Genomic DNA, 72,089 nt, shown 5'->3' with positions numbered 1-72,089 from the left:
TGACTCACCTAACTGTGTGGTTGTGCTGTGGCACTCCTTGGAAGCTGAGGCCTGACTGGGCATGAGAGGGAGGTGTGTAGGGCTGCTGCCTCTGTTGTGCCTTCCCACATCAATCACCAACATAAGAGAAGTTCCTTATCTTCTCCTCAGAGGGAAGTCAGCAGCATTCAGAGAATCAACTGGAAGTGTGCAAGCAGATGGGAGGAAGGAGAGAAGCTGATGGGGAAGAGACCCACAGGGGATGCATCTAGAACATTCAAGGGCCTGTGCTCAGTGTTCACTAGAATCACTGCACTATTTTCATGTGATGAGACTTCCCAACTTCATGCCTGGAGTTTTTCATTTTGACAGCACATGTCCATTGCTGCCAATTATTACCAGATAGTTATGAGCAATGACTGACATTTATCAGTCCATCTTCTTCATGTTTTCAGATGGTAGATGAGAAGTGCCAGGAGTTATGCTTATGTGACACTTACAGGGACCTGAATAATCAGATCTTCATCTTAGGCTTAGTTCACATGACTCTATCCTGAGAAATACCCAGTCAGAAATACCCTGATCCCACCCAGCATATGGCCACTAGGAGGCTCTGTGGTCTCCAGAGATGAAGAACTGTCTATGAGAGAGAGAACATGGCGGTAGATGAGTATCAGGCCTGGCTGGACGCCTGCTCTGGCTATGTAGTGGTGGCACCTCCCCTACCAGGTCTCTGGCTCACCCAGGACTAGTCCTGATTCTCCTATACAAAATCCCCCTGGCACACTCTTCATTCATCCTGACCCTGATGCTCCTTTTCCATTTGTTCCTATTCCAGTCTCTAATCTGCCTGAGGGTTTGAGACAGCCCAGGTGGGCTCTGAACACAGTGAAGACAGAACAGCTGCATCTTCAAAGGAAGAGTAGATGAGAAGGGCAATGTTTGAAGAAGTCTGAAGAAGTCTACAAAATGGATTTGTTTTATGTGGAACTGCCGTGAAGTTAACTTCTTGGCATAGGAGTACAGAAAGAAACACAGCACTTCCAGAGGACGTTTGTCCAGAGCTGATCTGGAGCTGGCACTTTTCCTAGATGGATGAGAATAGTCTTCTTAGGTCTGTGTTAGCTTTGCCTTTGGCTTGGCAAAAGTGTTAGCTGCTTTGTTGTTGACTGGTGTCTGCCAAGCCTGCAGGAACCTGCAAAAACTCACAGAAGCCTGTGGGAACCTGGGGGAGGCTGGCGCTTCTGAATTCCCCTCAGGGGTAGGATTTCTAAGGGGAAGGGAAAGAGGAGCCATTCTCAATGTGCATATTAATGTGTTTAATCCTGTTAAAACTGCAGGGAGATTTCACAAATCTCTTTGAAGCTTAACTTACCCTTCCTGGGTGGAGAACTAAAAGTGCCTGGAATTGATACTACTGAAAGTTTAATGTAATAAGCGGAGGCTTCTGGATAGAATGGGTGGCTGTCAGAAGCATCTGAGTGAGTGCATTTGCTCCAACATTAGCAAACTTCCTCCAGCTAGGGTCCCATCCCTACTGCTGCAGCTCTAGTCATCCCAGTCAAGGGGTAATAACCACCTTGAAGAGCAGTCTCAACTATTGCTGCCAAGGATCTTCTTGCAACAAAGGTACCATTAGTGAACTACTCTGCAGGGACTCCTAAAGATCACAGCCACCACAGCCAGCACTGCCATGCCTACACTCCCCTGCAAGCTCTGGTAACTATGCATCTCCCCTAAGCCACTGTTGGCCTGACTCCAGCTGGGTTTGGACTGCTGCATCTGCTGTGATGCCTACCTGCTAGCCTGGGGCCACTTCAGTTACCCTACCTATCCATGGAACAGTGGATCAGCATGGTCTTGGCCAGTGAACTGGCTGCAGAGGCAGCATTGGGAATTTTAGAAAGAAAAATGAGACTGGTGAAAACTAAACATGGAGGGACTACCAGAGCTAACAGGCATGAGAGTGTGAGTTTATGAGTGTGGCCTGAGAATTTGAGTATTGGACTATCAGCCAGAGGAAACTGACAGGTGGGACAACAAAAGGGCACTGTGACCAGGAATCCTGGGCTCTGCAGGCACACAGATGGATGAGCCGTCCATAGCCTTTGGGATTAGGGAATCACAGAAAGCAAAGCTTATCCTATGCAAAGCTTATCATAAATCACAACAGACAAAACTACTCCCTGGGGCTGGAGGAGGGAGGGAGGGAGGGAGAACTCTGGCCAGGAAATTCTGGTGGAATGCTAGTCTGTTCTCAGAGGTCCTTCTCATCTGGGAGGGCAAACTTCCCAGCCCTGAACTGCTGAGACTAGCTGTCCTTACAGCCACTGTGGAGATGGTACAAATGACAATTCCAGGTAAAAGAGAACCACACCTTCTCAAGTCTAACTAAGAGTATAACTCTTACAGTACAGGCATTAGTGAATGTTAAAGATTTGAAGTAAAATGCATGTAATATGTAACTCAAATCATGTTGAATATTATATTAATAGTGACTTGACAAAATGGCTGCTTAATCTTCATTAAGGCACAGCAGAATGGATCTTTATGTATCTAGTCTCCCATAGGAAAGCAATATGACAATGATAGGCATGCTTTATTCTACTCACTGTCTGGGGCAACCTTGCCTCCTTGAAGAAATCTTCACAGATTTCTTTATCTAGCATATTCCTCTATGTTTAGACTAATCAAATAATTTTATCACAGGATGTACATTATAATCAATTGACTATCTTGTAAAAGAACACACCTGTGAGGGACAACGTTCCTCTGCTGTAGGTCTTGACTCTACTAAGACTACCTGCTGAAAGACGTGGTATGGATATGGGCTCCTGAGTTTGCCTTCAGTCAAAGCTGGTCTATGGATTTCCTTGTGTTGGAGTTTGGCATTGCTGTCTAGTCTTAGGTGTCTCATTTTTCTCATTTTAGCTTGCTGTGGGCTTCTGGAAGGGAGAATAAGGTTTTTCACAGACTCAGCACAGAGCTGATCATAGATGAAAGGCCTAAATGAAGGGCCTCATTATGATAACTGTTCCCTAACTCTGTGATTCTCTATGAGTTTTGAATGCCATGAGATTGGGGCATTTTATCAGTGGAGGAGGGGCAGCACATGTTACTAAAAAGATGATTGCCAGGAAACACTCTTCACGTGACACCCAACACACACTTTCTAAGCCAGCAGCGGGATTTTGCGCAGAGGCAGTTAGTTCCTGGTCCACAAAGGCAAGGCATGATGGAGGTTGGGAATTCAACCATCATTCTTATCATAGTTATCAAATTCATTGCCATCTCCAGTATCAGCACTTCATAATTAGGTATCTAGTTTCCACAAGAGAGGATTCTGCAAGTGTTTTTTAGGAGGTAAATAGTAAATAAATGATTATTTTTCCAGTGGGCCTGCAACATCTTTTAGGTGGAATCCTATTCACACTGCAGTCAATCTGGGGGGCTTACTGTCCTGATGGTCCTATACACGTTGGGTGCCAATTGCCAGAGTCCAACTCCAGCGGGATTCTGAGCCACGTGGAGGAAGGTGTGAAGACAGAGAAAATTAAGGAGTCTGACCACTATCTTTCAAACAGATGGCACCTAATCGATAGAGCTGTCTTTATTTATACAAGTTCTAATGCATTCAAGCATGAATAGTTTCAATACATTTCTCTTTAATCATTTTCCAAGAATCATTATAATTTACAAATTTTAGTTTCTTTTCTTCTTTCCCACTTCCTTGACATCATTGACCTTTACCCCATATCATTAATTTTTAAATTGAAGCCAAATTATCAAATCTAGCCAGGCACATATTAATCACACTGTGCCCTAGCCAGCAGCAAACATGCTGTTACAAAATAAAAGAGATCCAAGCCTTATAATTAGTCCTTAACAATGTGATACTTTTATATATTTTTGTAATCAGCTGGATGGTTAGTGCCATACCTAGGATATTATTTTCAGGTGTAAGTCAATTTCTAAATAATCTGTATATCACTTTTATCTGGACAACAGTTGTAATTCTAGTCTTTATTTATTCTCAAAATGGTAATGATTACCTAACTCTTTAACTGTTGGGACCAAGTTTCTATTCTTCCTGGCAGTTTCTACGTGTACTTTTGCTTCTGAGGGAACTGGGAGTTTTAACTGAAACAATATCTAATTCTTCATGTCCTGACACCAGAGAGATGTCTGACCTTTTATGTCCTTTATTTTTTCCTTATATGTCTCTACAAGTTTTTAATGTCATCTTTTAAGAAACAGTCTCCCAATTTCCCAAGTTCTTTGGAATAAAGTTATCTCTCTTTTTTAGGATAGTTAAGTAAGCAAGAATCAGTAGCCTTAGTGAGTTCCTCCTGCTTACTCAGAATAACTGCAGAAGCACCCAGGGGCCACCAGAGAGACCAGTTTCTGTGAATGACTGCAGACAGGCTTAACTTCTTTGTAGAAACTTTAGAAAAATTATCAGCTTTTGTTCCCAGTAAACTCAGCCACAACCACAACTGACAAAGCAAAACAAAGAGTTACCATAAGAATAAGCATGGTGAAAATTAGAAAGGCCTGAAGCCCCTGAGCTCCCTGGGAGCAGTGCAGGGATCTGCAGCATCTGCCTCCACAGGTCCTTGCCAGGTGGATGGGAGTCTCCAAAGGGCCTTGCTATAAGGACCTCCATTCATAAAACATTTATGCGCCATTCCTAGGAGTGACAGTATGGCTTTTGTTTACTTTTATGAAGTAAACACACTTCGTAAAAATGTTTGCAAAGCATTGGCTACTGAATGAAACTTCACAAATGAGAACATCCAAAACTGAGTTTTCTTGTCTTAGATATCTGTGGTTCTGGAATATAAGGGAAGTTTTATTGTTCTAATTGATGGAATGGGTTCTTTCTGCATACTTAAATTCCTATGCATTAAGAATAGTTCTACTCAAACACATAGACCCACTGCCAGGCATTATACAGAGAATGAGAGACTGACCCTAAACAAAATATCTCTATCAAATCTCTACCCCAAAATCTCAGGGAACCCTGTGGAAGAGGAGCAGAAAGAGGGAAAGAGTGTAAGAGCCATAGGAGATGGAGGACATCAAGAAAACAAGGCCCTCTCAACCAACAGGATCGATGCACATATGAACTCACAGAGACTGAGGCAGTATGCACAGGCCTGCACAGATCTGCACCAGATGGGGTCATAGAGCTGAAAGGAGAAATGGAGACATGCCTTTATCTAACACAGAAGCTGTCTACAATTCATAACCACTTGCAAATAAAAATTTTGTTTCTCAAAGGGAGTCTCACTGGGGAAACAAACTACTCTTATGGGTGTGCTGCATGCCCAGCAGTAGATGGCCAACAGAAAATGAAGTTAACAGCACCTTTGGAGTTGTGTCTCACTCAAAATGTGTCAGGGCTTTTCTTATTTTTTTATTTTATCTTATTTTTTATTTTAATTTAATTTAATTTACACACACACACACACACACACACACACACACACACACACATATATGTAGCTAGAGTTTTCCTGCCTGGCCCACAGTCAGGACAAATCTCTCTCACCCGCCAGTCCCACAGCCACTCAGACCCAACCAAATAAACACAGAGACTTATATTGCTTACAAACTGTATGGCCGTGGCAGGCTTCTTGCTAACTGTTCTTACAGCTTAAATTAATCCATTTCCATAAATCTATACCTTGCCACATGGCTCGTGGCTTACCGGCATCTTCACATGCTGTTTGTCATTGTGGCGGCTGGCAGTGTCTCTCTCTGACTTAGCCTTCCACTTCCCAGCTTTATTCTCCTCCTTGTCCCGCCTATACTTCCTGCCTAGCCAATGGCCAATCAGTGTTTTATTTATTGACCGATCAGTAACACATTTGACATACAGACCATCCCACAGCACATATATATATATATATATATATATATATATATATATATATATATATATATCCTCTCTTTACCCTGCAAGTTCTTTGCATATATATATTATGGCTTCTGGCTTAGTGTTTTTATGGGATTCCTGATTGTGAAAGACTGGGTCTCTGAGTCAACCTTAGTTAAAGATTTCTCAAGGGTATGAGGGTTTATCTGGAGTAGGTGCTGTTTTAAAATAAGAAATATGAATCCCTATGTCAACTCACTTTAATTTTATTGCAAAAAGATTGGCTAATAGTACCTGGAACTGTTCTTTCAGTCAAGTTGGGAGGAATCCTTTTTTTGATATCACAATTTCCATATTGAAGGCCGTGCTCATTGACAGGGAATTCTGAATGATTTCCTGAAAGTTTGCCTAAGTTAGGACCCTGTAATAGATATCCTTTCCCTTGGGACCTCAAACAAATATTGGCTACCCAGATCAATGAAATACTAAACAACAATGAACTACACTGTATGTCAGGAACTGTGAAGCCCTTGATTATAGTGGGGAATATATGATAAAGTTTGGGGGCTGAACTCTATGAAATGACTAGTGATAATGATAACAGAATTGCTCTCAGCTTTATATAAAGTGTCATCCCTTCCCATGTGTATTTCCTGCTAGAGGGACTGCAGTGGTGCTGGGCTTAGGCTGACTTAATTTCTATTATGCCTTCAAAGGTTTCAGGGACATTGTTTTGTATTTGGTACCATAAGCTTTAAAGGGGGTAGCAGAGAGGACTCTTCCTAGAACTGTGGATGATTTAGAGCAAGGTGATCTGGAATCTGTGTGAGGTGGGGGTGGAAGGATGGAGGGATGACATCCATTAGTTCAGACTCAGTAAAGTGTTGGAATTGAATTTGTGTCATCTATCTGTCATATTTAATTGTTCTCTTGATCTCATTTCCAAAGTATTTCTTTTCAGAGAGAGAAAAGGAGTGTGTTGTAGGCTTTTGAAAAACATCTACCAAGGAAGCATTTAGGGGGATAAGGAACAAGCAAAGAAGAATGCATATCATTCTAATAATCTAATATCCCCATTGGACTTTTTGATAATAATCATTTATTTTAAAAATTATTATTGCATTATTCTCCTAGTTCACTTTTCTCCCTCCAGTTCCTCCCATGTACCTCCTTGCTCTCTCTAAAATTCATGACCTTTTTCTTTAATTGCTACACACACACACACACACACACACACACACTACATACACACACTTATGTATATGTGTGTGTATGTGTATATGTGTGCTTAAATACATAAATATAACCTTCTTAGTTCATATGTTGTACCCAAATGTACTGCCCATTTGGTATTGGATAGCCAATATGGGAACTCTTCCCTGGGGAAGAACATTTTTCTAGTTCTCAACATTCCTCAGTTGCCCATTGTCCATAGTATTGTTTTTGTTTTTGTTTTTTCCCTGTGATTGAAGCCCAGAGAACTTTCCCCCTTACAGGTTAGCATGCCCATTGGTATTGTCATTGTTCAGGTCATGTTTAGGCAGCCATGTTCATGAAACTTCATGGGTGTAGTCTTTCTGACATTCCTAGAAGACATAACCCCACAGCAAACATCTTATTCTTCTGGCTCTTGCAATATTTTTGCCCCCTTTTGCAAAACGATCCATGAGCCTAAGGTGCAGGAATTGTCTTGTAGATGTAAGTTGGGACTGGGTGTTTTATAGATTGAGATTTATGTGTAATCATAGATTGGTTAGAGGATCTCATGATTTATAAAGAATTCTGGGGAGGAGAAAGTTTAATACAGTGAAGTCTAGAGAAGAAAGCAACTACAGTACCTATCAGTGCACATGACTATTATTACCTTCCTTTGTACTTCCTCTAAAGCGTGTATGAGTGGGATGTGACCTTTCTCCTAGAACAGCCCCATTCTTCTGTATTTATTTATTTATTTATTTATTTATTTATTCATTTATTTATTCATTTATTTGATAATATAATTCTTTATTGATTCTTTGGGAATTTCACATTGTGCACCCCAATCCTGCTCACCCACCCACCCCATCCCTCCATACTCACTCCTCACCACTACAGCATACCTCCCCTAAAAGGAAACCTTCCCCAAAATCAATTAAAAAAAACAAAGAAAACAAGAAAAACCACCTCATTCCTTCTTTAGCACCACATCTGCCTGCATGCCACCATGTACCCCCCTTATGAAAATGAACTAAACCTGTGAACTGTAAGCTAGCCCCAATTAAATGTTTTCCTTTGTAAGAGTTATCTTTGTAATGGTGTCTCTTCACAGCAATAGAAACCCTAACACAAGTTGGTGCCAGGGACTAGGGTATTGCTGTGATAGACCAGACCACGTTTTTGTTTGGAGGAATACGGACTTTGGGTCTATGGATTAGAAAAGCACTTGAATGCTTTCAGTGGGGCTTAATGGGCCATTTTAATAGGAACATGGAAGATAGTGGTGCTGAGGTTGATTTGTACTGTGAGGATCTGGCTCAAGAGGTTTCAGAGAAGAATTTTAGTATGTTGCTTAGGAATCATTCTTGTGATATTTTGGTGAAGAATGTGGCTGCTTTTTTGCCCTTGTCTGAAGAGTCTGAGGGCTAAGTTGAAGAGATTTGGATTAATTCCATTGACAGAGGAAATCTTAGCCTAGTATAGATTCTTTTGTGTGGTTATTAGTGGTAACTTTAATGAAGATTTATAATGAAAAGGAACAAGCTGAGAAAGAAAAAAATACAAAATGTATAATTTGAGGAGAAAAGGAACACCAGGAAGTGGAATGGAGCTAAGGTTTGTGTTCAAGGAGATAAACAGATTAAGAGATGGAATAAAGGGAGTGGTGCCCTCAGGGCAAGATCCCAGCTAGCTAAGTTTCTAACTTGTAAAAAGGAATTAAAGAAAAGCTGAGAGTCAAGTGTGGTGGTATATGCCTTTAATCTCAACACTCAGAATGCAGAGGCTGCCAGAGTTTGAGTTTGAGGCCAAATTTCTTGGTCTACATAGAAAGTTCTAGAACAGCCAAATTAGGCAGTGAAACCATGGAAAACAGAAAGCTGGTGAAGATGTAATTGAACAAGGGGACCATGTTCCAGCTCCAGCAAGCAGCAGAACTTGGCAGCTTCGACTATGTGGTTCCAGCTTTAGAGTCAAGGATAAAAGAAAGGGGTTATAGAATCTTCCTCCACAACTAAGAAAAGCTGCTGAAGCCAGGCATGTGTCAGTGGTATACCTGCATAGAGGCCTAGAGAGGCCATTGCATGAAGCTCTGAAGGTGAAGACTATATTGCCTTGAAGACACCAAGATGTTGAAGATGCCAGAGTCATGGCATACCTGTCAAGGAAATCTGCTAACAGGAAGTGAATCAGCCCTAGAGAAAGAAGTATGCTACAGTCAACAAAGCTGAAAGGAGTTGGAGATCTGAAGAGTACTTTTACATCAAACATAGAGATGCAGAGTTTGGAGTTTGTCCAGATGGTTTTCAGTTTTACTTTGTTCCAGTGTTTCTTCACTATCCTCTCTTTCCTCCATTTTGGAATGTTAATTTATATCCTGTGCCATTATATGTTGGAAGCATGTGATCTGTTTTTTTATTTTAATTTTGCAGTAGATTACAGTTAAGAGATTGCATGAATCACAGAAGAGACTTAGAAGTTTAGACTTTTAATAAGTTTGAGACTGTTGCAGACTATGGGGACTTTTGAAATTGTATTGAATGCATTTTCGCATTGTGAATGACTACAAGCCTTTGGGAGCCAGGGAGTGGAATGTGATGGTTTGAAAGAAAATGGCCCCCAAAGGGAGTGGCACTATTAGGAGATGTGGCTTTGTTGGAGTAGGTGTGGCCTTGTTGGAGGAAGTGTGTCACTGTGGGGGTGGGCTTTGAGGTCTCCTATGTTCAAGCTATGCCCAGTATGGAACACATACTCCTTCCCGTTTCCTGTGGATCAAGATGAACTCTTAGCTCCTCCAGCACCATGTCTGCCTGCATGCTGCTATGCTCCCTGCCATGACAATAGTGGTCTAAACCCCTGAAACTGTAAGCTAGCCCCAATTAAATGTTTTACCTTATAAGAGTTGTTGTGGTCATGATGTCTCTTCACAGCAATAGAAACTCTAACTAAGACATAGCACAAACCCCAGTACCAGGTATATGAAACCTCCTTTTGAATGGATGGTCACAGTAGTTCAAATGATTCCAGAAAAATATAGACTAGCCATGGAGCCCTTGGTTGCTGCTGAGGAGGCTCTTGTTGCTGAAGACATTTGTACATTTAGTACTCAGGACTGGGATGACTAGAACTGGATCTGACCTTAAGGCTCATTCATGTGGTCTAGCCTCCATGATTCCAGAAACACTACGCTTGTTTTTCTTGGCATAACTGGAGACCTGGCATTTTACATCAGGTCTTACTTTATTTATTTATTTATTTACTTATCTATCTATCTATCTATCTATCTATCTATCTATCTATTTATTTATTTACCTTAATTTTTATTCTTGTTTTCCTTAATTATTATTGTTACATGCATACTCATTTTTGGTCTTTTTGTGGTTGAAATTGATACTTCCTGTATATAAAGTTCTTCAAAGGTTTCTTTGCCTGTTCAGTTGCTGAAGCTGTAACTTTACTACTCTGGAATCTGAATCCTTTCTGTTTGTTTTCTTTTGAATAGTCCTGAAAGATTGATGAGGCTGTGGGCTGGAATGGTTGAGTAATTTGGCTAGTGCTTTTTGATCAACACAACCAAGTCATCATCTAAACATTTTAAAAGTTAGAATTTATGGTTATGTAACTTTGGCGGTTTTACAAGCCAGCCTCTGGCATTATATAGTACAGTTTAAATGTCTTTTTTTTTCTCAAATAATTCATGGCATTATAGGACACACTCTATTGGATTCTGTTTACATTGATGGATTTTATTCTAGTCCACAGCCTTTTGAAGGACATAGAATCTTGTGCAATTACAAGAGCTTTTCCTACACAGTGAGCTTGTTCTCAATTTAATTGGGCTAACCTGCTGAAATTATTATTATCCAAATTTACACTTTACAATCTATTCCTCAGATCTGTCTTCTGACAGTTGCATGTTAACCAACCTACAAAGCTCAGAGAATCATTAATGCAAATACATAGAACAAATTCCCTAGGAAATCAAATTAGTTCCTAGTGTGAACGAAAAAAAAAAATAGACTCCCTCCCTTTATTTTATGTGTTAGGGTGTTTTGTCTTTGCATCACATACATGCAGCACCCATAGAGGCCAGAAGAGGGCATCAAATCCCCTGAGACTGAAGTTAGAGACAGTTGTGAGTCAAGACAGGATACTGGGAATTGAACTTGGCTGCTCTGGAAGAGCAGCCAGTGCTCTTAACAGTTGAGCCATCTTTATGGTCCCTTTGGCTATACTTTTTAACTTAGATTTAATTCAGAGTTGATAGGCTACATCTGGCATAATCTCTCTCTGCCAGTGACAGGCTTCCCTTTAAAAGGAATGCCACTAAGGGCTGGAGACAGGGTTCAGCAGTTAAGAAAACTTGTTGATCTTGCAGAGGGCCTGAGTTTGATTCTCAGTATACACATGGAGGTTCATAACTATCTGTAACTTCAGTTACAGGGGATCTGGCTGTTTCTCTTCTCCATGGGCACCAGACATGCACGTGATGCAGAGACATACATGCAAGCAAACACTTATATGTATAAAATAATACAAAAATGAAAAGGTATGCCACTGTAGGAGTTTCTTCTGTTGGCCTAGTGCTCCCAGGAGGGACAATCACGAAACAGAAGCTTAGACAGAAGATAACAATGTAGAAGCTAAAGGATCCGAAGAAAGCAGCAATATTTGAAATGCATATCTTTCTGCTGTTTATATACAGTCTCTGGCTATTTTTGCTATTGTCCTGATGGCACTATAGTCTAGCTGATCTTCTGTAAGAGGCCTCTGTACATTACTGAAAGTATCTTCCCCACTTTTTCTATTTAATTTCTTTATTTACTTTTAAAGTTAGTTCTTTGAGAATTTTGTAATAGGTGTTTTGATCTTACTCACCCTCCCTCCCCAGCTCTTCTCAGACCCACTCTGGCTTCCCTTCCTGTCCTGCTTTGTGCCCTGCCCTACCTACCATCAAGGACAACTTGTGCTACTTAAACACTCTTGGATGTGTGGATTTCTATTGGAACGTGATCAATTTATCAGGGGCTAGATCTTTAGAGAAAACTGACCTTTTCTCTTCCAGGAGCTAAGAATTATCAATAAGTCCTGGGTTAGGGGCGGAACTTCGTGCCCAAATATCCTTTCATTTCTGAGATTGGTCTGGTTTGGGCTTGCACAGGTCTTGTGACTATGTCACAACCATTGTGAGTTCATATGTGCAGTTTCCCTTCTGGGTCCAGAAGATACTCTTTCCTTTTTTTCATCCACTGTATCTGGCTCTTACACTCTGCACCCTCTTCCACAGTGATGCTTTGGCCTTTGGAGGAGGGATTGTGGTATATATGTTCATTGTACCGCTTGACATTCTTCAGTCTCTTATTCTCTGCATCTTGGTCATCTGTAGGTCTCTGTGTTGGTCTTCATCTACTGAAGTTGATGGTCATCAAGCTTCTCAGATGAGGGTTAAGAGACACATTGAGGGTGAGACAGTTGATTGGCCTGATCTGTTTGGGAGGCATCCAGGCACTGGCACTGGGTCCTGTGCTCTTTGCATGAGTCGGCTGTTTGAAACCTGGGGCCTATGCAGGGTCGCTTGGCTCGGCCTGGGAGGAGGGGACTGGACCTACCTGGACTGAGTCCACCAGGTTGATCTCAGTCTGTGGGGAAGGCTTTGCCCTGGAGGAGATTGGAATGGGAGGCGGGCTGGGGGGAAGGTGAGGGGGGCGTGAGGGGGGAGAACAAGGGAATCTGTGCCTGTATGTAGAACTTAATTGTATTGCAAAATAAAAATTAAAAAAAAAAAGAGACACATTGATCTTGGGATATAGTGATAAATCACAAGGAGTTGTTTAATACTATGTCCATTTATCAGAATAATAGTAGTAGTTTCTCTCTTACAGTCTATAATCTATAATTTTCGAACCATTTTTAAAATAATTTAACACATTTATTTCTTACATCTTAAATTTATGTACACACACACACACACACACACACACACACACACACGTACGTTCAGGTCCCCATTAGGGCCAGGAGAGGATGTCAGGTTCTCTAAAGCTGGAGTTATGGGCAATTGTGAGTGGTGGTGAGAAATAAACTCAGATCTTCTGCAAGTGTAGGAAACCATCTCTTGTGCCTCTGAACCTAGTGTTTTAAATTAGGTATGCAAAACCCTAGTTTTTAAATAGTCTCCATTTTGGTCTTTGGAATTTAAGATCATCCTTTGTCATATTAGGAAATTTTTCTAGATTCTGGCAAGATGAGGCTCCATATGTACTCTTTCTAAACTAGTTGGAGTAGTCAATGGAGGTTCTCCATTGGAACAGACAGAAAGTTTAGAAGACCGGTTTGATATAATTTAGGTCCCTTGGAAGTGATAAGTCTCCTAAGTGTGTCAAGTCAAATGTGTTGTCTACACATGTAGCTCCTTATGGTGTCATTCTCAACTTGGTAGCACCCTGTAACATGCCCCAGAAACCCAATTATCTTACAGTAGGTTGGGTACTCAATGTGCCAGATGACTAGCCCTTATGCACATTTACTGGATGGCCTGAAAATTCCCCCAAAATGTTGTTCTGGTTTAAGTCCTTTCAAAACTACTGCATGTCAAAATGTCTGGGTACTTCCATTAAGATTCTGTTTGACTAGAACACAGGATGGAAGAAGCCAATGCTTCTGATTTTTGGAGTGGAGTTCTCACATTGTCTTGATAAGAACTAAAGTTTGATCACTATCCAAGGAGTAGTCTAATGAAACAATGTTACTACAGCAATCTTAATTACCTGAACTGTGCCTAAAGGAAACCAACAAACAAACAAATAACAACGACACCAAAAACAAACCAAACAAGGACAAGCTTTGTCTCTAAAATTTAATTATCTTGATGAAGAGGGACACTTTCCAGCTCCTGCTGAAGACAGACTTCCTCACAAGAAGAGAGTATGATGGTGGTTCACATAAAGTTGGAATCTAAGCAAAAGTTGCTGGGAAGTCTGGATCTTGGGAGAAATTCAGCTGGGACTTCATAGTTACTTCTCTGATGTCAAAGAAGGGGTTGATAACAAGTGTTGAGTCCAGAGTGTGCTTCTGAAGTCAAGGGATGGATAGCCTATGGGTCTTCTCATGGTCAGCCTAAAGTGCTCAACCCCACAAAAGTATGTAGGAAAGGAGTGTATCTGAACCACGAGTGAAAATGGTCACCCAGGAAATGATGATACCACTAGTGAAGAGTGCTCTGGAATGGTGTCCAAAGCATTCAGTTTTATAGATGGTTATAATGATTTCATTTATGGACAAGAATAGCATTGGTTACTGGCTGGTTATTATTCACTTATGTTACACATCCCAGGAAAGATGCAGAGAAGAGCATGAATAAGAAATTTTCTATGTTATTTATGGCTATAATGGCATCAACACATCTGCAAGGAACTACATTAAAATGTTTAATAAATGAAGTTAAATAGACCATGACACATTGGAATTCAAGGGGTATAGCTGCTCTCCAATTCTCCATGTCCATGAGGAATGATAGGAGGTCCAGGCTGCTTTTCTTTGCCCTCTCATCCCCTCCTTTCCTCCATCCTTTCTTCCTTTCCCCCTTGGTTCCTTCTTTCTTTCAAGTGACCCAGCTGTTGTTTTCACAGTGTGTTCTAGAAACAGCCCTCTTTACAGATTCTGGCTTATTTAGAAATTATTGAAATGAAGAAACACTGACTGACAGACTCAATGTGGCACCCTCACCTTATTTGTTCTGGCCTTACAGTAGACACAATGACTTTAGGTGGAGACACTATTGAAGATCTAACACTGGGATGGTTCTACCTTCTATTTTAATAAATATACACATAAAACACTTACTTAACCTTTTAATTTTTCTTTTAGTTAAATTACTGTCTCTTTGTGTAATCAAGAAAGCAGTACACACATCTTTCAGAAGCTCCAGCAGTAGTTGAGTACCCAGGGTGAGGAACAAATTCTAGGTAACACCCACAAGCATGTGTAGAGTACCATAATTTACAGCATAAGTTTAGACCAGTGGTTTGAACTTGTGGGTTGTGACCCCTTTTGGGGATCAAACCACCTTTCCACAGGGGTTGCCTAAGACTATTGGAAAACAGATATTTATATTACATTTAATAGAAGTATCAAAATTACAGCTATGAAGTAGCAACAAAAATAATTTTATGATTGGGGGTCATCATGAGGAACTGCATTAAAAGGCTGCAGCATTAGGAAGGTTGAGCACCATTGCATTACACATAGCTATGGGGCCTAATTGACACAGGACAATATCAGACCCTCAGAGGAAGACTGGAGATAGAGGCTCTCATCCTATATATCAGTACCACAGAGAGAAAAGACACGTTAAATATACTAGGACTTAATCCTCTACTAAACATTGAAAACACCACCACTGAAAGAAAAAATATAGATGGAGAGAATAGAATTTTAGAAATAAAAACTGCAAAAGAAAGAAAAACTCAAAGACACAAATTAAATCAAGATGTACAAGCCCCAGTGAAGAAACAGAAACAAAGTGAAAACCAAAAAGACAAGTCAACATGTCTGCTCCACAAATTACTAACCGCCTAACAATGAAAATGACTTGGAGGAACTCCCAGACAAAGAATTCAAAAAAATGATAAGTATATACAACAATTCAAAGACATCCATGTACTCCAGTATAACAAAAACAAGAAGAGAAATGAAATGAGGAAGTAAATCCAAGATATGAAAATAGAGATAGAATTGCTGAAAAAAATCCCAAAATAAAATAATGCTGGAATTGAAGAACTCAATAAGCCAAATAAAAACTTCAGGGGATAGTTTACCAATGGAATGATTCATGTAGAAAATGGAGAATCAGAAATTGAAGACTAGGTAGAGAAATTGAATCTCTAGGTAAAGTTTGACTATGTATTCAAAATGATTTGTGGACAGAAAGTGGGGAGCCCTGGAACACTATGAGGAGACCTAGCCTTTAGATTGAGAATATAGAAGAAGAGAAATAACACCATAGTGAAGGCACAGAGAATATTTCAATAAAATCATAGGAGAAAATTTCCTGAACCTAGAGAAAGAGATATTCATATAGAAAAAGAAGCCTACAGAACTCCAAATGGACAGGATCAGAAAAAAAAAAAACCAAACCTCCCCTTGACATATTATAGATAAGAAATTTAAAACACATAGAATAAAGAAAGGGTGTTAAAAGCTCCAAGAGGGAAAGATAAAATCACTTACAAAGGCAGGCCCATTAGAATAACACCTGATTACTACGCAGAAACTTTTAAAGCTGTAAGAGCTTGGAAACATGTATTGCAGTTCTGGAAAACCACAACTGTTAACTCACACTAGTATACCCAGAAAAATTTTCTATTGACATTGAAGGAAAAATAAAAGATTTACATAATAAAAACAGATTAAAGACATTTATGTCCAGTAAACAAGCTCTACTAGTATACAAGGGTATACTAGAAGGAATATTTGGTCTGAAGACAGGACAAACACATCCTAAAGGTCACAAAGAATGAATAAATAACTCTAGAATGCTCAATAAAAACATATCTAACCCAGCTATGATGCCTATGAACCACAGTAACAACCAGCACAGCACGGAAATCCTAAGGGGTAGAGTGGTGGCACACATACCTTGGTAATAACCAACAGCTCTCTAATTGGACTTAAGATCTGCTGAACAAGAGGAAAACCATGTCTGGTACTGGAAACCTATTCAAGTGTGTAGGACTAGTGAAGTCATGGATCTTGAGAAGAACCTATAACCACCACTTTACTAAATCTTCACAATCCAAAAACAATATTCTAAATCTTTGTACTTAAATCTACAAATGAATACAGTCCTCATCTTTCATCAGAAAACTTCTCTTTGCAACAGACAGAAGCCATGACAAAAAAAAACAAACCACAACCAATCAAAATGCAGAGCCATGGAGCCCAGTCCCAATGTATACATCTACAAAATAACTCCTGCACCAAAGTCTCAAAAAATATTGCAGAAGAGGAGGCAGAAATATTGTAAAAGCCAGAAGATCAAGGAGTTTGCTGTGAGATTGTGTCTCCTAGGAATGTCAGAAGCTACAACCATAAAGTCTCACAACTATGACTGCCTTCATATGAGCTGAACAAGGATTACACCAATAGACACGCCAAAATGAGTTGGGGAAAGACCATGGGGCCTCACACCTACACCAAGAATTACAGGACACTAAGAAATGCTGAGAGCCCAAGAAATAGTCTTCCTTGGGGAAGAGCACAATTGGTTATCCAATATCAAATGATCACCCTGGAAAGCATACACATGAATAACATTGTATAGACTAAGCAAGTTATATTCATGAGTAGATTATATTATATTAGGTTATAAATTTATGTTATATAATTTATAAATATATACTTATATATTATAAGTATATATACATACAATATATACACTTGCACATACATACAATACATGCATATATACTATACATAGTTATATATAGTATATATAAATGTATATAGGTTAGTTACTGTGAATACAGGTTATTATAAAATGAGTTTGACTTTCTCAACTTGTCCTTTGATTCCTTTCTTGCTCTGTGTTCTCCCTTTCCATCTCCCTCTTTCCCTCTGTATCTTGACCTCACCAAAAGCTTGTGTTATGCTTCTAGACTGCTAGTACTATAAGTTAAATAACACACTGTGTGTGTGTGTGTGTGTGTGTGTGTGTGTGTATGTATGTAACAGTGCATGTAACAGTAATTATTGAAAAAGGCCATGAAATTGAAAGACAGCAAGGAAGGATATATGGGAGGGTTCAAAGGGAGGAAAGGAATGGGGAAATGATGTAATCTTATAATAATTTCAATAATAAAAGAAATAATTTAAAAAATCTAAGGAAACTTCACAAATGACAGGAATTAATACACATGCTAGTCAAGCTTTCTATCACTGAGCTTAGTTCTGTTTTTCTGTCATCCTTAGACCATTTTTATTTTGAGCCAGGCTCTCACTAAGTTGCCCAGGTTGGTCTTGAACTTACGTGTACCACAGATAGGCAGTGAGCCTATGGCAGTACTGTGTCAAACATCTGAGTAGCTCAGACTAACAGCGTGTGCCATGAGACTCATGTCTTAACTTTCCATTATTTAAAAAGAAAGAGAAAGAGAGGTAATGGGAGAGAGAAATACACGAGAAAAGGGCAGGGAAGAATGGACTTTATCAGAGAGAACAATATGAGTTTGGGATTTTCCGGCTCTCTGTTTCTCTGTCTCTATGCCTTTCTGCATCTCTAGGTCTGTCTTTCTGTCTCTCTCTGTCTTCATGCATCTCTCACAATCAGTGTGGAGGCTTCTCAAAAAGTTATAAATAGACCTACCATATAATACAGCAATATGACTCCTGGGCATATTTCAAAAGGGACTGTATATTCTACTACAAGGATACTTATCCCTGTTCATTGCTGCTCTATTCACAGCAGACAGAAAATGGAGACACTCCAGATGTCTATCAACTGATGAATGGACAACAAAAATGTGGTGTATTTACACAATGGAATGTTCTTCAGCTCTTAAAAAAATAAAACTATGAATTTGCAAGTAAATGGCTGGAGATGCAAACAGTCATTCTGAGTGTAGTGGCCCAAACCCAGAAACATAAACACTGAAACTTCTCTCTCATTTAGTTATTGGCTTTAAGTCTTCAGATCCATGTATTTCATTTGGAACAGCCATAGAGATAAGAAATTATCAAAAAATAAAAATAAAAATTTAACTAAAAATCAAATAAAATGTACAAAACAGACCCTATTAAATAAGTTCAGTATCAAATGATATGGACATGATTGGAATGAGATACTGCTATAGTCTGAATATGGTTTGTCATGTGAAGGTTCATGTGCTGCAGGCTTGGCTTCTAATGCAGGGTCACTGACAGGTGGTGAGGCCTGTTAGTCACGCAATCTGCTTGGAGGTAGGTTGTATTTGAGGAGCTTAGCCCTCAAAAGAGATACTCGCTAATTTTAGGAGTGCATTAGGTCTCATGGGATTAGGTTAGTTACTGTGAATGCTGGTTATTATAAAATGAGTTTGGCTTTCTCAGCTTGCTCTTTGGTTCCTTTCCTCCCTCTCTCTGTGTTCTCCTTCTCCCTCTTCATCTCCCTCTTTACCTCTGTATCTTCACCTCACCTAAAGCTTGTGTTACACTTCTAGACTGCTAGTACTATAAGTTAAATAACATGCTGTCTTCCTGTATCACACAGCAGAACACTTTAACACTGGGGTGTTCTCCTGTAGCAACTCCTAATGGATACACTCCTAAGAAAAGGTGTGCTGCTGGTTAATTTTATGTCAACCTGACACAAGCTATTTGAAAAGAGAGAACCTCAATCCACAAGATGTGGCTATAAGGAATTTTCTTAATTAGTGATTGATGGGGGTGGTGCATCCCTGGGCTGGTGCTTCTAGTTGCTATAATAAAGCAGGATGAGCAAGCCATGGTGACCAAGCCAGTAAGCAGCACCCCTCCATGGCCTCTGCATCAGCTCTTGCTCCCAGGTTTCTGCCCTGTTTGAGTTCCTGCCCTGGCTTGCTTCAGTGACCGACTATGATGCAGAAGTGCAAGCCAAATAACTCTCTCCTTTTCAACTTGCTTTTGGTCATGGTGTTTCATCACAGCAATAGAAATCCTAATTAAGACAAAAGGTTTAGACTTATTTGGGAGAAAAATATTGTATGCTATTTTTAATTTTAACAGAAACTTCAAATTGTCCAGAGGCAATGACACCAACGTAAAACCTTAACCAGCTTAGTGTACTGTCTCAGTAGTCTATGCAGAAAACATTCCTGTTCTGGCCTGTCAGTGTTATCAGATGTCTTAATAGATTTTTAGTTGATATGATAGCATTTTAGAGTATAATTTGTATTTACTTAGTAGTTGGTTTCTTCTTCTTCTTATTCTTCCTCTCAGTGTACTAGCTGTGGCCCTTTCTCCCTTCATGATTATACCTAGTTTACCGGGTCCGTAGGTTAATAGGTAAAAAAGCGAACTATTGTAAAGCCAGAATGTCAGGAATTCTGTTTTGAAACAGTCTCTCCTAGAAATTGCTGCATAAAGAGGACAAAACAATATCAAAGGTCATGGTAAAGTGGAAGGGGAAATTTCCTTGTGGTCCAACCTGAGACAAAGAACTACAGCCAGTGAATGACTGCTAGGAGAAAGACTATTAACTATCCCCAGGGATGAGGCCCTTACTTGTTAGGCAATGCAGACTGGTCAACCCTAAAACCATATACAGATAATCAATAAAAATGGACTCAGTAGGTTATATTTATGTATTTGTACAAAGTGCTGCAATTCTATTTCAATTAAAATATATATTAAAAAAGAAAAATGAGCAAATTGAGTATATTTGTAGTAATGGAGTCGCTGCCTTGGCTCACAGCTTATTAAGGACACATTTAAGAGGCTGGGAGGTCAGGGTATAGCTACATGGTAGAAAGCATGCATGAGGCCCTGCGTTCAATCCCCAGTACCAGGTTATAGTAATTCAGACTAGAAACACCATCAAAAGAAACATTTTCACTAAGAAAATCAAGATGACAAATGGGCTTTGTCAAAGTCGGTTTACTAGAAGGGCTAACGTCACACTGATTGAGTCTTTTCTCCTTTTCTTTGGTCATTGTGGATAAATGTGTTGATGTTTCTTCAAAGAATCAGCTTTGGTGTTATTTACTTTCTTCTAATACTTTTCTGTTCTCAGCACAGCTGGTTGCTGCTATTAGTGCTATTGTTTTCTTTTGCGTTAGTCTGATATTATTTCCTTTGCTGCTGAGAGAAGAGGTGACATCAGTTATGGAAACCTTTGTATTTCTGAGTATACACATTTAATATGCTGATTTAGTTGCTTCCTACAAACCAGTGTTATATGCTTTTCTTGTTCAAATAAAATGTTTTCTAATTGCTCTTGGGACTTTCTGTTTGATTCATAGTTCACTTTATAACACAATAATTGTGATGGTGTTTATTATCCTCTTGAGCAGGGTCTAGAATCACCTAGGAGACAAGTCTCTAGGCACAGCTGCAAGGGGTTATGTAGACAAGGTTAGCCTCTGAGCATGGCTGCAAGAGATTCATAATTCCATGTTAATGGAGGTGAGGAGATCCACCCTCAACATGGGCAGCACCATTGGCTGGGCTTGGATCTGGTCTGCATAAAGAGGAGCATTTGAGCAGAACAGTAGCGTTCATTGCTCTCTTCCTCTTCACTGTGGACACCTTGTACACGTCTGTTTCCATCTCCATTTGCTTTGACTTCACTGCCATGATGTGCTTGAACTCTGAGCAAAAGAAAACTTTCCTTAAGTTGCTTCTATTGGGGTATTTTATTCCAACTGGAAGAATACCTATTTCAGTATATAATTTTGTATGTGTTGGTAAATCTGTGCTTTTTCCCCCTATTATTTATTGGTTGGTAGTTTAATTCCAATGTGGTTTGAGAACATACTTTGAATAATTTCAATTCTTCTAAACATGTTAAATTTTGCTTCACAGCACAAAATACAATTTTAGTGATTGTTCCAAAGGTTAGTGTATAAAATATTCTAAGTAAAATTAAGTCAAGTTTGTTGATAATATTAAATTCAACCCAATAATCTTTTTCTAGTTATTAAGTGCTATCAATTCACACTTTCTATAGACTGAATGTTTATGTTCCCCAAATTAATATGGTAAAGCCGTAATTCTCAGTGTTATATGTCTGAATAAGTATCCTTAGGAAAGTAGGTTTATATCAAATTATAAAGATGGAACCTCCACAGTGGCATTCATGCCCTAAAAAAGGCACTGAGAAGCCAGATCTACACTGCTCCCCTGCCCATCCATATACCACGTGAAGACACAAATGAAGGGATCTATCTATAAACCAGGAAGACAGGTGTCTTATCAAGAAAGAAATTGGCCCAAACTATGATCTTAGATTTCTCAAACTACAGAAATGTGCTAAGTGAATTTGTACTAATTAAACCACCCAATCTATGTTATATTTGTTTTAGCAGCCCATCATAGCCAATTATATTGATGCAATTATTCCTACAGGTTAGGAAAATAATAACTTGTTGCCTTCTGAAAACATAACAACGTTAATTGAAAATCTAACCATCTTGTATAGATAAATGTAGTGGGTATTCACTCTGCCCATGATCTTAGGCTAGCTGGCCCAATAGAGGTGGTGCTTCTTGCCTGCCTCCATGACCTCTTAAAAGGAAAGGAGAAGGGGATCTCGAGCTCTCTTGGACATGGAAGGCTTCCTGGCACAGGGTTCCTCAGTGGATGCTGGTGCTTCATTATCCGTGAAGCACCAGCAGCCACTGAGGCTGTAGGCGGATGTTAAGCAGACTAGCCACAGGCCATGGGGCTCAGATCACATTGGGGGCCAGATAATGCGGAAATCCACAGATTTCTGGGAAGAAAACTTATTTATTAAGGGATGAAATGGAGATCACACACTCACTTATACGAAATGAAGGGACACCTTTGCCTCTTCATCTCCCAGAGAAAGATAAAAAAAGCTCCAGACCAGGTCACCCAACCCTGTGCCAGGAAGTCTTCCACATCCAAGAGAGAGCGCCCAACTCCCTCCCACTTTCCTTTTAAAAGGTCACATAGGCAGGCAAGAAGCATTGCCTCTATCAGGCCAGCTAGCCCAAGGTCATGGGCAGAGTGAATACCCACTACAGATAAACAATTATCAATGTGTGTGCACCATGAGTAGTAATCACAGTGTGGTGGCTTGTGGAGAAGGAGGACAGTACATTGGTTAAGGACAGGTCAGGAGCAATGAATAAAGCATGAACCAGTTTGGGAAGGGTCTTTGCTGTGATTCAATGGGAAGGTGTTAGGGATCTGAGATTGCTGTTGCTATGACAGTGAAGGGTCTGCTGAGCTTACTGCTTGAAAAGAAACTTTTCTCTGATTATGCAGATCTCAAATTCATATATGATTTTTTACCGATTTCTGAATTCCATACCAAAACAACCCCATGTAGGTAGTATTAAAATGTGCTTAGTGTGTCTTTGAAAGGGCAGGGGACATTTTATATTAGCTTGATTCATTAGTTATGCAGTCATCTATCAGTGGCCTAACAAACACCAAGAACCATAGAAGTATCTAGAGACACAAGAGTAAAGGAGACATGTTCCTTGCCTTACGGGTTTCTATAGATGCACATACTTTAGGTATGACTTCTCTATAACCTTGGGGAAGAATTTTTAAACAGTAAAAATTTGCATAGTTCCAGATACAAGTTTGGATACATGAGTTTCTGTATATTTTTATATTGTCATTCAAGCTTACCCTACCAAGATGTCTTGTCATAAAATTCAGCAGCCGTGCCAACCTCTCCCAAGTGGTCCACTCCCTACTTGTCCCCCAAATATTCAGCCCCATGCCAACCACTTCTTTTTCTGCTATAGTCTTGGTTTTGAGAATGGCTATGATGTCATCTCTGGAATCTACTTCAGCTTTGTGGATGGCAGCTGTTGCCTGAGGCACCACAGGCTCCACTGATTCCTTGTCACCCACATTAGAGCTTGGCTGCTGTGGTAGTGGGGGCAGCCAGGGTTTCTAGGCAACAGCAGTACCACTGGCCATCAATCTGGGGACTGTGGCTGCCGCTCTGGACCATGAGAAACACTGAGTTTCAGAATTGAAGATTTGAAGGGAGAAGGACAGTTGAAGCCTGGTGTTTGACTTCCTTTTCCCTCTGAATTGGTGTAGACCACAGTCAATTGAAAAAGCACGGAACACTTGCTTCTCAGCTCTGATCACCATCTGTGTGCTTTGGATTTGTATTCCGCTTGACTAAGTCATTCTATATATTCATCAGATTATTGAAAACATTCCAAGTTACACAATTTGCATTAGTCTATTTGCTGTCAAGGCTCAATTTTACTGTTTTTTAAATAGCACATTTATTCTTTTATCTAAATCCCAACTTCTTCCTTGGGTAGAAATATAGACATCATTTTGCCTGGACTCCAGATAAATTAACCAGCTAACCATTAATTAATTTTTAACATGTTTATAGAAAAATCTAAAAATTTCCAATATTTGTGAAAACAACTAATAAGGTAAGCTAGAATCCAAGTGAATTTATTTGTTTTTAAGTTAATTAGTTTTATTCACTGTTTGTGTGCACTCACACACATGCACATGTGTGGAGGTCAGAGAATAACATGTGGGAGGTTGTTCTTTCCTTTCTCTGTGGGTTCTAGGTATTGAATGTACTAGGTTTGTACAGAAAGTGCTTTTTCACACTGAGCCAACTTGCTGGCCCTGAACTTATCTTTAAAATTGATAACTAATATATATATGTTATATATATAAATATATGTTATATATATAAAGAAATAAAAAAATTGACAACACAAGAGCAAATAATCCAAACAATAAATAGGCCATTGAACCAAGCAGATACTTTCCCAATCAAGTGCAAATGACCAAAAATTTCTGCCATATAGTTATGTCAGGAAAATAAATTTAGAGTTGTATTAATTTTCACCTTAGTCATCCTAGTCAGTGTGGCTATCATAAAGAAAGCAAACTGACAAACCGATTAAACTCTACCAAATATTAGCAATAATGCAGCAGGGGGAAACCCTCTTATTCACTATTGGTGGGAACGTAAATTGGTATCCACTATAGAAATTAGCATGGAACTTTCTCCGGCATTAAAAAGAGAACTACCATATAACCTGGGCATGCCATCCCTGGGCATGTACCCCCAAAGAATCAGTCAGGTTGCCATGGAGACACACTCAGACTCATGTTTACCACTGCACTGTCCATACAAGCAAAGTTATAAAATCAGGCTATGGTTCACAAGAGGATGAATGGATAAAGGAAATGCGGCATGGACACACAATGGGATTTTCCTCAGCCATAAAGAAGAATGAAATCGTGTTGTTTTCAGGGAAATGAATGAAATTGCACATCTATGCAATGCAGCATGTTAAGCGAAGGAAGCTGATCCCACAAAGGCATGTGCCATGTTTTCTGTTTGCATAGACTGTAGGGGGTGGAAAGGACTTGGGAGTCAAGGGGCTCTTAGGAACATGGAAAGGAAGTAGGAAGCAGAAGGGGATAAGAAAGAGTAATCAAGGGGTAAAGATGACCAAAGCATATCATATGGATATTCATAATGAAACTCCTTACTTTGTACAATTAATATGTGCTATGAAATAAGAAATTAATAGAGCAGCCCATGTCCACCTGGGAAGCAAGTGGGAAACTTCTGGATCTTGACAGCTTCTCTTGTTACTTGTATTTTACACCCAAGGGCTAGTTAAAGGACTACTGTGATCCAGGCAGTCTTTAAACAATTCTATTTACAGTCATCTGCTGGTCAAATTTGGGATCTGTGGAAGTGTTGCCCCGCCCCTTCGCCCTCCCTCCTAACTGCAAGGAGATCTTGGTCAGGGAGTGCTGCAGACTTCCTACTCTGAGATAGTTGTTCTTCATCGTCAACCTGATTGGATTTAGACCAACCATGGAAACATCTCGTTGTGCCCATGAGGTGTTTACAGAAAGGTGTAACTACAGAACAATGACCCACCCTGAATGTGGGTAGCATCATCATGCCTGGGGTCTCAGATGAAAAGAAAAGGGGGGCGTCATAGAGAAAGCAAGCCGAGCACCAGGATTCATTTCTCTTCTGCTTGCTCACTGCAGACACAATGTGAGCAGTTGCATGAACTCCTGCTGCCATCCTTTCGCCATTACAATGAACAGCATTAACCTTTCCTTCCATAAGTTGCTTTGGTAAGGAACGTTGTCAGAGTAATGGGAGGAGTAACTCATACTCATACCTCATAAGGTCTCCAGAGGCAGAAACATTGGTTATGATAGATCTGAACTTGCAGACCTGCCTATACTTTGTAGTTGTGCAGGAACCTCAAAAGAATTCACTGCGGGAAGGTGAGAACTGAGATGGGCATCTGAGTGGCTCCCCTGGGCTTTCCTAGAAAGCCACCCCAATAAACCTGGCTTATTGTTGCTCCTCCACTTGCCACCAGCTGAAATGACATATTTATTTCCTTCACTTATCAAATGTGTTTATCTTTTTCCTGGCTGGAGTGTGCTCTGTATTACCTAGACAATAGAGGTGCTTCAGGATGCCAGTGCCTTGCCATGTGAACAGACCACTCTAACTATTTGAAATAGAGGTCTGGCACAGTGTGTTGATTATGAAAGGTTTGGAAGGGCGGATGGATCCAAAGCAGTCTGAGGCTTAGTTGGAAATCTGGAACCATCAGGGACAGGGCAACCACCACTCACACTCTTCTGTAGCCTTAGAACTTGCTAAGGAGCTCTGATGGCTCAGGATGTGCCCCTCACCAGCAGCCGTGGTATGAATAGCATATAGAACAGTATTTGAAACTCTGGTCCTGCAGATGCCAGAGCAATGTATTGGGCGGGGGAAAAGGTGAGGATCAACGGGTGCTGTGGCCAGAGGTTGGTGTGACAGTCCCTTTCTGAGATACAGTTAATACAAATGGAAAGAATTGTGTTATTCCTCATACTGTCCACCTGCTCCAGTGTAGCTGAAGTTTTTCTCTCCAGCTTCCGCCAAGCCCCTGCAGTCCCACAGCCCACTTACAAAATAATCACTCAGACGCTTATATTACTTATAAACTGTATGGCTTTGGCAGGCTTCTTGCTAACTATTCTTATATCTTAAATCAACCCATTTCTATTAATCTATAAGTTGCCACGTGGCTCGTGGCTTACTGGTATCTTAACATCTTCTCATGGCCGAGGCTGGCAGCATCTCTCTCCTCAGCCTTCCACTTCCCAGAATTCTCCACTCTCCTTGTCCCACCTATACTTCCTGCCTGGCTACTGGCCAATCAGTGTTTCATTTATTAACCAATCAGAGCAACACATTTAACATACAGAACATCCCACAGCACTCCAGTCTCAAGGTTACTGTCTGGATGATGAGGATTCGTAGATGCTGGTGCTATAAGGAGATGAACTGGTGAGGATTCATAGATGATGGAGATGAACTGATAATCTAATATGTAGTTCCTGACTATTCAGCTGGGAAATTATGAATCACGCTAACCAAGAGATTCCAAAGAGCTTAAAAAACCCACCAGGACTTTCTACATAGAACAGGACCAGAGGTCAGATCCGATGACTTGTTTTAGACCCATTCATCTCTCAGAGATGATTCTTCCTACTTACTCCCATGTGAGTCCATTGGACTGTTAATGTGTAAGCCCACAAGTCCATGATCCTATAAGCTGCCAAAGGGATAAATGGGCGGAGGCTCTGGAAACTTTTGGGATGTCCTCATGACTCATCTTGACACTGACACCTATCTTCTGACTCTTCCAGCTTTGCCTTCCAGACTACAAAGTGGGTGGAGCACAGCCCTCCCACCTGTCCGCATGGCACATGGATGCAGTATCTCTCACCAGTGATGTTGGTGTTCCTTGAAGATGTCAAAACCATTAGTGAGAACCTCACCCCACAGAGCAGGAAGTGAGCCAATCAGAGCTCGAGACACACAGATTGGCTAACAGCAGAGCAGGATCACTTTAACCACAGGAGGAGGGAAATTAATCTGGTCTGTGCCCTCACTGTAAAAAATACCCACTCATTCACTCATTCATTTCACTTGTTTGGCTAATATTTCCCAGGTCCTAAGATGAGATACGGTGATCAATCATACTTACCAACTCCTGAGAATCGCAAACTAGTGTAAACAACTCCCCAGGCAGCTAGGCTGTGGGAACATACATTTTGTATGTAGAACAGACCCTTAAACGACAGTCCAGAATAGCCAGAGGTGCTTAAGAATTGTAGGACAAGAAGTCAGTTTTCTTCAACTGTGTCCTGAAAATTCTCTGTCCTGTTCTGTGGCCATGTTCTGAAACTGGTGGCCTTCTAAGTCATTGCCATTGTTTAGTGCTACCCCATGCTACATTGGCAGAAGCCATGCTGTAACCTCCTGGAATGGCACATGAGTGTTTTGCAAATGGAGCTCTTCATGGCAAGGCCTTTGGAGATTCTGCTTGGCAAGGACCTGTGAAAAAGATACTGAGGACCCCAGTGCTGCTCCTAGGGAGCAGATGTGCTTCAGGACTGACTTCCCTGTGTTTACTCTTTTTTTTTTTAATTTTATAATTAATTTAATTTTACATATCAGCCACAGATTCCCGTCCTCCCTCCTCCCGCACCCCCACACCCCACCACTACCCTCCCTTACGGTAATTTTTAGTTTCACTTTATCAGTCAGATTGTGACTGAGTTTATGCGGAGCAAGTGCCCCTCGGGTGAGTGTTTGTTAAGTTTCTAAAGTTTCCACAGGGGAATTAAGCCCTCTTTGCAGTTTACTGATGATAACTCTGGTTTTTATCTGTTCTGGTTTAGTCTGTTCCCCCAAGCTAACCGTGGATGCCTCTGCTGTCACCCTGATAAGCAGGAGGAAGTCATTAAGGTTAATTTTTCTTGCTTACTTAACTGTAGAGAAGTAACTACATTCCAGGAGTTTAGGAGATGGTTTCTTAAGAGATAGTATTAAAAAAATTATGGGAACATATAAGGAAAAGATAAAGGACATGAAAGGTCAGACATCTCTTGGGTGCCAGGACATGAATGCTTAGATATTTTTTTCAGTTAAAATTCCCAGTTCCCTTGCAAGCAAAAGTACATGGAGAAACTGCCAGGAAGAATAGAAACTTGGTCCCAACAGTTAAGAGTTAGGTATCCATCATTACCATTCTGAGAATGTATAAAAAAGAATAGGACCATATCGTAAAACTGCTGCTCCCATAAAAGTGATATGTAGACCATTTAGAAATTATTAAGACCTTCACCTGGAAAATATTATCCTAGGAATGGTATCATACCCTCTGCTGACTGCAAAAATATGAACACACCATACCTTTAAAGACTAACTATAGGGCTTGAATGTCTTTCATTTTTTTAACCACATGTCTGCTGCCAGCCTGGGCACAATATGAATAGGAGGATCCTGGCTAGATATAATCATTTGGCTTGCAATATAAAATTCAGGCTTAGATGCAAGGTAAAGGTCAATTTATGCCTAGGTAAAGGTTAATGAATGATTAGATATGAGGTAAAGGTTAATTAATGACGATAAGGGAGTGGAGAGAAGGAAAAGAATCTAACATGGGTAAATGTCGTGAGTCTTGGGTAAGGATCAAAGAGAAATGAAACTGCCCATGCTTGGATGCTTTAGAACTTGTATAAATAAGGACAGCTTGAGCTACTCGGGGCCACTTTCTTGAAAGACAACTGGTGGTCGATGTCTTTGTTCTCACCAACTCCACATCTCCGCCCTATGTTCCAGAACCCTGCTGGAGCTGGACTCTGGCACCACATGCAATGTAGGGGGTTGTACAACTGAGCAGGTGGACCCCACTCAGAAGCAGCATGGTGAGGAGACATCATAGGCTCTGAGGTATTTCATGCCTGGTTTTAAATTGTAGCTCGATTAGTTTTAGCTAAGAGATTTTTCACAGTTGTCTATGGGTATTTCTCTTTTATTTGAGCCATTATTGCAAAGACTAAACTGACAAGTTATTTATGTGAAGAGTTTAACACCTCCCCACCCCACCCCCTAAGACATCACTTCTTTCTCCTTTCCATGAAACATCGCTTCCAGGAAACAACTGAGGACTATAATGGCCTGGGCCAATAATCTCTTTTACATTTCCTTCCTCCTGACAGTCAATGGGCTTCACAGGGATGCTACACAGTGTGACAAGCCTACATGGGGACAGGAGAAGCTAAGAAGAGCCAGGACACTTTTCAGGCCTGTAAGACCTGAGTGGGGAGTGGCAGGGTCAGTGAACTAGTGGTAGTTGATTTTCACTAGGAAAGAGTTTATGGATTCTGGGGAACTGAGGATCTATTCGGAGCCAACTTAAAACCACCTTCCACCTAAGAGGCCACAGTGACCTTAGGAATCCTTGACTGGGTGATCTGAAGAAGTGGCATTTGAAACCAATTCCAGGCACAGGCTTGATAGCCTCCTGTAGCAGATACCACCCACTTCCCTCAAGGCTCAGTGAGAAGGGCATGGACTATGGAATTGGATGGGTCTGAGTTCTGATGGTGCTCTGTTATGAACTGATAATGGTGACTATGGTGAGATGCTTTGACCCCTGGGTCTTATTTTTCTCCAAAGCCTACCTCATAGAGTTATGAGGAAGATTAAGCACAGACACAGACTGGGACAATGTTCAATAATGCTGGAGATACTATTCCTCTGTTTCTTTCTACATCTACTTTACTGAGGAAAGGAAATGTGGCTGCTGTTCAAAGACAATTCAATCATGAAAGCTACTATCTGGCAGTGATAAAGATCATGCCTACGACAGCAGACTGGTTGCACTTGAATTCTGGCTTGCCCACTTACTCGTTTTGGATGCTTCATGACCCCCCTCTATCCTTCAGGCCTCTGTTGCATACATCTGCCTCATAAACATCTTGGCACATAGAAATATTTAACTAAACAATAGATTTTTTATCATTGTCATCACTCACATTCACTTGGCTGGAATTCCTCCAATCCTAGGTTCCTAGAATCTGCTCTTGGGAGTGAGGCCCAGGAAGATAAGTTGAAGAACAGGAGAAGCTATGATGAGCCAATGCAGACCTAACCTCTGGGGTTTGAGATCATATAGCACCCATCCAGTTCCCAAATTAACTTTGAATAACCTATGGCCCATGGAATAAATAAGTTCTTGGTGCTCTTCCTGTTATCCTGAGCCAGAGACTACCATGGCAAAGTCTTTCCCCCCAACAACCCAGACCAGCAAGAAACCACCACCAAAGTCCCCAGAAGGAATGTAAAAGTCAGGTTGGAAGGACATAGAGTAGCTTTTAGCCCAGTGTATGAAATATTGAGAGTCTCAAACGACCCTACACTAGGGTGAGATTGCACAGGAATGACTCATGACTTCTAGGAAAAGAAGACTTGTTTCATGAAGAAGGTGGCCATTTATCTCACATTTAGGAAAATTCAGTGTCAAGTAGAGACATGCTCTGCCTCTGACTGAACAGCCAGACATACTGGGGAGGAATCTCACCAATGCAACACCAGCCCTTGCCCTCGTGATCTCAGGTGCTTCATTTAAATGGCATCAAATTGCTTCATTGCCACCCTATAAAAAGTCTCACCAAATGCCAGGTCCTCAGAGCCTTGGCTTCTTCCAGTGTTGCTCCTGCCAGGAAGGAAGGTAAGTCTTATTACTTGAGATAGGGACTTGGCAAGAAATGGAGTCAAGGTGGAGATGGGGGTGGAGTACTCTGGAATAAAGAATGAGCAAGGACTAGACGCTGAGGACATCTATGAAGAAGGAGGATGCCACTGATGTGGAAAGCTGAGACTTAGGCTGAGAGGGGAGGGGGCAGTTTTACGTGGACAGGGATTTCCGAGAACTGGGTTCCTCTGGGGGCATTTATGCCATCTTTTCTCGGTTCTACTTACTAACAAAGTGAACTAATACACAAGTGTTCCAATGGCAAACGGTAGAGACTAAGTCTTGAGCCTGAGTTTTCTCTGTCGGCTTCAGATTAAGACTCAGGTTAGCTCAGGCACATACATCTGCCCTCCCCGGGGACTTCCCGGATTGGAAGGAATAAGAAGGAATGCTCACCATGAAGGAAGTAGTGGTGGAGGGTAAACTGGTTGAAGAGTAATGCAAGACTGATCCACAATGTAGACACTGAAGTAAAGAGGGAAAACGTGGAGAGTTTGGTAGAAATGTAATTGCTGTTTCAAGCCCTCTGTTTCCTAGTGTGGAAATAGTCTCGGGGTGAATGGTGACGAGTCTGAAGCCACTCAGCCAGTTAAAGGTGCAAGAAGTGAATCTAAAATCCTTGACTGCCCACTTACCTTACTGCTGGACGGACAGCCTCTGGGGGTTAACCACCTCAAAGAGGAGACCTTTTCAGATCACCCTCCAGGTGGATGCATTGAAAAATTTTCTGGAAATCTTTCTAGCATTGCAGTTTTGATAAATCTTTTCTTTTCAGAATTTTCAAAATCACAGCAGGATGTGTGACCAGCAGAAGCAGCCGCAGTTTCTTCCATCTTGTGTGAAGGGTTCGGGACTTGGAGCTGGGCAAGGTGGCAATGGTGCCTTTGGAAAGGGCCAGGTTTCAGGCCAAGCTTCAGGCCAAGTTTCAGGCCAGGTTTCAGGTCAAGCTTCAGGCCAGGCCCAAACTGTTTATGCTCCGGGACCTGCCCCTTGCCAGCCTCAAACCATCGTGAGATACTCAGCTCCAGTTCCCGCTCAAACTTATGTGAGATATCAAGTTCCATGCCAGACCAAAACCTATGTGAAATGCCCAGCTCCCTGCCAGACATACGTGAAATGCCCAGCTCCATGCCAGACTACTTATGTGAAGTGCCCACCCCCATGCCAGACGACCTATGTGAAGTGCCCACCCCCATGCCAGACGACCTATGTGAAGTGTCCAGCCCCATGCCAGACGACCTGTGTCAAATGTCCAGCTCCCTGCCAGGCTCAGACATATTATGTCCAGTATCCAGCTCCTAGCCAGACTTACTACACTCAGGCTGCTTCAAGTGGCTCAGGTTCTCAGGGCGGTGTCCCTGACCCATGCTCTGCTCCTTGTTCCATGAGTTACTGCTGTTTGGCTCCCCGGACCTTTGGGGTGAGTCCTCTGAGACGCTGGGTCCAGCGGCCCCAAGGATGGAACACAGGATCTTCTAGCTGCTGTGAGGATTCTGGGTGCTGCAGTTCTGGAGGTTGTGGAAGTTGCAGCTCTGGAGGCTGCGGCTCTGGAGGTTGCGGCTCCGGAGGCTGTGGAGGCTGTGGCTGTGGTTCTGGGTGCTGCTGTTTGGGAATTATTCCCATGAGGTCCCGAGGTCCTGCATGCTGTGACAACGGGGATGATTGCTGTTGTTAAATACAAAAAGACAGCCCTGCTTCCAAAATTTGCCTCCTGCTATGTCTTCTGACCCCACCCATCCCCCCCTCCCCCGCCTCTGTCAGCTTCCCTGGTCTTCCTTACTTTGCCCCTTTCTCAAGGCATCCTGCCAGAGTTAGCATAACCCCAAAACTGTGGCATGAATAAAGTTCCGAATGCAAGCACAGTGGCTCCTGTTGACTTCTTTGCTTGGCGTTCATGTTTCTCGTTAGAGACTCTCATGCTCCTTTTCTTGCTCCTGATTTTCAGCTACTAGATAAAAGCTCCAAAAGAACAGCACACGTAGATTAAGCTGATGGACTCCCAGTCTGGGATCCACACACATTCTAGAACGCTGTGAATAGTTTCATTGGGGTTAGGGAGTGAGTCTGTAGACTCTGGGTTTGAGGTCTGCTTCTTTCCTTTCTTCTGATTAATCTGCAGGGATTTGGCCACAGGCCCTCAAGGGGGCGTGTCTTTGGTCGTTGTTATGAAACCTTTGACTTTCTCTTCCTGATGCTGGAGGGCTTTCATAATCAAATCTTAGGAGCATCATAGGATAGTACTGCTACTGTGAAAGTAGTTTGATACTGGTGGGCTTTGTGTATTAACATTTTCTCATTTATTAGGGGTTTCTTCTTGAGGACAATGGGTTTAGGCCTTAAGCTGTAGGCAAGGTTTCCCCTGAAGGGGATAGTCAATGTTTAGGTCAGCCCTGACAGTAAGAAAGATCTCCAAGAGGAAGGAGAACTTTGACAAGCATCCTAGTTCTGACGCTAGGTTCCCATTTTCATTAGCACTCAGTTATGGGGGATTTTGAATGACTTTTATGTCCAAAGACTCTAAAATGTATGCATGAAAAATAAACCAGTGATGAGTAGTCAAGGAGAGATATCTTAGTTGGTAAAATCTTCTCATGCAAAATGAGCCCAATCCCCAGAACTCACATAAAAACAGTCTGGCATGTTGGCATGAATGCTGCATCGCAATCCAATAATGGAGAGGTCAGCCAGCTGAGTCTACTCAGTGAGTCCCAGGCCAGTAAGTGAGAGACCCTTTTTAAACAACAACAACAAACAAACAAACCCAAGAAACGGACAAACTATAACAACAACCAAGGTTGACGCCACAACAAGGGACATTTGAGGCTGAATTCTGGCTTCCAAAGGTATCCACAAGCAAACTTGTTCACCTGAGCACACACACACACAAGCACATACAAAACACACCAAGGGTAACTTCTAGTCATAAGAACCACACAGGACTAGCATATAGGAGACAATAGATTTGGTGAATGCACAAGAGATAGATAGATAGATAGATAGATAGATAGATAGATAGATAGATAGACAGATAGTAGACAGATAGATAGATAGGGAGAGAGAGAGAGAGAAATGGTGGGATATAGCTAGGAAGTTATTTCAGTATTTTTAGTGCCCTATTGTCTTTGGATGCTTAACGACCCGAAGCTCCTTAAGTCATATGGCATCTCTCCATACAGCCCCAGTAAGCCTGCATTCCAGTCACCGGATGCTCCTCTCAGAGCCAGGAGTAACCTTGCCCAGGATCTTGTGTTCTTCATGCACCATCAAGTGGTACATGCAACACTGGAAAATAGGGTACTTCTTGCTCTGCAGTTAATGATGTGATGCTTTTCTGTATTGGTTGTTTAACAATTATGTAAATAATTATGCTACATAAACAATTATGTAGCATAAACAATATTTCTGATATTTTCCTTTTTCTTAATATTTTTAAATTTACATGAATGTATGTGTGCCTGGGTGAGTTTATGTACAACATGTGTGTGTAGTGCCCACAGAAGCCAAAAGAAAAATTGGATCTCCAGGAACTGGAATTGCAGGCAGTTGTGAGCCACCATATGGGTGCAAAGAACTGAACCCCGGTCCTCTGCAAGATTCCCTTTTTCCGTTTCTTGTAGTAGGTAACAGGTTTTTTTTTTTTCTATAGAACTTTCTGTCTTAAAAAAAAGTCTCTGGAACTGGAGTTGTGGATGGTTGTGAGCTGCTATTATGTGGTTGCTGGGAACCAAACCTGGGTCCTCTGCAAGAGGAGCAAGTGCTTTTAACCACTGAACCATGGCTCTGGCATCCTCTTTTCTGGTGTTTAGGCTTTACTCACATTTACATTACTATCTATCAATCTGTCCACCCATCTATACATTACAGACCAGGCTAGAATCCATATATGAAAGAGAATTTATGGTTTTTTCTGAATTTGGCTCACTTCACTTAATATTGTACTTTCCCGATCCATCCATCCATTTTCCCTTTAAATTCTGTGGATGTACCGTCTGAATGGAGTGAATGATAAATGTCACTTAGGGTACTGCATCTAGTTGTATCCTGTTACTGTTGTCTTCTAATATTCCGTTGTATATCTAGTCAAGTTATCTAACTAGGTCCTTGCTATTGGCCTTTTCCATAAGCTGTTCTGGCAGGCTTACACCTTGTATGTAGCCTGGGCTACACAAGAGGGGGGCTATGGGTTCCTATATCTCACTTTAAAATCTCTTTCTGTCTCGTCCTCCTTCTTCATTAAAGCCTCAAAGATGTTCTCAAGTTTTACATTGAAATGTAACATACTTTCAGAAAAGTGCATGAATTACATGAGTTACCCTTGATCCAAGAAAGTTTTTTCAGTTTGAGAGTAAAGTCCCTAACCCCCATGAAGACACGAGATGGAATAGAACATAAATTCTTTCCACAACCCACATCTTCAGGAAAGCCCTGCTATGTGTTAGATGGACATATAGAAAAGAAAATGCAGGTTGTCTAGCCTTCCAAGGCACCTGAACTGAGTATTTAGGAGTTCTTCCCAGTGAACCGAACACTGGATCCCTGTTTTATACAGACTTCAGGAGACCAAACAGCCAGAAGCCAGAGCTTGCCTACTTTCAGGAACACAGACATTCTGGAAATGTAAGTGGCAACATTAGATGACACTACGTTCTGGTAGGAGGACCTCTTTAGTTCAGGACTGTGACACTCTTGTTTCTAAAACTGGCAGGGTAGAAATGTAGCCTTCTAAATATTAGGTTTCCTGGAACTTTTAGGCTAATCATATTGCTAGCCTGCATTTATAACTTAAATTGCCATATTCCATTTCTTATGTAAAATAACTCTGATTTCCTGACTACTATTCCTGCTACAATATATTCTGGGAACTTAACAATAAGTAGTTTTGGGATTCACCAAACCCAGACCATAGAACCAAATCCCTGTGAGGTAGGAAGTGTCTCCTTGGACAGGCCATGCTGCTTCTGTGTGGAATCACAAAAGTCACTTCACCACAGATTTCTGGAGTAGAAAAGTCATCTGAGTAGACTCCCAACTCCGCTGCCTGGAGTAGGATAGTTTTTTATACCCCCATCCCAGAAAAATGATTCTATAAAAATCTGTAACAAGTAAAGCTAATGTAGATAGACAGATTCAAAGTTCCTCAAATCAATAAAAACATTATATATATATAATGTATTTATTTCTGAGTCTTACACACACAAATCTATGGTCAATATTTTAAGGAATCCATAAGAAAAATCCCTCAAATCTGTTTATTCTTAACACCTAGGGGAAAAAGTAAAAAATAATGGTCATCAACAGATAACTGAGGGTCTTCGACATGTCAGTCATTGTGGTGGTCATTATGTGTGTAGCATTCTCTTCCCTGAGCACTGAGAGAGTTGGTCTGAACTCACTAGCTGTCTGAAGTGAGCAGTAGATGGTTCTATGGTGAGGTCTACATTTGAATGATGCCCTGTGACTCTAGGCAGGTAACATGACCTCTGTGTTCAGGGTGACCTAGAATATCTTAGGAACACAGTAGTTACAGCTTACCTCCCGGGACTTCAACCAATAAATACAGTGTCAGCTTAGAGAGTAAGAAGAGGATAGTCAGCTAAAAAAGCATGTAAACATTAGCACGTTTTGAAATCTTTTGTTATGTAGTAACGTATTTGGTGAGAGAATGTTTTTGCTGTAAAGCTGAAGTTTTTGCTGTAAACGATGAAGCTGCATCATTTAACATTGATTGCAACAATCATTTTCCAGCCTCTTTCACTTCTGTTCTTATCCCAACTCTTCCACAAGTTCCTGTTGTAACATCGAATAAATCACATCCATGGACCTAAGTTTCTTTTTCTGTAAAATGAGTGATTTCGGGGGAGACAGTCACTCAGGGCCTTTGCAGCTTGAGTAGACTGTCTTTTAATTCTCTGAATCTTTCTCAAAGATCACAGAGACTATTTTCCTAAGATACTGGAAACAGAACAGAGGTCTGGTTGATAACTATAAGTATCACTTAAAGGGGAAGGAGCTGTCGAGTTAGTGCTTGGCAAGAAGGGGGAATTGGACCAGGTCATCAGACAGAAATTGGTAAGACTATCTCACCATCAGATGTCATTCCTGTGTCTCCACCCAGCTGATGGCAACTCATGACCTGATTTGCACATCTGCTTGGTGAGACAGATGGGTGTTGAGGTAGGCTGTGGCACGGGGGAAAAGAGGGGGTGGAATAGAATGTTCAGCGCCACGGGCCGAGAAGGGCAGGCAGTGAGTACACATGGGTAGGCAGTGTGTACACGTGGCCAGCCTCGTGCCCTGCACACGCGGATCTGCAGGAGACCAATTCCTGTTACCCTACTAGCCTGAGCACTCTGAAGTGAGATCTAGGCCTTATTTGCTTGAAATCACCAAACGCACACATTCGATGACACTCAATATATCCTTGTCAAATAAAATAGTGACTCTTCTTATTTGTGTGTCTGTTCTGTGGGGAAGTTGACTCTGATGATCTCAGTGACACCATAAAAGACAGCTTCTGTGGCTTCCTCGTACAGGGGGTGAGTGCTCTTGTGAGCCTGCCATGGTACCAAGCACTCCATCACATTCCTGGCCTGCAACCACAGGACTGAGTGCTGTCTCCTCTTCTTGCTCTTTCTTACTTTATTCTCTTCATGATGATTTCATTACTGGATGCTGGCAGAGTGTATCTGCTTCTTTATTGCTTTCCTTTCCTGTTGGGTCCTTGGTGCCTGTTTACCATCTGTGTACTCACATTAGAACAGTGTCTCAAATGGAACACTCAAAACAAGCAGCACTGCTTACTGAAGAATGGACTTCACATGTTACCCAGGGAGCAGACACAGTGACCTGGTGAGCTTCTTAAGGCTAAATAACTGGCCTGAAGTCACACCAATAGCTCAGAATTTAAGCCAGCTTTACTTCAGGGCCTTGGTTTTCATCACTGCCTGGCTGTGTACTCTGTTCCAGAAACCGGGGTCTCACATGGAGAAAACCTGTGTATATATAAGTGGGAATCTACTTCCTATTAAACAATCAGCATCTTTGTTTTCAGCCTGTCTTCACACTGTGCCTTTTAGTTCTCCAGGGGAGAACTGGCAAGTACTGGCAGCGATGCTAACCAAAAACTTCAAGGTAAAATCTGGCTTCTACACATTCTGAATTAGAAAGCGACTTTAAATCCATTATCTGACTCAAATAGTAGCCACACACAACAGTAAATGAAATAATAACATCATCAATGCTTTGGGTTCACCGCAGAAAAAACTGGGAGTCTGAGATGGTAATTGCATTCAACCAGATCAGAGGATGGGCATGCGATCAGGCAGGATCCAGGGCAGGAGTAATAGACATGACTCACCTCTAGGTTCCTTCCTCTCCATGTCCTTCTCTCTTTCTCATCCTTCTGTTCTTTGTCTTCCTTCATTTTCATTTTCGTGTTTCAAAGGCTCTGCAGATGAAGCTCTTCTCTTCCAAGACTGATCCCTCAACGGACAATAGAGTGTGCAGCACCACGCACTGAGAAGGGCAGGCAGTGAGGGACGTTCTTGGAGATACCTGGGCCCAGTCTCATGTTAGCTCCACGTGGAACTGCCAGAAGACCTGTGAGCAGGGAATCACGCCCTGGAGATATACCAAGACCCTTCTAGAAGTCCTAGGCAAAATTAGACATTATCTTGGCATCTTGGGAGTTATCTCTGTTATTTGTTCCTGGACCTCTACCACTCAGTTCTCACACCTTTGGAAAGCATTTATAACACTCAAATGTGTAAAACACATATGCTGTGTGCTTCAAGCTGTGTGTGGGGAACATTGAGATAAAGAATGCATGGTTTCTGCCTCTGATGAGGTCAGTGTCTTGGTTAAGCTAGCACAGCAAACAGCAAAGATAAGATATTTAATATATTCAAAAACTGAATAATCATAATTATCATTTTATATATGTCACTGTAAGGGTTAGGTGAAACACAGCATGCAGAGTGTTAGAGAGCCCTCTGAATTAATTACTGCTGTCTGGGTTGGAAAACATAAAGGCAAAAAGTCCAACCATCTATTGATCCAGATACAGATGGATGTGGAAGAAAAGCCTAGGACCTATCTCTTTCCTCTATCATACAGATCTCTATCCACCTCCCTCTAGGTCCAGCCTCTCTGTAAAGCAGGGTTCAATAGACCTGTGCTCTCCCCTATTATAAACCTGTATGAGCAAGCCAGGACATATTATTTACTTATTAACATTTTATTCCTCCCAGATGTCTGCTTATGAATGAATAAGTCTGTGGAAAATGAAATTGTATTCTTAATTGCTGGGTGGAGCCACATCTTCATTGAGAAACAGGTGCCTCCATGTGAACTGATAGTAAAATGCTCTGTGTCCCTCCCCACTTCCCTGCATACTTGCATCTGATACAGATATTCGTGGCTGCAGATATCTTAAGAGAATCACATCTTCTTCACAATTCCGAGTGAGGTGAAGAGAAGTCTGATGAAGAATGTTAGGTCTCATTGCACCAAGGAAAACACAATTCTTTAGCTACAATGAGCAGTTCTGTCATAATTGTATTTTAATTTTTTGTTAACTATGTGTTTGTGTGTTAGGGGTAGGTATGTGCATATGAGTGCAGGAGCCCCAGAAAGCAAGAGGCATCAAGTCCCTTGGAGCTGGACTTATAGCCAGTTGTGGTTTGCTCCATGTGGGAGCTGAGAACTCAACTACAGGTCTCTGGCAGAGCAGCAAGCACTCTTAACTGCGGAGCCATCTCTCCAGCCCCATAATTGTATTTTAAAATCATTTTTTGACAGAGTCTCATGCAGTTTAAGATGACTGTGAACTTGATCTACAGATGATCTTCCTGCTTCCAGCTCCTAAGTGCTTCGATTGCAGGCAGGTGCTCCCATGCCAGGTTTTATGCAGTGTTAGGAATTGAATCCAGTGTTTTAAAATTAAAATTAAAACATACAACCATCATAAATATCAATCCCATCATAATTTCTATTAGTTATAAGTGTAAAACATGTTTTTTTTTCAAGCCCATAAGAATAATTTTCTTCTCTAAATTCATACAACCCATAGAATCACTCATTCAATTTGAAACTCGGGTGTGGTCCATTTGTTTCACATTAAGATCAGAAATATATATATATATATATATATATATATATATATATATATATATATATCTCCGTCATACCACTTTATATCATAATCTCTTCACTATTTGGTGTAATTGCTCTTTGAACTATGCAGAAACTTTTGCCATCTTATTTTCCCCATTTTTACATACTTAGATAATCATATTTCTGCATACATCTTTTTACATTTTCACCGTGCAGTCTTTATCTACAGACAGTCACACCTTGGTTTCAAGAACAACCTTCTTTATAATTATTACTTTCTGACTTGTGTTAAGTACTTGTTTGGACTTCTAGATGGAAAGTTTTGTAGATGCATCTTTGAAGATAAGGGTGTTTTCCAGTATCTCCCAATACTGCAAACATCTAACGTGATACTGTAACACATGCTTTAGAATGAGTCATGCCTCACTCCCATTCTTTTGCTATCATCATAAATATCAGCCAATGGTCTTAATTGAAAGCACCACGAAAAGTAGGACAAAACAACACTCTTAATCACATCAGTTTCCCTCTGAGGTAAGGGAGTCTTGCTAGGCAGAATAGTACTTATTTAAATACCAAAGCATGGGAAATGATAACAATTAGCTGCAGAGTAGTAGCTCTTAGTAACTGTGGAGGCAGCTGCTACCTTGGAGTCCCAGCCACACTTAGGAACCTACACTCAGAGCTTTATCAACAGTGCCATGCTGTTTTTGCAGATGAACAGAATTATAACCACATTTTTTGGAAAAACGACGAAACTTCATCTTAGGAAAATGTGTGACTTACATTTGCACAGCTTGTCTTGGGGAAAGCAGCAATGACAATTGAATTTTCTTTATTCCAAAACTGGGAACTTCCCTAGGGCTCTGTTTATTCCTATTCACATGATGTCTTCATTTATCATGGTATCTCTTTCCCTGCTTTCCCATTCTATCACTGTTCCAGCTCAAACCTCCCATTCCCCTATGTTCTCATCCCCCATCCCTTGCCCTCCATTACTCCCCTCACCCCCAATGAAGGGGTGATCTACTCATGTAGATCTCATCTATTTCTCCTTCGCTGGGCAATCCGTGCATCCTTCCTCGGGTCCTCCCTGCTAGCTAGAAAACTGTCCCTTTAAACTAGTATTCTGAAACACCTTCTCTTCTTTTCATTCAGCTCTTCCCTTTAAAACAATTTTTATTTATTCTGTGAGAATTCCATACATGCATATAATGTATTCTGATCATATCTACCTCCATTACTTCCTCCTACTTCTTCTACATAACCCCCATATCCCCGTCCCAACTTCATGTGTTATTAGTTTACTGAATCCAATTAATTCCCAAGTGCACATGGGGATGGGGCTATTCACAAGATCCTGGTCAACCTACCAAGCCACCTCCCCTAGTAGCCATCAGCTGTCAATAGTCCCACAGATAGGAGTGGGAATTACATGCCCTTTCTCCACCTATGCTGGAATGTTAACCAACTTGATCTTGTATTTGCCATATGCAGGTAACTACAGTTGCCAGGAGCTTGTTAGTGTAATGGCCCTATCATGTCCAGAAGACACTGTCTTGAAGCAGTCCTCCACAAACTCTGACTCTTACCAGTTTTCATCCCCTCTTCTGCATGTTCCCTGAGCCTTGCAGGGCGAGATGTGATATAGATGTCCCATTTATAGTTGAACACTCCACAAACATGTGTTCTCTTCACGCTATCCAGTTGCTAACCTTTTTATTAACTGCTGTCCACTACACAAAGACACTTATCTGATAACTGAGAGCTACACTAACCTATGGGTATACAGATATGCATTTGGAAAGCAATTTGATTCTATTTCATTTTAGCAAAGCAACAGCACAATAATAAGTTCACTCCTGGGGCTACAGGTTTTTGGCCAAATTTGTAGTACAAAGCTCGAGTTTTCTCCCATGGAGCAGGGGCCTAAATCCTATTAGAAAACAGTTGATTATCCCCATAATATTAACAGCAACATCACTATTGTATTTTGCTAGGGTGGTCATTATTATATTTCACAGGGTTAACAGAAAGTCATCATTTCCTTCTTTACTTTTTTTTTCTTTAAAAGTTCTTTTTCCATTCCACATACCAACCTCAGTTCCCCCTCCCTCCATTCCTCCCACTCACCCTTATTTTCTCCCTACCTCACCCCCCCTCATCCACTCCTGAGAGAGAGTAAGGTCTCCCATGGGGGGAGTCAACAAAGTCTGGCACATCAGGTTGAGGCAGGATCAAGATCCTCCCCCATATCTAGGCTGAGCAAGGCGTCTCTACATAGGGAGTGGGCTCCAAAAAGCAAGTTCATACACTAGGGTTCCTAGTCCAGTGGTCTGGTCCCACTGCCAGTGGTCCCACATACTACCCAAGCCACACAACTGTCACACACATTCAGAGGGCCTAGTTTGATCCCATGCAGGTTCTCCAACTGTCAGTCCAGAGTCAGTGAGCTCCAACTAGCTCGGGTCAGCTGTCTCTGTGGGTTTCCCCATCATGATCTTGACCCCTTTGCTCATAGAATCCCTTCTCCCTCTCTTCAATTGAACTCCAGGAGCTCCACCCCTTGCTTAGCTGTGGATCTTTGCATCTGCTTCCACCAGTTACTGGATAAAGGTTCTATGATGACAATTAGGGTAGTCATTGACCTGATTATGGGGGAAGGCCAGTTCAAGGACCTTCTTCACTACTGCTTGGAGTCTTAGCCAGGTTCACTAGGTTCCTGGGAGAGTCTCACTAACGCAACAGTGCTAATTCTTAAGAAGTTTCAGCTCACTCCTGAAGCAAAAGATGAATATTTGCTTCTTTCCTAGGCCCTTTTTATGACAGCTCTTCCCCGTGCTCTGTGAAACCAGGTCCATGGCTCTTTGAGCTTTAGCCTCTACATCTCATGGATTCCTTTGGATTCAGACGTTGCCAACCCAGGCTCATTCCTAGAGTGTTATACATTCAGGTAATTAATCTCAAGAATTACTATCTGGTATTAGTAGAGGCAACACTCCACCTTTCTGGAATTCTGTCTTGCCTCAGTGGATTCTGAACCCCAACGTTTGCTGAGCTATTAGCTGAGTCTCTGTCTCAGTGATGCGTGAACATCAGCCTTCCTCTTTCTTGATGGCTAATCCTCTTCCTAAATTTGCTGTGTCAAGCACTATACGATATATGTGGAATCCACGGGTGACTAAAATATATCCTACTTTCAAATGGTTAGAAAGACTGTGAAACCACCGATAGGTAGAGCTATAAGGAGGCAAACGAAAGATCTAGATCACATGACACACTTACTTGTGAACCATTGCTTGTATATTCATGATCTAAGACTGTAAGTTCCTCATGGCAATCATGTCATCTTTTTGTCATTAATATCTTGCAAAATGATGGGCCTAAGTAATAGAGATGATCCCTATTTACTGAATTAGTAAGTGAATGAATGCTTGTAAGTGGAATGGCTGGCCTGCATAGACTTGGTGAACAGATATCTGAAGTCTTTAACTCAGAAGATTCCTCTTGAACTGCTCCCAGAGAGATCCTAGAGTTCCAGAATAGGGAGTACGAGAAGGGTCATCCTCATTCCAATCTGTGAAAGTGGCTGCTCTACATACACAGGCTGTGTCTCACCTCTAGGAAGATCGAGGGCCTAGCATAAAAGGGCTCTGATGCCAGGCTCGCCAGTCCTCAGCCTTACCAGGTGCAGAACGTGCTCCTTCTGCTGAACAGGTGAGTGCTTGACAAGGAAGGCTGGGGAGGGAAGGGGGCAGAACTAACTGGAGGGGAGGAGGGTAGAAGAAGACAGGGAACTTAACGAGACCCCCTTCTGGTGTGTGTGGGGGACTAGGGTGAAGGGTTGGTTCTTCAGTCTCATCCTGACCTAGGCCTGGGACATCTCCTGACCTCTCTTGGTCTGGCTGATACCTGGAGAAACAAGCTCTGGGGCTGTAACTGTTTCAGTTTGGGACAGGAAAGCAAGCAGGAAAATGGCAACGGGAGAGTGCAACAAAACCAGGAGAGGTGTGAGAGTTGGGTGTCTGGTGTCGTCTGGTGTCTGGGTCTTTAACATCTTCCCCTCCAATCCTCTTCAAGGAGATGTTCTTAGAGAAGACAGGGTCTCACTGACATGTAAGAAAGAGAAGTCCATCACAGCGAGATTCCTGAGTGCCAAGGAGCTCTGTCTCAGAGCCTAGGGATCCTATATGGAATATGTGTTAAGGACTATGTCAGAAGATGGTCGGAACCACTCACTGGTGGAAAGGGAATATGAGAGAGCTTTTACTGAGCCAAATCTCACTTTGTGTCAGTTCCCCAATTAGAGTTATAGACCTTGTTCATGGAATAGCTTGTCTTGGAATCAGCATCTAAGGGAAGGGGATGGTTATATCTACTTGACACCTGTGCTGATGGCTTTTATATTTCTCTTTAGGTTTACAGACACCCTCTAAAAAATGTCCTGCCAGCAAAGCCAGCAGCAGTGCCAGCCCCCTCCCAAGTGTGCCCCCAAATGCCCTCCCAAGTGCCAGACTCCAAAGTTGCCCCCCAAGTGTCCCCCCAAGTGTCCTCCCAAGTGCCCCCCTGTGTCTTCCTGCTGTAGCCTGGGTTCTGGGGGCTGCTGTGGCTCCAGCTCTGGGGGAGGCTGTGGCTCCAGCTCTGGGGGCTGCTGCAGCTCTGGGGGTGGTGGCTGCTGCCTGAGCCACCACAGGCCCCGCAGATCTCTCCGTCGCCATCGTCACAGCTCTGGATGCTGTGGCAGCAGTGGTGGCAGCAGTGGATGCTGTGGCAGCAGTGGTGGCAGCAGTGGATGCTGTGGCAGCAGTGGTGGCAGCAGTGGATGCTGTGGCAGCAGTGGTGGCAGCAGTGGCTGCTGTGGCAGCAGTGGTAGTAGCCAGCAGTCTGGGGGCTGCTGCTGACCTGGGTCTCGAAGATTGCCGACCAGCAGTAAAGGAGGAGACCATGCTCAGAGGACCTGCTCCTGCCTGCTATTCATCTCATCTCTTCCTGTCTTTCATGTTCTGGACTCTGAGATGATAAAATTTTATGTGAAGTTTCAAATTGTCCCCCCTAGCCACACCTCCTGCTGTGATTCAAAATAAAATCTTTCCTACCAGTCTTCCTTGGTCTCTTGCTTACTTTCTCCAGCATTCTCCCCAAGGGTAATTGTTGCAACTGGGGTTCAGTAGTGCCCTTTTGGGGATATAAGCCTGGTTCAGCAATGTGGGTGAAGCCACTATGCAAAGTGTGGTTGATGAGCCAAACCATTTTCCAACAGTAGGTAAAACATAGTATCCTGGCTATAATTTCACATTAGCAAGTACATCTTTTGATGTTGGTGTGCAGGTAATTAATAAAGGCCGTATGCAAAGGAAACATACCTATGGAAATTTGTTTTACAGTAGTAGACTCCACTGGTGTGGAGAAACAGGAGAGGGGAGGGGCTAGGCATGTAGCTAGAGGCGGGTTAGTGTCAGGGACCCAAACTTTCATGTCTGTTTGTTTTTGTTTAAACAGGGTTAAAATTTTTCAAATAAATGAGAAACAGGTGGGAGAATCAACAAACTAGAAAATTTAAGAGACTGTATTAGTTACATTTTTGTTGCTTTGAAAAATACCTGAAAAAGCCAGTTAAGGAAGAAAGGGTACATTTGGCTCACAGTTTGTGGGTACAGTCCACCATGATGGGGAAGGGAAATCAAGGTGACTGTTCACACTGCACATGCTATAATGAAGCAGGAAAGAGGATGCTGGGTCTCAGCTCACCTTCTTATCATTCTTGCTGAAGACCCTAGACCATGTAATGATATCACCTGTATTCAGGGTGGGTCATCCCTCTTCTGTTAAACACTTAGACATATCCAGGGGTGTGCTTCCATGGTGATCCTAAATTCTAAGTTGACAATAAAGATTAAGCATCACAGGCCACACTTCCATAGAGCAATGATAGAAGGTCTTGAGCTATAAGAACTGTTGGCTGCAGTTCTGGGTACCTAAGATCCTCCTTATCAGCTCAAAGAGTTTTCTCTGTATAAACTTGTAGTGATTTCAAATTATTTTCAGTAGTCTTTTAAATATATGATTTTGAAACTCTGTTAATTTTCTAAATCAGAAATTATACTTCATAAGTTTAATTTGCCCAGGTTCACACAGCAAGAGCATGGGCTGCTGTCCGTGTCTGCCTTCCCATGTGCTCATCTTCCCATTCTCTTTTCTCCCAGGCACTGCTTTTCCAACCCTCCGCAGCAGGGAAGTGCGTGTTGATGGCTATGAAGCTGTCACTAGTGATGCTTTGGTGACCCCTGAACCCAATGTAGGTTCCTCCTTGAATGCAATGACTTTACTTTGCTTTCGGAACTTCCTTATCCTGGGAAAGCTGTCTCTCGTTTACATGCTTTTCTGTTGTCTGTGTCTCTCCACTCTAACATACACTTCAATGGTGAAGGGGGCTTGTTTTCTGGCCCACTGTGGCATCTCCTGCACCTAGAATGTGCTTGCTTTGTGTTGCAAACACAAATTCCAAGTTCACTTTCGAGTCTACGTCTTGTTCCTGAGCTTCTGATTGATAGTTATAAGATTATTAAGAGATCTCATCAGCCAGGGGTTCTATTTTAACAAAGTTCAAATTTACAAAACGAGATTCAGCATCTGTCTCCACTCAATAGATCTCTCTCATCCAAATGAGAGGCATCATTACCTTCCCACTGGAGAAAAGAAAAACATCAAATTGTTCTTCCTCTTGTAACCAGTGTTCACCAAATCCTACTCCTTCCACCTCTCTTGAATTTATCTGCTTTTCTCCTTGTTCTCATTTTTAATGAGTACCAACTTTGGTTTCTTAGCACCACCTGCTGAACTTGTACTACACTTTTCTAGTCTGTTCTCCACATTGAAACCCTGATAATCTTTATAATGAAAATCTGAATGCAGCTTTACAACTCTCAGTTGTCCAAGGTAATAACGTCTTTGGGTTCTTTTATTTTGACTCTTATCTGCTCCATGGGGACCCTGGGGTTTATTGCTCTTCCAGGAAACACTTAGATTACTACTGGTTCTTGCTCAGAGACTCAGGGGCCCCAGTAGAGGTAACTCTTGAGAAGTTGGATGGTACAACCTTTAGAGACATAGTTTGAGTGTAATCTGCCTCTTTGTCAAAATGTCCCAGGACACAAGTCAGCAAGTTACTTCAGGAGACCTTTAGTTCTGCAGCCTACTGTCTGTTTGGCTCCCAGTGATGACACACCTCTTTTCCAAAGATATGATTCTAGCCATGCTATTACAATGCTGTATTCACTTTCAGGGATGCCAGAGTCTGGGCTTCTTTCTGCCACCTCTGTTGCATGCTTTGTGCAATGAGAGTCTACAATGTCCCTAACCCAAATGACCCTCAAGCCACTGTTTAAGAATATTTTTATACCAAATAATTACTATACCCTTTTACACATGTTGTCTTGAGTGTTCTATTGTGTCACTGAAACATTTTCATCAGTGATGTGTATCAATCATAGAGCTATATATTATTTAGTAAATGAGTGTATGACTTGAAGTAAGTTATTAATTCAACAGTGCTTTAATATTGCCCTTGCAAAGAGGAGAGAAAACCAATTGTCTATGTTCTAGGCTTTTGGGAAGATTGAGTCAATATGTATGAATGATTTTAACATCACATATATGGCAGCTTTCTATGGCAATTCCACAATTTTCTAACAACCACTGGTTTTTAGTAACTCAATTTAAATCTGACCCTACTCCCAGAGTTAGCCTAGACCCCACAGGCTAAGGCTCAGACCTGCTACCATTCTTCTTACTCCATCTTCCCACTGTAAAGTGGTTCCTGGTGTACTCATTCTTCTGCCTGGATGACTATAAACTTCCTCCGGAGTTCAGACACAATTCACAGAACTCAGGAGAGGGTTCACCCATGATGACGTGTTTGTTATTAGAGTTACAACTGCATAATAGTCTAATGGGAGAGATGCTGTGTTAGTCACCTTGTGTCATCATGACAAAATACTCGAGCTATTATAAAGAGGAAGGGTTTATTTTGGCTCAACCTTCTGGAAGTTTCAATCCATTCTTACTTGGGATTGTATTAAGGCAGTACAGAATGAAGGATTGCATGACGGAAGAAGCCCCCATTTCATGGTCAAAGTAATCTGTGAGAGCAAGATAAAAGGTTGGGGCCCAATATCCCTTTCAAGGAATGCTTCCAGGAATTTTCCTTCTTTTCTTTAAGTCTCACACCCTAAACCTCCCACCACTTCCCCAAAGAATCTCAGGGTAGGGACCAAGTCTTCAGGAATTCATCCTTTGGGATGAGACTTAGAAAAATTGTGGAAGATGCATAAAGTCATGTATAGAGGGAAAGAAGACAGAAATCTTTTTAGTCCTTTCCATGGAACCCACTCAATTCCCACAAGATTAATATATTTATGAACCTAGAAGCTGGTAAATTATATCCCTTCAGGCTTTTGATGTAGGTCAACTATCTTGGTGACGCTGAAACTTCCAACTCTCTAATCATGTTCCATCTCCTGCTCCTAAAGGTATTTATACTTCTCATCATCTTTTAAGTATATACTCAGGCATGGTCTAAACTTAGACTCTAAAGGGACTTTCTGTGAATAACAAAGGGTACCCCAGACCTCAAGGAAAATCCAGGGATTTTGGAATTTTTGTGCCAAGGACCAGGGACAAATATTAAAACAAAAACCCACTGGAATGAATTTATTCCATGGAGTATGGTTCTTTTGCCAATGCCATCGATGTCAAACTATATTCATCATTAATGAGAACAACATTACTGTGATCATGGTCACTCCCAACAATGACCTTCATTCGTTGAGCAAACCACCCATAATTCAGTCCTTATTATCCCTTTTCTTTCTAAACACCTGAGATCCCTGCAATAAATTCCACAGTGCTGACACTCAGTTGGATACTACATTACATTCCAATGAAATTTTTGTTTCTATAATTGTTATATACTTGTCCTTCATAATTCTTTATGAAGTTATTTTTCTTGATTATTTACCATTTTCTTAAGCCCATTCATTAATTGATAGGTAAAATAATGACTTTTGTCTTTCTTTCATCTTAAAATCAGTTTCTCCAGAAACAGAGTTAATGTCTAAGAAGCTGAATGAAGAGGCTTGCTCCTTGGATCATTCTTAAATCTTCTCTGCTTGAACAATTCCTCTCTCATTTTCTTGTCTTAGGTGAATTCTGACCTTACTGTACTTTATCTTTTTTCTTTCATCATCTGATATCCATATACAAAAGCCAAGAATGATAGCATGTATTTGATCCTGATGGTCTTGCTGGCTTCTTCCTTGCTCTTAGCATCTCATAGATCCTTATGTTCCTTGTGGTTCCCAGTTATGTGTCCTGTCACAACACTAGTAGCAGCCAAGAATTGTCTAATTGGGAAATCAAATAAATACTTACTGACTCTTGAATTCTTCAGCGTAAGGAGTTTCCTTATATTTTACTTAGCAGAGTGATCATTATAAGGTAGGACAATTTACTTTCTGATTAAGTTCTTTTCTTTCTAATTTCGTATTTATCATTGAGGTATTTAGACATGCATTTTAACATTATCTGCCATTTTACCTTGTTTAAAAACTAAGTCCAACAGGATCTGGTAACTAAAGTGCATTTGTCAGTATCTCCTTCCATTTTCAACCCCTACAACCCCTCATAATGCTGACTCTACCATCATCTGACAATGCCTTAGGCTGTCTTCTGGTCCCTCCTTGAGTCCCTCTTCCTTGTCAATGACCTTAGCTTCACCCCTCTTCCTGACCTGCTTATTTACCCTACTCTCTACCCAAATATGATTCCCTTAGGCCTCTGCTCCCAGTTAAGGTAACATTATGAGAACACCAAGATGAGATAACATCCAAAGATCATGTTGCATTGAACCTGTTGTGTGCCCTCCTTCAGGGAATTCCTAAATCTCAAATAATAGTGTCCTGAGACAAATGGCCTCACCCATTGGTCTAAAAAGTCCCAAATCATTCATGCTTTTATTCAATTAATTAATCAGTTCTTTAAGGCTACTAGAGTAAGAATTCCTGAAAGGAAGCTGTGTCTACAAAGGTTAACAGATTAAACTTCAAATTTCCCTGGACAGTTTAGACAGTTGTAAGTCCCAGAGCTCCCACACAAACCATTGCTTATCCACCTCTGTGTCAGACCTAACACCCTGATAAACAGATAAAACCATTTGAAATATATTAGCTTAAGGTAACTCTATTCTCTACCTATCAAAGGGAGAAGAATATTGTCAGATGAAGTCTGAGGCCTCTCTGCCTGGCTGTAACCTACTTCTAGTATTTCCACCAGTATATTTAAAAAATTCCTTGATTTATAGCTTTCTTTGTTCTGTTACTACAAAAATTCTGTGAAACTGCTTTCATATTGGAATATGGAAATTGAAACAACCTAAATCCATTTGTCTGGGCTGTGCATGGTCACTCAAATTCTACTCCAGAAAAATCTAACTCTTATTCCCTCTGTGCTGAGAGCTGTGGGTTTTGTGTGTGTGTGTGTGTGTGTGTGTGTGTGTGTGTGTGTGTGTGTGTGTGTGAACACCAGGTGAATAAAGATGAATGTCTTCCAGCAATGATTCTGCTCTAAACAGGTTTCCATTTGGAAAAACAGAAGAGAATACAAGTAAGAATGGCATTGTCCTGGTATAATGGCCTCTTAGGAGTTCACACCTAGGTTATGGTGCCTTGCTATAGCACTTAGCAGAATGTTTTACTGTGAATTGTTTACACATTATGTCCCCAAGGCAGCTTAGCTAATCTTCATGACAAAAGCAACTTGCAAAACCCAGGACCAAAATAGAGAATGCATATTTATTGAATTAGTGAATAAATGTATACATGATTGTGGAATGGCCGACCACAATAGACCTGTGAACAGATATGTTGGCATCTCTGTCTTCTAGAATTTCTCTTGGCCTCAAGGGGCTTCCAGAAGGCCCAGTGCTGGGAACAGAGAAGAGTTGGCCTCATTCCAGCTGTGAAAGTGACATTTACAGGCTGTGTCTCATTCCTGGGAAGACAACAGGCCCCAAATAAAGGGCTTCAGTGCTAGGCTCCTTGATCTTCAGGCATGTCACTTCTTATTGATCCTGTTCCTCCACTGAGCCAAGTGAATATTTGACAAGGAAGAGGTGGACAGAATAGGATGTAGAAAGAGGAAGGCATAATTAGAGGCTGAGAGATGTGAAAGATGTTACACCTGAGAAGTCCTGGTTTTCAGAATCACTCTTTGCTATTTGGCCATTAGAAAGCTAATGTTCTAGGATATGACATACAACCACCACCTTGATATCAGAGATTAGAAAGTGAACAAACCATCTGTTCCCTTCCAATAGAAGGCTGGCTTTGAAGTCCATTTAGACAGAATATTCCAGTGTAGGCAACATGGAAGGGAAAGAAGAAAATATTAAGACTTATTTTGTTCCAAATTAGTTGTAGAAGGTGGACCATCAGCCAGCTCTTTGGAGAGGGTACTTTTCTATGACATACAGGAACAAGAGAACAAGACTTCATCCTTGGAGTGGTGAATTGATTTCTTTCCATTTCCCAAGTTGACTGAATATTGTCTAGCATCTCCTGCCAGCAGGATCATCAACAGCATTAGCACCTCTTCAAGTCCCCACAAAGTGTGATCTAAGGCACCCATACCAGTGCTCAGCCAAATACCTACCCAAGATCTATCTACTGTGTCTTCAGCTTTGAAATTCACAAAAGCTTCAGGGCCAGTAAATGCTGCCCTGGCTACCTCAGGTCCTGTGTTCTCTCTGATATGTCTGGTCCAGAACCTTGGCCAATGTTTGTGTGAACCATCGGGACACTCCCTGATACTGCCATGGCTCTAGGGAGTGATGATGCTGTTTCTGCATGGAGAAGCAGTATGAAGATGACAGTTTCCTCCTGCCTCCGAACTTTTCCTTCCCTTACATTCCCCCATCTAAGAATCTGGGAGCTGAAAAAAAAATCCTTCTCAGAGGGCTCATCTCTATGTTACATATAAACTCTTCTGACCCCATACCCCTGCAACCCCACTTGTGACCCCAGGCTCTAAATAACTGTGGCTCAATCTTGCCCCCACCACATGAACACATGCACACACACACACACACATGCAAACCCACACATTCCTCCTTCATATTCCTGACAGGCAGTACTAATCATTGTTCTGATGACGTCTTGTCCTGACTCCATTTTGTGTTTACATAAACAGTTCAAGGCTCTCTACCCCACCTCCCAACAGTCACATCTGCCTTGGCAACACATTGAGATTTCCACGAACTTGACTGTGCTCCAGATATATTAACCAAAATAATTAATGTTTCTACAAACAATATAAACTAATATAACTGAGGGAGGCATAAGCAAAAAAAAATAATTATGTCTAAGATATTTACTATATTCTGCCAGAAATGAATGTTTCCAAGTTACTCTGACCTTCATCTAACTTTGATGTAAATTATGCTCTTTGTGGTTTTTGCCTTTAAAATGCTGTACCCTGAGCTTCTGCACTAAGGGATTTTGAGACATGAGCCGGTTCTTCTTCGCTGGCTAACAAAGAATTCACACACTTTTAATAGTATTAATCAGTGTGGTTGTCTGGATATTTCTCTAGTGGATTATTACAGTTCTTCTAGGCAATATGGCCCCATTTGGGTTCTGTATACTCTAGGAAGTAGACTGTGATTCCCCACAAGCCATAGGCCTAGAGAAACTTAATGAACTCATCATTTAATCTAGAAAAATCAACCTTCTGCAAGCTTCAAGATTGGGAACCAGAAATGACACTGAGATTTATATCAATTGAATAAACAGTCAAGTATTATTACATGTTACTTTTATGTTCTGTGGAATGTAAGCAAGAACACTAGAACTAACTGTGTTGAGAAATGGGGAGACTGATATACTATTCAGAGAGCTACCTGGATAGAGTGTTTGCCATCTGGAACTTCAGCCTGTTAAACTCTTTCAGTTACATCACATGTCACATTATCAGCCTCTGTGATTTCAGTTTCCAAATGATTTTGGCTCATTGGAAACTGTTTGAAAATTACTATTTTCTATTAGGTGAGGTCATGATGCAATAAGCATCTATAATGTTAAGTAATAATGATTTAATGATGCTAACCAGATAATTATCTTCATTCAGAGCTGATTCATGGCTTGCCTCTTTGTATGCCTTTTCTGCAACCTATAGGATGGATATTATTTACCTTGTATATGTGATGAAACAAACCAGGGCTCAGAGACAGTAAAGGACTTGTTCTGCGACACAGTTAATTGGCGGGAGTCACAGAAGTAGTTCAGATGTCTGAGCAGGGAGGGCTTGTCACTTCCCTGGCACGTTTCAGCCTCCTACTATGGTTCTTTATTTCTTGAGATTAAATGAGAGGCTGCAGATTGTGCCTGATGGTGTGCAGCATTAGCACAGGCCCACGGTAAGTTTAATTGATTGAGACAAATGGTCACCCATCTCCCTGGCTCTGCTCTCACTCCCCAAGCCATCCCTCCAGGGTAATCAGAGTCAGACCACATCCCACCTCTACTTAAAACAGTTGACCACATTCTAAGGTCTTTACATCCACTCACAAAGCAGCCCCTTCCTCCTGTTCTGACATCACTAGATGATTTCAGTTCCATTAAAGTACTGCAATCCCCCATGACATCTGCTGTTCTTCTGCAGAATCTCTCTTGTGCCTGCAAGTTCTTCTCATTCCTTTCAACCCTGTGGGCTTTATGTCTCACATTTCTATGTCATAAGAGCATTTTCTGGTCTCCCTACTCAGGTCAGCTCTTCTGTTTTCCCTGTGGACACTGGTCTCGGAAACCTTCATTGCTTTGTAGATGAATTCCACCAAATACCAGTCAGGATCACTGGCTATTTAACTTGTAGCCATTTTTATAGTATTTTTCTCCACTCAGTCAAATTATATGGAACACTAGAGCTGCATGTGCATGGTTTTATGTCTTTCCTCTGTCGTCAGATCACAGTACCATTCTTTTTACCTACCCAGAGTTGAACACATATTTGCTGGATGAATAAATGCATGGATGGATGAATGAATCAGCATAATTACCCTCATAGCTATCATTCTTCCTATTTGTGTTGGCCTGGAAATATTTTTTTAACTGTTAAAGCCCTGTGGAACCACATATATGATGGAATTTAAAAAAATGGAAGAACAACAGAAAGTTGGGTGCATGCAGAGGTGGGAGTAGATCTGGGATTAGTTGAGGGATGAGAGATTATCAAAATACATCACATGAAGTTCTCAAAGAACTAATACAAATAGTATTAAAATAGTTGTAGTTTATCTAAAATTTAAGTTCAGATGAACATCTGTATTTTCATTTGCTAGGAAACTCTACCTCAGGTACTAGCTTTTTCTGTGGCCTGGACAAACCCATTTCATGGTAGGAGGCTTATGGTCCCATCCTCTTCCTGGTGGTAAGTGTGAATGTATTTTTCCTCCATAGAGGAAGGTAAAATCTTTGGAGTCTTTGCCTCAGGATGCTGCTGCTTCTGGGTTCTTGCACTCCAGGCTTTTACTCTGTACCTGTGTCTCCAGAAGAAGTCATCATGCTTGCTGTTTACTTTTAAGAAATAAATACAAATCTGTAATTATTTAAAAGACAAAACCTATTCCCCTCCATTTACCTTTCCATTTTCCTTGTTAGACTATCAGATCCTCGAGGCAAATTCTTTGAGTTGGCAGCAGAGAAAAACAATGACATCATGAGGTTTGCAGACAAATGGATGGATTTAGAAAAAATCATCCTGAGTGAGGTAACCCAGACTCAGAAAGACAAACATGGTATGTACTCACTCATAGGAGGATACTAGATGTGGAACAAGGATGACTGGACTGCTACTCACATCACCAGGGAGGCTACCTGGAAAACAGGACCCTAAGAAAGACACGGGGATTGCCCAATGACAGAGAAATGGAATGAGATCTACATGAACAGCCTGGACATGAGTGGGGGTAGTGAAGGGCGAGGGTCGAGGGAAAGAGAGCTTGGGGGAGCGGGAGATCCCAGCTGGATCAACAACAGAGAGGGAGAACAAGGAATAGGAGACCATGGTAAATGAAGACCACATGAGAATAGGAAGAAGCAAAGTGCTAGAGAGGCCCACAGAAATCCACAAAGATACCCCCACAACAGACTGCTGGCAATGGTCGAGAGACAACCCGAACTGACCTACTCTGGTGATGGGATGGCCAAACACCCTAATTGTCGTGCTAGAAACCTCATCCAACTACTGAGGGATCTGGATGCAGAGATCCGTGACTAGGCCCCAGGTGGATCTCTGGGAGTCCAATTAGCGAGAATGAGGAGGGTTTATATGAGCGAGAATTGTTGAGACCAAGGTTGGATAAAGCACAGGGACAAATAGCCAAACAAACGGAAACTTATGAAATATGAACCAATGGCTGAGGGGTCACCAACTGGATCAGGCCCTCTGAGTGGGTGAGACAGTTGATTGGCCTGATCTGTTTGGGAGGTATCCAGGCAGTGGGACCTGGTCCTGTGCTCATTGCATGAGTTGGCTGTTTGAAACCTGGGGCCTATGCAGGGTCGCTTGGCTCGGCCTGGGAGGAGGGAACTGGACCTACCTGGACTGAGTCTACCAGGTTGATCTCAGTCTGCGAGGAGGCTTTGCCCTGGAGGAGATGGGAATGGGGGGCGGGCTGGGGGGGGGTAAGGTGAGGGGGGCGGGAGGGGGGAGAACAAGGGAATCCGTGGCTGATATGTAGAATTGAATTGTATTGCAAAATAAAAATTAAAAAAAAAATTCTTTGAGTTGGTTTAGAATTAAATGGTGGTTAGTTTGTACTTGTTGAGTGAACTGGATTTAAGAAGATCTGCCAGATAAACTAAGATCTTATCCATTATGTGAGATAATGACTATTAACTGTGAAGAAATTTTAAAAATGACTGTCTTCAGGATCACTAAACTGTTGCCTCAGATTACAAATTGGCTTCCAGTGAACATGTCAGATGCTTGGGGGAGATTCACTGGACCTCAAGAGAGACTGAGTCATAGAAAGGTGGAAGATGGGCATGTGCCTGAGAAGGTGGGTCTCAGGAAGTTTGTGCTATGTTTCAAGAATATGATTTAGGTTTCTCTAGGGCACATGAATATGATTATTTATTATCATTTTTTTAATCTGAGTATATGTATGTATACAAGATATTTGTATATGTATTCATATATTATGCATGTAAATATGTATATAATTGCTATTGATATTATAATTCATAGACCGTAAAATCAATCCATTTAAGATATAAAATTCAATGGCTTAGTGTTTTCACAGAACCATGTAATTATCACCACAATATAACTTTAGAGTATTTTAGTTGCTGTGTGGTGAAATACCCAGACAGTGGCCATCCGCAGTTAGGTTCCTTCAAGTCTGCCTTTCTATGGTACATAGCATGTGCTTTCTTGTGATTGACTAATTTCCTCTACCATCAGTGAAGTCCAGCTATGTTACAGAGTGCATAATCTCATTCCTTTTCGTCGTCCATTAATATTCCATTTTATGGGGGAAACCACATGAGAACACCCATTCACCAGTTGACATCTATGTGGATTGTTCCTGCCTTTTGCATACTGCAAATTTTGCTACTGTGACCCCTCCATATGCAGGTCTGTGAGTACAGGTCTGTGAGTGTACATGTGTTTTTGCTGAACTTGAGTGGGCTTTTCATTTTGCTGGAAATGAAACTGATGGTTCATAGAGTAACTCTCAGTTAATTATTTGGAGAACTGCTAAACTATTTTCTAGTGACTATGCCATGAATGTCCCACTGAACTTTATTGAAGGTTCCAATTTTTCTGTATCCTCCTAGCACCTGTTATTTTCTGTTTTATGATAGTCATGCCAGTGACTGTGAAATATGTCGTTATGGCTTTGGTTTACATTTCCTTAAAGACTAACTATGCTGATTATCTTCCATACATTTCTTGACCATTTGTATAGCTGCTTTGAAGAAACACTTGTTCAAATTCATTGCTCACATGTAAATTGCATTATTCTTTGTTAATGGGTTCTAGGAGTTATTTATATATTCTAGCTGTAAGTTTCTTGTTCAGATATATAATTTACACATTTTAGCTGCAAAATTTATAGCATAAAAAATTCAGTTTTTGATTGTGCGTTTAATTCAGTGGTATAATACCTACTAGGATGTGAAAACTCTAAGTTTGATACCCGGACACCACAATACATAGTATATAATATGTCATATATATGTATGTAATATGACATGCATATGACAACAAAACAGAAAAACTTTCCATCAGAATGTTTTCAGTTTTATGAAGTCTACTTTTCCCATGTTTTACTTTTATTCTTTATGTTATTTGATATTATATCTGAGAAAGTAACACCTCACTCAATTCTACAGAGATTTGACTCCATGTTTTCTCTAAGAGTTTTTACAATATTAGCTTTAATATGCTATTACAATGCTGGTCATCTAGTGAAAGAGCTAAACACAACAGCAAAGACACACAGCATTTGTTGGTCCCATGAAGAGAACTCTTGGGGGTCCTGAAGTGGTCCACTCTACACCCCACCTAGGATGATGGTGAAAGCAGAACACCAACTGGTAAATATTTAGCACAAAAATTAGAAGTGAATGAGGAATGGGAGAGTGCTCTAGGTAGAGGAAGGGTTCTGAGGAATGGCAGCAAATGATGCATCAGCCTACCATAGGACCAATGTGAAGACTTACATGTAGCTTCAGGCTTATTAGAAACAACACATCCTTCTTAATTGCTTTCTAGATTTGGGGATATTGTTATCCTAGGATTGCTATTTGGTATCATTCACTGAAGCCAAGGATCTGAATACACATGGCTCGTGATGCTGTTTAGATTATATGTCAACTTGACATACCTAGAGTCACCTGAGAAGTGGGAACCTTAACTCAAGAATCATCTCCATCAGATTGACCTTTGGTCATACCTGTGAGGAATTGTTTTGATTGTTGATTGATTTTGGAGGGCCCACTGTGGGTGGTGCTATCCCTGAGCAGGTTTTCTTAGGTTATGTAAGAAAACTATTTAAGCACAAGTTAGCAAGAAAGGCAGCAAGCATCATTTCTCCATGGTTTCTCATTTAGTTTCTATTTGAGTTTATGCCCTGACTTCCCTCAATGATGTATTGTGACCTGGAAGTATAAAGCCAAATAAACCCTTTCCTCCCCTAAGTTTCTTTTGATCATGTGTTTATCACAGCAACGAAAATCAAACTAGGACACACACTAATTGTGATGATTGAGAATTTACTATTATGTAAAAATCATTTGATTCAAAGGGGAGTTCAGGGTTGCATATGGCCAAAGTACATGATCTACTTCTAAGAAACCGTCTATGCAATCCATTATTATATATAATAAATGCATAACAATGAATTTTTATATTAAAAAGTAGTTGATTCAACTCTATATTAGGCTGAGAATATTACTGTTTTGGGATATAGCAAGGCAGTCACCTTTGCAATTAGTTTTTATTCTGCTAATAAAACATGTATATAACTCTATTTAGCTGTGGCAATATTATTAAATGTGCAAAATAGAAAAGGTGTTAAATTGGAAGCATACTTTTAGTGTTCACACCCATATCACCCTTTTTTATGTGGTCTCTGATTATCAGTGTCAAACATCATCCCCTGTCTGTAGCCGTCCCTTCACATGTCCATTTGATGTTCCCTGCTGCTTGCATTGCTGAGCAGGAAACAGAACCAAGAAGTTCTTCTGCTCTGTTAAGTACCACCTCTTTTTTGCGTCATTATCCTAGCCCTTGGATACTCATGTTTCTTCAGCTGTTTAGTCATATGTCAGGACCCCGTGATGCTGTGTTTTTTCCTTTGCCTCCACCCTTAGCTGTCGTGTAGGTTTGGAACAGTTAGAGGTACACATTTGAGCTGATGAAAATGGACTTGGGTCAGAAGGCTCAATGGTACTCTTGTATCAGTCTAAATACCTGGAATTCTTCAAGGATGAATATCAAAAGACTCGAGAATTTGTGTGAAAATCTTGAAAGATAATGAAGGTGATTGATACAATCTCCGTTTCAGTGCAGAGGCCCACTGCCCCTCACGATTAGAGTGACGGACAAGAAGCTGAAACAGGAAGACCATGCAATGACATTATCATAAAAGAAGAATCTTTAGTATGGAGACCCACACTGTTCAACGTGCAGAGAATAAGAGGTGGTCAAGTGCTCAGGTCCAAAAGGCACAAGTATATCATATTCCCTCCCACTGAGGCTCAAAGATCTTCTTGGAAGAGGGGGTAGAAAGATTGTAAGAGCCATAGGGAGTAGCTGGCCTCAGGAAAAAATAAAAACAGTATTTGCCAGACACAACAGCACAGTTAGTTGCACACGTGAACCCAGAGCAGTTGGGGCTGTATGCACAAGATCAGACAAAACTCCAGCGTGGATTTGGAGAGGCTCATGAAGTCACGCCCCATCTGAGATGCTATTAGCATTTGACAGCTGCTGAGCTAGGAGAGGCAGCTTTCTTCAGAGATGTAGGTCCTGAGGGGTTTGCCTTCTCCAGTAAATGGTCCCACACCTGTGCACGCACAGGCAGCACCAAGTGAAATCAGTCCGTATTAAAATTTCCTTTTTTAAAAAAGAGAGAGAACATGAACTTGGGAAGGAAAAGTGGGGGGTGGGGTGATAGGGTAACAATCAGAAGGGAGGGAATAGGGGAAATTTGATCGAAACATATTGTATCTTGTATGAATAACACATAAAATGTGTTTAAAGCACATGTCTTTGCAGCATGGAGCAAGTCTACCCGGCTCTCAGGATCACTAAGTTGCCACTGAACCTTTCAAGGATTGACAACCCAGAGTCCCAAAGGGTTGCAAGTCCCCAAAAGACTCTAGAATGAAATAAAGAGAATCTCTATATATCTCTAGCTCAAGGAACAGATTTGCTTCTGGAAGCTTCTTGCCAGATAAATGTGGCAATGAACTCCTGTTCTGACATTCCCAAGCCTGGGATCTCAAAAATACTACTTTGTTTTTGAGCCTATGTTATCTCAGTTACAAAATAATGATCTGCACCACAGAGATTTTTTTAAAACCAATTAATGAATTCTTCCTGGAAGTAACCCTTGCTTTTTATTTATTTTTTTATTTAAATATTTTTATTTTATAATTAATTTAATTTTACATATCAGCCAAGGGTTCCCCTGTCCTCCCTCCTCCGACCTCCCAGCCTTCCCCCACAATCCACCCCCCAAAATCTATCTATTGATTGCATCCTCCATCTCTTAGGAACTATTGTTGTTTTCAGTATGGCCTTAATATATTATCATGTGTTCACATGTGGCGTTTCAACATGTAATGAAACAAACCAGTCCATAAACTAATACAAGACATGTACACTAGACCTATGTGTACATGTGTTCATTTGAATACATCAAAATGAAATGGTTTAATGTACAAGGGGCAGTGCACCATATGCAATGTCATTGTGTCTGTTTCTTGGATACAAAGTTTTAAAAATCACAATCTGTTTCCTTGTGAAAACTTCATCAGTTGGTGTGGAAGACAGGAATGTAAATGATCAGAGCACATGATAATCTCAATGACAGACGTGCTTCAAGTGCTGCCAGAGTGCCAGGTGAATCATGGCTATCGTGGTTCTAGAGTCAGAATCATTACCAAAGACTGCCATTAGAGCTGTCTCAAGCAATGAGCAATAGTTCACATGTAGAAAGAGATGAAAGGATGTTCCAGGAAGAAGAAAAGACACCCACAAAGGCCTGCCAATATAGAATATCAAGGCACGTGAGGAGGGAGAAAACTGCTTTACTTGTGTTTGTTTGTAGTTCTGTGGCATGGAAAGTGAGTGGGAGTTAGTGACGCCGAGAGGGACATGAGCTTAGAAAGGTAGATTAGAGCCAGCTCATGAAGGGGCTCATATTCCCTGCTAAGGAATTTGGATGTTGTTATAGTAGACAATGGAAAATAAACTAAACATAAGAAACTTTTATCTTATTACTTTAGGAAAATCACTCTTATGACTACTTTCAAATAAAGCCTGGATGCAGAGAAAATAGTGAGACCATTGTACCACATAGGAGCACAAAATCTTGACGTGTGTGTGTATGTGTGTGTGTGTGTGTGTGTGTGTGTGTGTGTGTGTGTGTGTGTGTGTGCTATGTGTCAGCAGGCACCTGTGGAGGTCAGAAGTCGTTCTTGGGGTGCATTTTCCTGTTGCTTTTCCTTTTGATATAGGGTTTCTCACTGAACCCCAGGCTCACAGTTAGTTAAGCTGGCTGGCCAGTGAGTCCTCAGAGTCCTTCTGTATCTTCCCTTCAGCACTAGGGTTACGGACATGCAATACCACACCTAGCTTTTTATGTGCATGCTAGTCTGAAATCATGTCCTCATGCTTATGTGGCCAACATTGTACCCATTGAACCATCTCCCCTGTCCTGGAACCACTTAGTTTGAAGATGCTGCCAGATAAGAAATGCCCTTTGGAAGAACTCTAAACCTTGTTGGAAAAATATCTAATATGCTACATTTATCTTCAGACAATCGCACTACTAATTCTAGTTCTTAACCATTGACAACTTGTATGTGTGTTGTATTTGGGTTTAGGTGTTTGTGTGAGTGTGTATGTGACAGAGGTCAATGTAAGTATCTTCCACAATCACTCTATACCTACATATTTTTTTGAGACAGGATCTCTCACTCACCCTGGAGCTCATCACTTAAGCCAGGCTGTTTGTCCTACAAACCTCAGGAGTATCCTATCTTTGCCTTCCTACTGTTGAGATGAAAGAATCAAACAACAATGCTAGGCTTTTGATATGAGAATGTTGGGAATCAGAACTCTGATCTTATTGCTTGTGTGGGAAGCATGTTACAGAGTGAGCCATTCCCTGGCCTCAGCAATGGCAATTTCTAATTTCTAGGATATACATAGCAGGAGGGAGAATGTCAGGAGTTTAACGTTTTTCTTTTAGTCAATTACTAGTATATAAAACTATATTATTGAAAACCATATGTCTAACTCTAAATTATAGCTTTCCCCACCACCATTTTCCCTCCACTTCTCACTGTAAGTTCCAAGAAGTCACAAAGCTTATAGTGTTCCTCTTGTTTATCAGCTCATTCTCTAGTGATCTGAGATATGCGAGACAAGTCTAAATTCTTGCCCAATCTTCTACTCATCCATCATGAATCTTTTAACAGATTCACCTTAAGTCAGGATACAGACAAACAGGAACATCAGAGCTGTATTTTTCTTCAAAATTACAGATTCCACAAAAAGTTGGATGGAGGGGACAGATATTAGTATTCAACAGTTCACATCCTGGGGTATTCTCAGTTTTCCTTCTTTGCTATTTTCCAGGCTACTCATATGATTATCCAAGTTAAGGGAACCTTGGCTAAAGTATGTGATTAGAGAAATAACTCACAGCAGAAAGATCACTGGCCTTGTACTGGATCTACCTAGGATTTCATCTCTCCACGGCAGTCATTAGCATATAGAACCCAGAAAGATTTCCTCTGCCTGGGCTTTAGGGTCCTCATCTATAGAAGGGCAGGGTAGGACCTGGAAACTTTTGAAGATTTTGGTTGCTATGACATTCTGAAAGTCTATAATCCTACTGAAGTCTAGGTGCCCTTTGGAAAGAGTGATGGGAATGAGAGCAAAGACTCTGAAGTCCTAGTGAACTGGGTGGACTTCATCTTGGGAGGGACTTCAGAGACGTGATTGGCATGTGCACTGTAGGTCACTAAGAACTTTTGTCCCAAGGAGAGCCTCTAAGGTGTTATCATTCCCATCATTTCATGAAGAAAATGAAGCACAGAGAGTGAAATGACTGTAGTAAGTATTTTATGTTCATTTTCTTGTTTAATTCATTCACACAATAATCTCAAGACCTTTCATATTTACTCTTCCTTCCCACCCATTACTTATTTATGTGTACAAGGGGGTGTCTATGTGAGTATTTATAGATGTGTGTATGTGGGTGCTTAAGTCTAGACCTGCATGGGAAGGCCGGAAGATGATGTCTGGTGTACTCTTCCATTACTTATCACATGTTCTTCTAAGGCAAAGTCTCTTCTTGAACCTGGGTCTTCACAGCTGGGCTAGGCTGGAAGCCAGCATGTCTGCCCCAGGGATCCTCCTGGCTTGGTTCACCCAAAAGCTGGAGTTATGGGCTAATGCAGGGGATGCCTGCAAGGTTATTAGGTGACTGCTGGGATCTGAATGCTGGTCCTTAGGATTGCAGAGCAAGTGCTATTAACCACTGAACATCTCTCTAGCCCAATGGTTGCTTTCTTTTTAACCATAAAAAGAACACAAGCAAAATAATATAAGGAGATCTGTACTTTAGATTGCATTGTATATATAGAATGAAGAATGACAAAGCTTTGTAAAATAGGAAATTGTATGCCCTATTTATGGAAGGTAGCTAGCTGTTGTCAGGCTGATGAGAGGCAGGCTTCCTAAGACAGACTGAATTTTAAAAAGAAAACCTGGAGATCCCGAATCTTAACTAAAGTCTCTTTATTTATAAATATTAGTTACTACTTTTAACAAGATGCAGAGAAACATAGAAGATACTCAACTTGTGTTCATGTGGCTCAGGGGACCACCTTGTTTATTCTGTTCTGAACTGTGCTGTCCCCAAAGGCTACTCCATCACATTAAGTGGCTTACACTGCTTTGTAAGGCTGCTCTACAGCATCCTCCAATCACCCGCTGTGCAGCAGCCTCTCTCCTCAGCTTCACACTGGGTTGGAGCAGATACCCACTGACCCAGCTGCATCTGTTGCCTGTGGCATGCTTACTCTTGAGAGGGTGTTGGATAATTTGAAGATCATTCTTGATAAGATGGTTTCATATGAAAGAATTTGCTGTAGTCTCTATGACAACTGTAGAATGGAGATTGAATTTTATACATTTTACAGAAGAGTAAATTAATATATAGTTCAGTTATTAAGGTCCCCAAGCTGTAAGTCATCAACAGGAGACACTAGATCCAGCTCTGACTCTACCTTTTTGTCATTCTAAGGTTGACTTGAGTTTAGATTTTAGACTTGATTGCTTTAAGTTAAGGGATGCTTCTGTGGTTTCCTCTATCTTGTGAGAATCTGAGGCAAGGAGAAGGTAAAACATGGAATCATTTTCCAGGAGAGATGATACCTCCACGTTTTCTCACCACCTTCACCATTGGGTCCTGCTGGGATGGAGAGGAAATTGACAGGGTAAAGGAGGAGGAAGAAAACAATAACCAGCTTCTTCATAGCCTGGAAGCTTTAGCACTAAGGCAAGACACTCCCAGCTCTGTAGGTGACTAGATGGACAGCGCACGGGGAGGGAATTGGCTGGTGGAATGTTACCTTGGGCAGATGCCAACCAGCTGTCTCATGGTCTGAGCCAGACCCACGACTCTTTATATAAACACAGTCCTCTGCCCAGATGTCTTAGCCTGGATGACTTTGTGCCTGCTGAGGAGGGTGAGTCTGGAAGCTGGGTCCTGGGATTATGCTGGGGGTGATATTCAGGGGGTTCTCAGACTCAGAAGAATGAGGCATGACTAAAGGAGAAGCTGGGACTGAGGTACATCAGCCTGAGGAGAAAAACTGCATAAGAAGTATAAATCATGTAGAATTTATGAGGAGAGATGGGCTGTAAAGTGTACTTATCTTTGACAGTCCTGGTTTCTTCTCCAGGTACCATTTTCTTTTGTGGAGAAGATACCTTAGTTATTTATTTTGTGTGAGTAAAGACAAATGAGGATGGATCACCCTCTCCAGGGAACATAAACTTAGATGGCACAGCCATATCTGAATGGAATGGCGGCCTGGCTCACTTCCTTCTCCCGCTGAGCCCTTACATCCTCTGCAGGACCCATCCACCACCGGGGAATGGCTCCCAGCACTTAGACACTTGCTACAAAAGGAAAATGTCTAGCTCTGTCTTCCAATGGAAGCATTTCTGGTATTTTGGGAGATTGTGAGAGGTGCTATGTTATATGAGTCAACTGCCAAGTTAGTCTTATGCTGTGCTGGTCACCGGGTTGCAGGAACACAGACAGGTGGCTCTGGGGAGAACAAATGAGTGGGAGCTGATGTTTTTTTCTTGTTAGCTAAGGGTAACATAGGAATGTATGCCTGAATGTTTTAGGTGTTGCTGTTATGACCTTGCTATGTAGATCCATAAGTCTGCCTCAATGTCCTTACACAAAGCCTTGAATGTGACAAAGGATCTGGCAGTCTCTGGGTTACCTCAGCTTAATTAACTCTATCCTGTATCTCAGAGGGTCTGAGGAGAAAATCTTTTCGAAGCCAGCTGGCTGTTACCCGCCAGATGACTAATAACAGCAACCTGCCTGGGCAAGTGCTCATGTTGATCCCAAGGCTAGTGTGTTTTATATATGACGCATAAATGGATTTGCATATTTCTGTGAGGGTAGCATAAATGGATTTGCATATTTCTATGAGGGTCTATTTAAATGAACTCACCTAAAAAAGATTGAATGCAAGGCAGCAAATATTAAACTCTGGGCCCGAGAGGTCTGGAATCTGTCTGAATCCTTTGCTTTTCAGTGGACTCTGATGTAATGTGAATCTAGATGATGCCTGTGTTTTTGTTTTTATACATGTGTGGGGAAACCCAGGCTTCCATGGGTGTGGAAGCCTCATTTGGGGCTATGCATTGTAAGCAAGCTGTTACCTGTTCTGCCTGTAGGACTATTTCCACCACCAGACTTTTTAAGTGTGGAGAATCTGCTTGTCATCAGCGCTCTCTGGTGGCGGAAATTGGTATGCCTACCTTTATATCCAGCGGTCCAGAATCCAGGGCAGGTCTCATAGACAATGGTGACTAGCACCGGCTCCAGCTAAGTCGGTATCAGTAAGGATTCTTGGGTGAAGGTTGAGGCCATATGAAGACAAGCCAGAGAAGACGCCAGACTCCTGGCTCTAGATCCTAGCTCCTCCCTCCCAACTCTCCAGCCTCTTGACCCTGGTTTCTCTACCCTCAGGTCTTGCTCACCCACCTGCATCAGGACCATGTGTGACCAGCAGCAGATTCAGTGTTGTGTGCCGGTACCCCAGTGCTGTGTCAAGGGTTCCGCCTTTGGTCCCTCACAGTTTCCCTATGCCAACAACCAGGTGTTGGTCCAAGCTCCATGTGAGATGCAAGTTCTGGAATATGCTGCACCATGTCCAGTTCAAGTTTCCCAGACTCCGTGCCAGTCCAGTACAACTGAAGTGAAGAGTCAGGCTCCATGCTCAACTAAGACCACCAAGGTTAAATGTCAGGCTCCATGCCAATCAAAGGCCACCCAGGTGAAATGCCAGTCTAAGGCCACTGAAGTTAAGTGCCAGGCTCCCTGCCAGACTCAGGTTTCCTGTGTTCAATGCCAGGCTCCATGCCAGTCTCAGGTTTCCTATGTGCAAGTACCACAACCTCTTCAGACCTACTATGTAGAATGTGCCCCCGTGTATTATACAGAAACTAGTTATGTGGAATATCCGGTTCCGACCTATGTGCCTGCTCCAGCTCCTCGACCTATCCACACCTATGTAGAATGTCCCTCAGTGGGCCAAGGTCAGGGAAGTTTCTCCAGTCAGTGCCAGTATCAGGGCTCCTACGGTAGCTGCACCTCTCAATCACAGTCACGGGGTTCTTACAGCAACTGTGGTCCACAGCCTCAGACCCAGGCTTCCAACAGTCGCTGTGTACCCCAATTCCAGTCCGGGCCCTCCTACACCAGCTGTGGCCCCCAGCGCCAGTCACAGGCTTCCTATGGTAGCTGTGCCTCCCAATTCCAGTCTCGAGCATCCTACAGCAACTGCTCTTCCCAGCGACGGTCTGGGGCTTCGTTTAGCACCTGTGCACCTCAATGCCAGGCCCAGGGCTCCTATGGCAGCTTCACATCACAGCAGCGTCGGTCTCAGAGCACCAGCCGATGCCTCCCTCCTCGTCAGCTGCAGCCTACTTATCGAAGCTGCTCTCCACCAAGGCGTTCTGAGCCATATTACAGCAGCTGCCTGCCATCCCGATGTTCTTCAGGCTCCTACAACTATTGCACCCCACCCCGCCGCTCAGAGCCCATCTATGGTAGCCACTGTCCTCCTCGGGGCCGCCCTTCAGGTTGTTCTCAAAGATGTGGACCCAAGTGCAGGGTAGAGATTTCATCACCTTGCTGCCCCAGGCAGGTTCCCCCGCAGAGGTGTCCTGTGCAGATTCCTCCCATCAGAGGAAGATCCCAGAGCTGTGGCCGGCAGCCCTCTTGGGGTGTCTCCTGCCCGGATCTGAGGCCACGTGCAGAGTCACAGCCATTCCCAAGGTCTTGTGGGCCACAGCGTCGTGACTGGTCTCCAGAACCATCATGGCAGCGGTGCCCAGTTCCTGCACCACGTCCATGTCCAGAGCCACAGCGTCGTGACCGGTCTCCAGAACCAACATGGCAGCGGTGCCCAGTTCCTGCACCACGACCATGTCCACGTCCAGAGCCATGCCCAAGTCCAGAACCCCGCCCATGTCCTCCTCTGCGGCGATTTTCAGAACCGTGTTTGTATCCAGAACCATGTTCAGCTCCTCAACCAGCACCACGTCCAGCACCACGTCCAGTGCCACGCCCACGCCCGGTTCGCTGTGAGAATCCAGAACCACGTCCGTGCCCACAGCCCCGTCCATATCCAGAGCCAATGCCACATCCTGCACGCTGCTCCAGCCCAGAGCCTTGTGGGGAGCCCCTTCGCTGTCCCAGTCCCTGCTCAGGCCCTAATCCAGTTCCCCACCACCAAGAACTAGGTTGTCATGAATCTAACCCATGCCGCCTGGATACTGAAGGCCCGAGCCCATATAGCTACAATCAGGGGCAAGAGAGTAACAGCAACTGTAGACCTGATGATGTTTTCCCAGGGCCACAGGATCTAGGTGGCTGTGGAGACCAAGGAAACACCCATAGTGGAGTGAAAGGTGGGGCTTATGCAGGAGCAAAGGGCGCTTATTTTTAAACAAAATGTAGCTCAAATGCCCCTGCCTCAGGTTCTTTAGAATATTTTCCTGTCTCATCTGGTTGACATCTCTCCACAGACATCGAGGTGCTCTCTGCTTCAAAGCTGTTATCCAAACTTCTTGTATGTCATCTCAGGTTCCACACCTGAGTCTCAGACATCATTCCAGCCTTATGTCTCACTCCTCCCGTGCACTCAGCTTTAATTCTAACTAGACCAGCTTGGCCACCAGGGCACTCCTTGGGTGTTCCTCCTGACATTCTCCAGATGCTCTTGCCTCAGCAGAGGCTCCCTTGGTTTGAACAATTTCTCACCTATTTCCCAGGATCCAAAATTGTACATGTCTTTCAATACCTCTTCCTTGAAGACTTTCGTTGTTGTTGTTGTCTGTTCCCACCCATAAGAGCCTATTCTGACTTCCTAGAATTCATTGCCCATAACACCATCCATTTAGCAAGAGTTCGGCAGCACTCCTGAATTAATTTGTCTTTGCAGTTACTGCCTTTTCTGCCCAACTACATTGCAAACCTTCATCTAAGTAGGGTCAGTATATCCTTAAATCTCTGTGCCTATCTTAGGTCAGGTAATAGTTGATCAAGGTTGTGGTTGGCAACTTGAGCCATGTTCTGTCCTGTTGGGAAACTAGGAACTGGGGCAAGAGGAGGATGCATAATAATAAAAACTGGATATGTCCACAGTTTGAGTCCTGTGTAATGTCTGCTCTTTATTTGATGCCAGCTTGCTGAGATGGTGTCTTTTTAAACCATGATGAAAATACATAAAACAAAATGTATTAACACAGCCATGTCAGAGCATGTAATGGGATTAATTATACTTGCATTGTTGTATTACCATCACCACAATTCATCCATCCTGCAGGACAAACACTCAATACCTCATTTCCCACTTCCCTTTAGCCTCTAAACACTACCATTCCATTGTCTACCTTTTAAAATTTGACACTACGTGTGTCACAGGTAGACTCAAATGGTATTTGTACTTTCGTTATTCGCTTAGCATAGTGTTCTCCAGGTTCATCTTTGCTGTAGTATTTGACAGCTATTGAGGCAGCATGATATTATGTGGACTGTAGATACCATTTTAATTTGTTCAGCAATGAATGGCTAAGCACTTGAGTCGCTTCCATCATTTGGCTACAGTCAGTAATGGTCCAACCAACACTGGTATAAAATACTTCTTTGAATGTATGACTTCAATTCTTTTGAGTAGGTATCAAGAAATGGAGTTCCTACATCATATGCTAAGACAGATGCTTCTTTGTTGCTTTCCACAGTGGTGACATCATCCACAGTCCCACCCCAGCAGCATCGTTCACAGTCCCACCCCAGCAGCATCGTTCACAGTCCCACCCCCAGCAGCATCGTTCACAGTGCCACCCCCAGCAATATCATCCACATTCCCACCCATCAGCAGCATCCGCAGCCCTACCCCAGTGTGCAGGTCCTAATTTCTCCACATTCTTGTCAACTTTTGTTAGTTTCTGTGCTTTCCTTAAATACCAACCATCCCAATACGATGTGGTATGGATTTCATTGTAATGTATTATTTTGGTCTTAAGTTTATTGTGTCCATTGCCTGAGCATTCCTTAAACTAGCTGAATTAGCTTGGCTTATGGGTTTTCTGTCTCTCCTTCATGACTTTGTCTCCTGATGAATGAGGGAGCAAGGAGGATGACTCCCAAGCTAGGAGTAAGTGTGTTCAGCTCTGCATTTGGTAGTTGCCTGGCTGTAGCACTAGGGCTATAGTCAGAGCCATGATACCTCTGGATCCAGGGATGTAGGCGGGAGGACACATGGAAGCTCTCTGGAGATATGTTTTCTTTTGAATTAAATTATTTTCACTTATTTATCTATTATTTTATTATATAGAAAGCAAAGACTGATCCAAATTCAGAATGAATCAATTGCTTTAAAATCCTATTATGCATGGTACTGTGCCCTCTGGGGGGATGGAATCAAAGGCACAGAAGATATACAAGTCTTTTTCTTCTATTCCCTGCAGATGAGGTGAGTGATGTCCCCATGTGAGCCTGGAGGATGAGAATATTGGGGGACAGACTTTCCCCCAGTGTGAGGTGGTGTCTGAAGGTCACAGTTATATACAGAGAATGACAAACTCCTCTGAGGAGAATGACAGCAGGGGCAGGTTCTGACATGGTCTTTGGAATGTCTGTTCCAATGACCTCTCCTCATACATCCCCAAAACCCTCAAAACTACAAGGCCAGAACTGAGAAGACAGAGTCAAATCTTGGCTCTAAACATGCTGTTCCCTTGTCCCAGGGACCCAGGTCTGCAATGTCAGCTTTGGATATCTAGAGGCTATGCATCAAAACCCTGTGTGGTTTAAAGGAAAACTGGGGCCTTTGTGTGGGGCCCACTCCTTTAGGCACTATGGACAAACATCCATTGTTTACCTGCTAGAAAGACACTGATAAAAGGGACATAACTCCTGTTTGCTATCACTAAACAACTTAGTAAATGGTTCATGGTGGTACCTGGAGCAGAAATGTCAACATTGTTATGTATACTTTTCCTAAGGAAACAAACAAACATCTGCCCATCCAGGATATGGCACCCATGGCAGGTCAGAGAAATGATTCCATTTAAATCTAGCTTGGTGAACCAGTAGGCTTAATTAGGGTCACTTACAGGAGCATGAGTGAGGTGTTATATACAGAAGTAGGGGCAACTTATAAGTGCCCGAACAGTCGAAGAAAATGTCTTGCTCAGCAACCATTAACCAGCTTTATTTATTCAGGAAGGGGTCAGTCCTCCTTTCCCCATGACAGACACTAATAGGCCCAATCTTCTGTGAATCTCATACAGGTAAACATGGCTCCTGAAAGTTCAAAAAGGCAATGGCATGTCATTCCTGGGGGACAGCATTCACAACACTCTCCCTCTTCCTCCTATTCTTACATCATTTCAGCCCCTCTACTGTAATATTCCCTGAGGTTGGGGAGGATGATTTAGATATCACTTTTATAGGTGAGTGTTCAGCAGTCTCATTTTCACAGTATTTTTTGACCAGTTGTGAGTCTCTGTAGTAACTGGTACCCACTGCATGTAGAAGTTTACTTGGCCAAGGATGACAGCAGTGATATCTATGAATGTACACACAAATGCTTAGAACAATTTGACAGACACATCACATCCATTTAGCAAAACAGTGATAATTGTTTCCCCACTAGGGCCTATGACCTTCCTAGTCATCAGCTTTTGACTGGACTCTTGAGTATCAGATGTGAATTCCCTTCTGTGGATTGAGTCTTAAGACCAGTGAGAAAGTAGTCAGTTATACCCATAAAAGTCATGACTGTACAAGTAGAAGCCTCTTGCCTGGCATGTTGGTAGAGTACCATTAAGAATCTCTAGCTGGGTAGGATTGTTGATGAAAATTCTTTCCCAGCAGTTTCTGACACTGTGAAAGCTAGCCAGCAGGTAGGGAAGCTTCCATCTCAACCTCAGCTTCACTTCCCTGTGTCCTGTAACCAAAGTCTGCAATGTCTTTATTAATAAAGTCTTATTGTCTAGTTCTAGTGGGCAACCAACAG

At 41.9% G+C, this 72,089-nt stretch overlaps 3 protein-coding genes across 5 annotated transcripts; all 3 read left to right on the top strand.

Annotated features, from left to right (window-relative positions):
* The first annotated feature begins 32,131 nt into the window (after positions 1–32,131).
* Kplce (KPRP N-terminal and LCE C-terminal like protein) lies at positions 32,132–33,010 on the top strand. 2 transcript variants are annotated; one of them, XM_059264851.1, is made up of 3 exons: positions 32,132–32,240; positions 32,289–32,852; positions 32,889–33,010. In XM_059264851.1, exons 1-3 carry the CDS (start codon positions 32,132–32,134, stop codon positions 33,008–33,010), a joined length of 795 nt encoding a protein of 264 aa, XP_059120834.1. The 2 variants fall into 2 exon arrangements, with proteins under 2 accessions (XP_059120834.1, XP_059120833.1); XM_059264850.1 differs by having other exon boundaries at positions 32,289–33,010.
* Positions 33,011–44,888: 11,878 nt separating this feature from the next.
* On the top strand, positions 44,889–45,350 carry LOC131913757 (late cornified envelope protein 1D-like). Its single transcript, XM_059266544.1, has 2 exons — positions 44,889–44,936; positions 44,997–45,350. Exons 1-2 carry the CDS (start codon positions 44,889–44,891, stop codon positions 45,348–45,350), a joined length of 402 nt encoding a protein of 133 aa, XP_059122527.1.
* Positions 45,351–66,557: 21,207 nt separating this feature from the next.
* Kprp (keratinocyte proline rich protein) lies at positions 66,558–68,513 on the top strand. 2 transcript variants are annotated; one of them, XM_059264849.1, is made up of 3 exons: positions 66,558–67,165; positions 67,265–67,857; positions 67,924–68,513. In XM_059264849.1, exons 1-3 carry the CDS (start codon positions 66,558–66,560, stop codon positions 68,511–68,513), a joined length of 1,791 nt encoding a protein of 596 aa, XP_059120832.1. The 2 variants fall into 2 exon arrangements, with proteins under 2 accessions (XP_059120832.1, XP_059120831.1); XM_059264848.1 differs by having other exon boundaries at positions 66,558–68,513.
* The last annotated feature ends 3,576 nt before the right edge of the window (positions 68,514–72,089 follow it).

The sequence above is a fragment of the Peromyscus eremicus genome, chromosome 6 (genome assembly GCF_949786415.1).
Source record: "Peromyscus eremicus chromosome 6, PerEre_H2_v1, whole genome shotgun sequence".
In the NCBI taxonomy this organism is placed as follows: Eukaryota; Metazoa; Chordata; class Mammalia; order Rodentia; family Cricetidae; genus Peromyscus; species Peromyscus eremicus.
Note: the sequence above shows the minus strand (reverse complement) of the source record. Positions and strands in the feature narration are given on the sequence as shown.

Coding starts and splice junctions, on each gene's coding strand:
- Kplce (XM_059264850.1), top strand. CDS start 32,132: ATGTGTGACCAGCAGAAGCAGCCGCAGTTTCTTCCATCTTGTGTGAAG. Junction 32,241..32,288: donor TGGAAAGGGCCAGGTTTCAG/GCCAAGCTTCAG, acceptor GTCAAGCTTCAG/GCCAGGCCCAAACTGTTTAT.
- LOC131913757 (XM_059266544.1), top strand. CDS start 44,889: ATGTCCTGCCAGCAAAGCCAGCAGCAGTGCCAGCCCCCTCCCAAGTGT. Junction 44,937..44,996: donor GCCAGCCCCCTCCCAAGTGT/GCCCCCAAATGC, acceptor TGTCCCCCCAAG/TGTCCTCCCAAGTGCCCCCC.
- Kprp (XM_059264848.1), top strand. CDS start 66,558: ATGTGTGACCAGCAGCAGATTCAGTGTTGTGTGCCGGTACCCCAGTGC.